The sequence below is a fragment of the Ruditapes philippinarum genome, unplaced genomic scaffold (assembly GCF_026571515.1).
Source record: "Ruditapes philippinarum isolate M1 unplaced genomic scaffold, ASM2657151v2 ctg1868_1_1_1_1, whole genome shotgun sequence".
Classification (NCBI taxonomy): Eukaryota; Metazoa; Mollusca; class Bivalvia; order Venerida; family Veneridae; genus Ruditapes; species Ruditapes philippinarum.
Genome location: NW_026852163.1, coordinates 182,885 through 254,973, shown reverse-complemented (window position 1 = coordinate 254,973; position 72,089 = coordinate 182,885). Strand labels below are relative to the sequence as shown.

At 33.3% G+C, this 72,089-nt stretch overlaps 1 protein-coding gene and 1 long non-coding RNA gene across 2 annotated transcripts; both read right to left on the bottom strand.

The window, feature by feature from the left end:
* Positions 1-12,732: 12,732 nt before the first annotated feature.
* Positions 12,733-54,063, bottom strand: LOC132751049 (protein PTHB1-like). The gene is made up of 23 exons (XM_060741157.1): positions 53,928-54,063; positions 48,967-49,098; positions 48,135-48,294; positions 44,924-44,988; positions 44,066-44,179; positions 40,282-40,456; positions 38,924-39,002; positions 36,324-36,411; positions 34,397-34,492; positions 33,202-33,331; positions 31,296-31,477; positions 30,753-30,832; positions 29,238-29,291; positions 25,804-25,906; positions 24,802-24,906; positions 22,374-22,514; positions 21,614-21,709; positions 20,578-20,744; positions 19,490-19,825; positions 18,436-18,637; positions 17,263-17,490; positions 16,047-16,180; positions 12,733-15,339 (listed from the first exon to the last, which is right to left on the bottom strand). The coding sequence occupies exons 2-22, from the start codon at positions 49,076-49,078 to the stop codon at positions 16,068-16,070; spliced, it is 2,826 nt and encodes a 941-aa protein (XP_060597140.1). The 5' UTR covers positions 49,079-49,098; positions 53,928-54,063; the 3' UTR covers positions 12,733-15,339; positions 16,047-16,067.
* A 3,187-nt stretch (positions 54,064-57,250) lies between these two features.
* On the bottom strand, positions 57,251-58,402 carry LOC132751002 (uncharacterized). The gene is made up of 2 exons (XR_009628628.1): positions 58,329-58,402; positions 57,251-57,898 (listed from the first exon to the last, which is right to left on the bottom strand). It is a non-coding gene; the product is annotated as an uncharacterized LOC132751002 (long non-coding RNA).
* Between the last annotated feature and the right edge of the window lie 13,687 nt (positions 58,403-72,089).

Genomic DNA, 72,089 nt, shown 5'->3' with positions numbered 1-72,089 from the left:
TGCATAGGTATCATGGGTAAAATATGTTGCCACCAGCAGGGTAAGAGTGACAAAATTTTCCATTCATAGATCTTGCCAAACCTCCATAAATCATGGTCTTATTGAGATTTAAATTACCTTATATCTTAAAATCTAAACATGTTTTAACCCCGAATATCTTAAATGGACTTGTCCCACTTCCATTTTTGGGACTGTCCATTATCAAATTTAGGGATATCAATTTGAATATTTAAAGTTTGTCAGCCAACAGTATAGAGCCTGGTCAGACTGCATGGATATGCAGGCTGGCCTGGCTCTATACTTGTGGCAAAGACTTTATGCTTTCGGGTCCAGCACTTAAAGGGTTAAAGCTACAGAATGCCTCAAAAAGGAATTATATTGTTTTCGCAAACATGTTTTATAATATTCTTATAGATTAAAAGCATTTGTGATGCTTATCACATGTAAAAAAAATAGTGTTGACTAAGAAATAATTTGTGATAAAGATAGCAAAATGTAAACAAAGTGACCATTTTGACTTCCATATATAAAGTACTAATTCACTATAACTGTACTAATTGCCAAAATGCAAAAGATTGCTCAACTTGTAAGGTCAATGAGTACTTTTACAGATAATTGTAACAGGACGCCAAAAATAAAAAAGTTATTGAGATATAAAAATAGCAGTATTTTTAGGCACTGTGGGCTTAAACCTAACATAATGTTAAAATTATGAGCAAGTTTTAAATGTCTAAATTAAAGCTTAAAGTTCTTAGAATATCTGTGGTGGTGATGTTGGTAGTTTTCACCCCGGATCATTGCTGTAAGTAACATTGAATTTACCAGAGCACAGTTCTGTCACCAATCTTTCTTTGGGGGCTGTCAAACAGTTACCTTCACTTTTGCAAGGAACTGATTATTTCTCTACAAGCAAGAGCAGAGGTACAGTGTGAATGAGCACGGAAAGGATTTCATGATCAATCACGAAAGTTGCTGGGCCGTCCAGGAATCGAGCCTGGTACGATCGATACCCAATCCAAGGCTTTATCTATTGAGCTAGCCTGACGGATCCCTTAGAATATCTGAACTGATAATTAACAATTTAAAAGGCATATGCTAGGGTCAAATATAGACCTTGAGCAGAGGTTTTAAATGTCTAAATCAAAAATTAAAACTTCTGAGAAAATCTGAACTCAGATGATTAACAATTTAAAAGGGGTATGTATGCTAGGGTCAAATATAGGCATACAATGTCTAACAGAATGAAAACTATTATATTATTATATTAGAATTAATTAATTTATTTGAACTTGGCATGATCTTAGAATATAGAAAAAAAAATTTTATGCTAAAAATAATCGAGCATCTGACCCATGTTATTTGCCCATGACTTTGATTTCATTAATTGTTATTTCGAGATCTTTTCAAATGCAAATAACTTTTTATGTAAGGGTTACAATCTTTATTTAATCCTCGCTCACAATGCAATTTTTTCATGGAATTCCATTAAATATTTGTGTTCCCTCCTTCAGTTTAAAGCTGCATGCCTCCAGATGAGCCAAAATATTTCAAGAAATTCAATCTTTAGAAAAATGTATTAAGATGTATAATAAGATCTTAAGAAATGTAAAAAGATTCAATATTATTAATTATTTACATGTTATGTGTGATTAATGACTGATTTTGCTAACTACTATAATTCTATCAACTATAATTCTACTGTGTTACTAATGCAGTAAGAAGTATTTATGTATATTTTGACATATTTTTGGTAATTTACGTGGATTGTAAGTGCCGTTTGCAATGTGTAAATTACTTTCTTTGTTCACTTCACAGCATAAGACTTTTAAATATATTTTCAAAATTTTCATGAAAATTAGCATGAATCTGGAGGCATGCTGCTTTAAGTTAAACTGAAAACTGTTTAAAAAAAAGTTCATTTTTAAGTAAAATTGGCATAGCTTTAAGGGAAGAAGAACCTTTACCAATTTCTGAAATTTTGCAGAATCCCTCTGCCATATGAAAAGTAGAAAAAAATATGCCCTTAAAATCAGCAAGAAAGTTCAAATTTAGACAGATGGCTAAAAAACATGATTGATGACCCCCCACCCCTCTCCTCTTTTTAAAATTTATTTCTTATATATTTCTATTATATTCTAAGATATACACAATTTTTGGGACGTTTTTAATTTTAGTCTTTTTATTTATATAAACAATTGTAATTGATTTTTTTAATTCATTTATAAAATCATTATTTTTCTATTTATTTATAAAATCATTTTGAAATGTTGAGAAATATGGAGTAAGAAATCATTATATGTATTATAAAGTTATTGCCAAATTTGAAATTAGGAAGTCTATTTTCAAGTTTAAAGGATTTCAATAAATTATGAAAAATATAAATTTAGCCAACAACCATATACTAGCAAGGTGTCCTATAGTCAGCTCTTATTTTATATTTAATGATAAATACTGATAGAATAAAAAGACAAAGGAAACTGCAGAATTGCAGAAATGAAATTTGTTATATATTTCCTTGATCCAAGCTAAAAATTTTGTGCATTCAATACCCTATATACATTCTTTCCTTTGATGCCAATTACAGTAAGCAGGGGATTTCACTTATGTTCCTAGGAATAACTTTCCATTGGTCCAATGACGCAATTTGCAATAAGCAGGGGAGATCACTCATACCTTATTAATTTCCCAAGAGTAACTTCCCTTTGCAATATGCAGGGGAGACCACTGTTACAGACTTTGTTCCTAAGAGTAACTTCCCTTTGCAATAAGCAAGGGAGACCACTCTAGCAAACCTTATTATTTTCCAAAGAGTAACTTCCCTTTGGAATAATCAGGGGAGATCACTCTTACAGACATAGTTCCTAAAAGTAACTTCCCTTTGCAATAATCAGGGGAGGTCACTCTTACAGACCTTGTTCTCAAGAGTAATTTCCCTTTGCAATAAGCAAGGGAGACCACTCTAGCGTACCTTATTATTTTCCCAAGAGTAACTTCCCTTTGCAATAATCAGGGGAGAACACTCTTACAGACCTTGTCCCTAAGAGTAACTTCCCTTTGCAATAGTCAGGGGAGATCACTCTTACAGACCTTGTCCCTAAGAGTAACTTCCCTTTGCAATAATCAGGGGAGATCACTCTTACAGACCTTGTCCCTAAGAGTAACTTCCCTTTGCAATAATCAGGGGAGATCACTCTTACAGACCTTGTTCTTAAGAGTAACTTCCCTTTGCAATAAGCAAGGGAGACCACTCTAGCGTACCTTATTATTTTCCCAAGAGTAACTTCCCTTTGCAATAGTCAGGGGAGATCACTCTTACAGACCTTGTCCCTAAGAGTATCTTCCCTTTGCAATAATCAGGGGAGATCACTCTTACAAACCTTGTCCCTAAGAGTAACTTCCCTTTGCAATAATCAGGGGAGATCACTCTTACAGACCTTGTTCTTAAGAGTAACTTCCCTTTGCAATAAGCAAGGGAGACCACTCTAGCATACATTATTTTCCCAAGAGTAACTTCCCTTTGCAATAATCAGGGGAGATCACTCTTACAGACCTTGTTCTAAAGAGTAACTTCCCTTTGCAATAAGCAAGGGAGACCACTCTAGCAAACCTTTTTATTTTCCCAATAGTAACTTCCCTTTGCAACAAGCAGGGGAGACCACTCTAGCGTATACCTTTTTATTTTCCCAAGAGTAACTTCCCTTTGCAATAATCAGGGGAGATCACTCTTACAGACCTAGTTCCTAAGAGTAACTTCCCTTTGCAATAATCAAGGGAGATCACTCTTACAGACCTTGTTCCTAATAGTAACTTCCCTTTGCAATAATCAGGGGAGATCACTCTTACAGACCTTGTTCTTAAGAGTAACTTCCCTTTGCAATAATCAGGGGAGATCACTCTTACATACCTTGTCCCTAAGAGTAACTTCCCTTTGCAATAATCAGGGGAGATCACTCTTACAGACCTTGTCCCTAAGAGTAACTTCCCTTTGCAATAATCAGGGGAGATCACTCTTACAGACCTTGTCCCTAAGAGTAACTTCCCTTTGCAATAATCAGGGGAGATCACTCTTTCAGACCTTGTTCTTAAGAGTAACTTCCCTTTGCAATAAGCAAGGGAGACCACTCTACCATACCTTATATTCCCCAAGAGTAACTTCCCTTGGCAATAATCAAGGGAGATCACTCTTACAGACCTTGTCCCTAAGAGTAACTTCCCTTTGCAATAGTCAGGGGAGATCACTCTTACAGACCTTGTCCCTAAGAGTAACTTCCCTTTGCAATTATCAGGGGAGATCACTCTTACAAACCTTGTCCCTAAGAGTAACTTCCCTTTGCAATAATCAGGGGAGATCACTCTTACAGACTTTGTTCTAAAGAGTAACTTCCCTTTGCAATAAGCAAGGGAGACCACTCTAGCATACATTATTTTCCCAAGAGTAACTTCCCTTTGCAATAATCAGGGGAGATCACTCTTACAGACCTTGTTCTAAAGAGTAACTTCCCTTTGCAATAAGCAAGGGAGACCACTCTAGCAAACCTTTTTATTTTCCCAATAGTAACTTCCCTTTGCAACAAGCAGGGGAGACCACTCTAGCAAACCTTTTTATTTTCCCAAGAGTAACTTCCCTTTGCAATAAACAGGGGAGATCACTCTTACAGACATAATTCTTAAGAGTAACTTCCCTTTGCAATAATCAGGGGAGATCACTCTTACAGACCTTGTTCTTAAGAGTAACTTCCCTTTGCAATAATCAGGGGAGATCACTCTTACAGACCTTGTTCTTAAGAATAACTTCCCTTTGCAATAAGCAAGGGAGACCACTCTAGCATACCTTATTATTTTCCTAAGAGTAACTTCCCTTTGCAATTATCAGGGGAGATCACTCTTACAGACCTTGTTCTAAAGGGTAACTTCCCTTTGCAATAAGCAAGGGAGACCACTCTAGCAAACCTTTTTATTTTCCCAAGAGTAACTTCCCTTTGCAATAATCAGGGCAGATCACTCTTACAGACGTTGTTCTTAAGAGTAACTTCCCCTTGCAATAAGCAAGGGAGACCACTCTAGCGTACCTTATTATTTTCCCATGAGTAACTTCCCTTTGCAATAGTCAGGGGAGATCACTCTTACAGACCTTGTCCCTAAGAGTAACTTCCCTTTGCAATAATCAGGGGAGATCACTTTTACAGACCTTGTCCCTAAGAGTAACTTCCCTTTGCAATAAGCAGGGGAGACCACTCTAGCAAACCTTTTTATTTTCCCAAGAGTAACTTCCCTTTGCAATAATCAGGGGAGATCACTCTTACAGACCTTGTTCTTAAGAGTAACTTCCCTTTGGAATAATCAGGGGAGATCACTCTTACAGACATAGTTCCTAACAGTAACTTCCCTTTGCAATAATTAGGGGAGATCACTCTTACAGACCTTGTTCTTAAGAGTAACTTCCCTTTGCAATAAGCACCACTCTAGCGTACCTTATTATTTTCCAAACAGTAACTTCCCTTTGCAATAGTCAGGGGAGATCACTCTTACAGACCTTGTCCCTAAGAGTAACTTCCCTTTGCAATAGCAGGTGAGACCTAGCATACCTTTTTATTTTCCCTTTCCCTTTGAAAATCCTTGGACATAATTTGTTTAAACTGCATACAGTGGTAGATGACTTTATCCCATTTTTGAATTATCTACCCTGTCCAGGACATTACTCTAAAATTACAAAAAAATATCAACATGAAAGATAGATCTAAATAAGGAAATGTACAGTGCACAAGAACTGTTACTCTGCCTTAAGAGTTATTGCCATTTGTTCATTTTTACACTTTGAACTTTTTCATTGGCTAGAAGTGGAGTGCCAAAGAACCATAACTCTATTTTGCTCCTAGAAGGGTCTCCGTCTGCTTTTCTCTGTTACAACATGAGATATCAACATGAAACTTTGTAGGTAGGTAGATCTCATTGAGTAGTGCATTAAGTGCAATGATGCAAAGAACGGTTATTGGACCGATGATGCCGTTTTGCATCAAGCAGACTTTATTTTGTTCTTAAGACTTATTTGCATTTTAGTCACTAATGTCATTCGCAATAAGAGGAGTTCACTCCAATATAGGAAAAATATCTGCAATCAGTCATGAAATATGACCAAATTTTACTACTCAACTTTTGCTTGTGAATATTTTTTGGGATGATTTTATAAATGTTGTAATTTTAAAATATAGCCGCCAATTCTTGAGCCATCATGGCTCCAAGCTCCTGCAGGATGGTTCTGGGTTGCAGCTGACGTGTATTTATATCAGGTGAGCGAGCTCAAGACAGTCCATGCGCTCAATTGATTCCTCCCAACACCATAACTGACCCACCTCCTTAGCGGTCATGATCAGCAATATTTGCAGCCTAAAACCGTTCACCTCCTCATTTCCAGACTCTAGCATGTCTATCTGTGAAGTCTAGGCAGAACCTGGAGTCATCAGTGAACAGAATGTGTCCAGTGTTGCATGATCAACAGTGAATGCTCCATTCCCAATGGGCCTGGTGATGTCGACGCGTCAAGGGGATACATATGCAAGGTCATCTCAACCACATAATACCTTCATACAGCCTTCAGTACGTTCGTCTGCGTGGAAACACGGACCCCTGCATTAGCAATGTCATTTCGAAGAAAAGTTGCTATTGAAGACCTTGCACGATGTGCCTGAACTACCAAAAACCGATCCTCAGCTGGTGTTGTGACACTTTGATGGCCTCCAGCGGGTATCTCTCCTGGGCTCTGTTGATGTCTCTGTGATGAACACAAAGCTTTGCACCAACCTGGTGGAAGGTTGCCCCCTACTGCACCATCCCTACAGCCCTCAAAACTCTGCTTCTCTCAAATCATTGGCCATATCGAAGTGACAGATGTAAGAAATATAAGCCACTGAATGAAAATAAGTCGGTAATGTGGTAATGTCACCATATAACAAACAAGAGCACCGCTAGGCGGAGTATTATATGCCCGAAAGTTTTTTTTTAGTTATTTTAGTAAGGATGAAGCATTTGTAAGTTTGTTTGTTTGATTTTATGCCTTTTCCCAACAGTATTTCACATAGGCGGGTAGTTTCCTAACCATCGTTCCTGGAGAGTTACACCAGTAGACTACCTTCCTCCACGCTTAACTACAAAAGCATCTCTTGGGGATCGAACTCATGCCAGACAGGTAACTGAATTAGAAGTCATGGACTGTAACCCCTCAAGTCACATTAATGTAAGACATGGGAATTAAATAAAGTATTACCTCCTTCAAATAGCAATCGTCTTATGAAGTTTGAATATTGTGGGCCAAATGGACTTAAGTTGTGCTCCGGAAAATGTTTTCAGTTTTAAGGTAATAGTGACCTTGACCTTTGACCTAGTGTCCCAGAAATCTATAGGGAAGTTCAACCTAATATGGACAATCAACATATGAAGTTTTAACACTGTTGGCCAAATGGAACTTAAGTTATGCTCTGGAAACAATTTTCAGTTTTAAGGAAATAGTGACTTTTGACCTTGTGACCCCAAAATCAATAGAGGTCTAATTCCCAATATGGACAATCATCCTATGAAGTTTGAACACTGTGGGCCAAATGGATCTTAAATTATGCTTCGGAAACTGTTTTCAGTTTTTAAGGTAAAAGTGACCATGACCTTCGACTTTGTGACCCCAAATTCGATGGGGTCTTCTACCTAATATGGACAATTATCCTATGATGTTTGAGCACTTTGGGCCAAATGGAACTTGTTCTGCTCCAGAAACTGTTTTCAGTTTTAAGGTAATAGTGACCTTGACCTTGTGACCCCAAAATCTAAAGGGGTCTTCTACCCAATATGGACAATCGTCCTATGATGTTTGAATACTGTGGGCCAAATGGAACTTAAGTTATGCTCCGGAAACTGTTTTCAGTTTTAAGGTAATAGTGACCTTTGACCTTGTGACCCCAAAATCAATAGGCTTCTTCTACCCAATATAGGCAATTATCCAATGAAGTGTGAACACTGTGGGCCAAATGCAACTTAAAGTTATGCTCTGGAAACAAAATTGTTAACAGACGGACGGACGGAAGCAAGGGGGTATAACATAATATGCCCAAAATTCTTTCGGGCATTATAAAAACACACAGCGATTGTACACCCCATCAAAAACATGAAATATTGGGTTGCATGCTTTCCATGCTACCTATACGAGTTGTAACGGATTAGTCAACACGGATTCATGTCAGGTAACTGTCTCAAACATTGCTGAATCAGAATTTATTAAAAATTGGAAAGAAATCTTTTGTATACTTGTGATAATATAAAAATTAACTTATGGTGCTTAGCAAATTTTATATAATGCAGTGGATATTTTCACGTATTTATTATATTCTAAATTGTCCCCGACCAGTTTAACCTGAGGGGACTTGACGTTTGGCCTCCGTCCATCTGTCAGCCCTCCTAATATTAAAACAAGTCAAAAATTGAATTTGGCTGGTTGCATTATATATTTTCTTGTTTTTCAGCATGTAGCTTTTGGAATGTTGCTTGATAATATCATGCTTTTAGAATTACTTGCCATGCTGTTAACTTTACAGTTTTTCAGTGATATCAGGTGCTTTCTGTTTTTTCTATGCACCATTGAATTAATTATTGTATATTTGTTATAATAGGTTTTTTTTTCAAATATCTTAAAGTGAAAAAAAAACCTTGTTTAACTTACAACTGAAGCATAATTATTAATAACAATTGTATATGTGTTTTTTTGTATGATATGTTGTTAAATACATCGATACCTGTAATAACAATTGTTAAAAAACTATTCAACATGTTTATAATAACTATTCTATTTTTTATATGGAAATATAGTAATTAAATGCATATATTTCTATAAAACTTGTTTTTTTTTTGTGTTCATGAACTAATAAGAACTGTTATATATACTGCTCCATAAAGCGATAACACCTTAAAGGTAATTTTAATATTTAGAATTTCTGGAGATCCACTACATGATATGGTAAATTTACAATACAATTATCTATGTATACTTCATATGCATAGAATCATCAACCTTACCTACAGTTACAACATAGAATTCAAGATCACCCGAGTAGGACTTGAACCCGTAAGCTGAGAAACTGATATGATGGCTCTACCAGTGACCTTACTGGACACCAAAATTGTCCACATGTTGAAATAGTAATACATTGTTAGGATAGGAAAAAAAAAAAACAAAAAAAAAAACAATATAAATTTATATCTACATCATCATGGTTTTTTAACAATCTACCAATACACTCACAAGAAATAATTGTAAAATTGTGTTTTCAAAAAGTTACAATGAAGAGTCTCGGAGACACGATTTTAACACATCAGGGTCTGACTGTTTAAAGAGTGCACTCTCAAATGTCCTCAACCTTGTATTAGCATTTTCATCCGTTAAATCACAATTTTCGGAAATATTTTGAGTTAGTTTATAATTACTTCAACCAGTGAATACCAGTATATGTATATGTGTTTTTCAATTAGAGAAAGGCTGCCCACAATATGGCAAATCAAAAGTTAAGCTGACACCTGCTTGTACTGTACTGCAGACATCTTTCATGGGCAAAGGTTTGATAAATTGCTGTGTGTATTTGAGTTTATTTATACTTGCCACCGGTTGCCGATATGGGCGAGTCCTCCAGAAGAGTGTTAATCATTTTATATTTTTGGAGGATAGTGCAAGATACAGATACAGAAAGATGCCTCAATTCCAGAAGCTTCCACTGGTTCTTTTACGTGCCAAGTGTAGAAGCATGCATACAAAAGATACAGACTGGACATAAAAACTTGCTAACAGATGGACGGACAGACAACCAGGTGCATTATAACAATATACATTATCAAACATCCATCTACACGGTCGAGCTATTGTGCTTGATAAATGACAATAATCAAAACAAAGTTGTCATTTTCTCTCATTCTTATCTTTAATTTTCTTTTTCAAGATTTGTTTAAACTATTTCTTTGTTTGGTTTTAGAAAAACTATAAAAATGAGCATTGCCCCAACCCGGCGGCAGATCTTGTTACATAAAATAACAACAACACCAGTATGTGGTACATCATCTTTTATTTCAAAGATCTCAAGAAGGGGAAAACCCATTATAAAGTGGATTCATTTGTGAAAAACAGGGAAATCAAGATATAAATATTACAAAAAAGAATCAAATTTTTTCCTTCGAAAATCTTTTCACATAAACATACATTCACTGCCTCTTTATTTCATAATAAAGCACTTATACAAAACATTTTCCCAGGATTCTCTGAACAGAAAAAATCTACATTTGTGCCGCGTCATGACAAAACCAACTTAATGCGTTTGCATCCGCGCAGTCTAATCAGGATCCATGCTGTTTGCTTACAAACCCTATAACAAGTAGAGAAACTGATAGCGAACAGCATGGATCCTAATAAGGCTGGTGATCTGGATCCATGCTGGTCGCAAACCCATTACATTGGTTTTGTCATGGCGTGGCTCATATATATTATAACACAACCATTATTTCAAATCTCATACAAAACTCTCGTTTCAAAAATAAAATCTTCTAATTATCAGTGTGAGAAGCACAATATCGTCAGCTTAGTGCAATAACTGGTTAACTCGTATTAGATTCAAAAGGACATAACCTGTTACTGCACTAAGGTGATGATATAATCTTTTTCAATCTTTTTCTGAATCAATTGTCTATGTAGGCCTTTGTACACCCTTAAAGGAACTCCACTGAGGTCCAAAAGCCCTAAAAAAAACCCACAAAATTTTAATTTCTTTTTAAGGTAGTCTTACTGTAATGCTTTCCTGCCCAAAAAATTCTAACATCGGCCAATATCGTAGCAAATTGGTTATTTGCGGAACGTTATTTTTCCAAAATCTTGGGCATTAGATTATTTACAATCACTCATCCTTTATCCCTAAACTCCATATTCCGATTCTAAAGGTTAAAAAAATATTGAATATCGATGATTGTGAAAAATGACATTCCAGAAATGACCAATTTATTACGATATTGGCCGATGTTAGAAATTTCTTGGCAGGAAAGCATTACAGTAAGACTACCTTTTTTGTCATTTTTCAATTAAAATAATTATCCTGGAAAGTGAATGATCTGCTTTGTAAAATTCAACTAAAGATAATGTTATTAAATATCAACCATTATGAACCAAGTCCTTAAATATTTTCTGTAGAAGAAAAAATTATACCAAATAAATTCATAATGAATACATATTCATACAATTTCATACAATAGACACTCTCCGAAAAAACAAATTAACAAAAAAATACAGGAAAAAGTAAGGAAAGTTTCACTAAAAGTTTCAAAATATTTCTGCACTATTTGAAACTGGTACCTTATCTTACCCTGCTTGTCAATGTATAATGGACTTAACTAAAATGGTTAACATTAAATTCCAAGCTGACTGAGTTATTAATTCTGCAATAATTCAGGAATTTAAAGGGACTCCACTGAGGTTTTTGGACATGAATGGTCGAAAATATTTTTTTCAAGATTTTTGTATAACTAGATGTATATCGAGACCAATAACTCATGTACAAAATTTCAGACCATTCGCTCACTCTGTTTCCAAGAAATAATTAATTTTATTGTGCAAATTGGCCTAAACATGAAAACTGTTGCAACACTTTTCACTCAAATCGGCCAAAAATCCCATAAAAATCGATTATCAATTTAATCTAGTGTATATTTATAAATCATCTATTGCTTGGTTTCAAATTTAAGTATACCAGTTGATTAAAGAAAGAATTTCAAAATTTATTATTTTAGGCTATTGGACCTCAGTGGAGTTCCTTTAAACTAAAGAGAAAAATGCAACAAAAAACAATAAATAAATGAATGTATAAGAATTCAATGTAAGGGAAACAAAATTTTCTAAATTCAAATTATGTTTTTTTTTAAAGTACACCACTTTACTATGGACGGACATCACAAATAATCACATAAGAAGACACAATAGAAACATAAACATCTTGATTTAAAACGTCTAGTTGTGACACACAGCTGTGTATGATATGTAAAGACTCACTTGGACGGAATGTTTTAATGTTGAAAAAGATTTATAAATATACATGATATGTTGTTGCCTAGCAACATTTTTTTCTTTTTTTAAATAAAATTACAATTTACACACAGCCACTCAGTCTCTTACAATCTCCTAAAGTGATTTTCAATTCATTTCATTTCTTTCAAAAATTGAATATAAACACAAGTTTAAGGGACATTAAAAAAATCACATTTTTGGGAAAAATGAACATTATTTTCAAGATATTTGCATGATTTGCAAATAAAAGACACCTTGAAACACAACACTGCCATACTTTCACGTTTAAAACCTTACATCACATTAAAATAACTTAAATTCTTCCCCCACCCCCCTGAATATTCATTAATGGACTCATCCTACTTTTATTTCAAGACAGTCCATTAAGAATTTGAGGGATTTCAATATCAAAATGTTTTTTGTTTTTTTTGCATTAGTTCTTTGAGGATCCTAGCAGGAGTTTCACTAAATGCAAGATAAATAAGGTAAGGTTAAAATTGTATAAAGGCGCATTATGCTGGGCGCCAACTGTTGCATATAAGAACAACCTTCATTCATTAAAAAATAACCATTTAATAACTGATCAATTATTTATATGTTATTGAGCTAAACATGTTTGTCTTACTGGTTTTTAAGCTGATTTCAACATATCTTTTATCCAAATCGCGGCAGTTGATCTGCCTAAAAAACTTTCCTGGATAACTAACCAGTAATTACCAACTTCTCTGCAAGTGAACGACTACTTATAGACTAACTTTGGAATTAAGAATATTTGGGTTTTTCCCAGCTAATAACATAGATACAAACAAACCTTTACATTTACAGCTTTGAAAATGAGCCAAACAGTTGGCTTATCTATTGTGATGGGTAGTGCAGTGTGAAGCTATAACAGTAAAAGTAAGTTTGTACCTACAGATTAGGTGGGAAAAACCCACATTGCCGAGGTCCAGATAACATCTATTCCATATGATTTTTGAATCAGGGTTGAGCTAAGGGAAATAGGATAATTACACTAAGCATGTAGGTATAGCTAAATATTCACAGTGTATACAAGATGAGCAATGATTATCAACATTATGTCATAAAAACATTGAGATTATTTCTAAAACAGAAATTACTAATTACAGATGAAAATAATTTATTCAATGCACAAAATGAAACTTGTCTATTCTTTAACGAAATAAACAAAAATAAATTACAGGATATTAAAATGAGTGTACATTCTATTATGAATATCTGTAATATAATTTATTTCAACTCCTTCAATAAATTTAGGAATGGACCTACACAAATATAACATGCTATTTATCACATATCCAAATTAAGAACTTTTTTTTAGTAAAAAAAAAATGGAACATTTAAGTATTAATTAAGAAAAGAATCCTTTTTACTGCCTAGGTAGATATATTCGACTTCAAAAATTCGACATGAATGCTTCAATTTCACAGTTATATAACATAACGGGCTAAGCGGTAAAAATACTAAAAACAATATCATAAACAAATTGGAATGCAAATGGAATATAAACAAACATAAATGAGCCGCGCCATTACAAAACCAATATAATGGGTTTGCAACAAGCATGGATCCAGACCAGCCTGTGCATCCGCGCAGTTTGATCAGGATCCATGCTGTTTGCTAACCAACCTATAATAAGTAGAAAAACAGACAGCGAACAGTATGGATCCTGGTCACTGCGCAGATGCGCATGCTGGTCTGGATCCATGCTGGTCGCAAACCCATTACGTTGGTTTTGTCATGACGCGACTCAAATTTCCTAACACGCTATCATGAAGTAATGTAAGAGGACAGACCTAGATCTAACTGTACATAATGAAATGCAAGTGTGGTTACAAATAAACATAACAAAGAAATAAATAACATACACATGTTCACATAAGTACATGAATTTGACAAAACGTAAATGAGATTTTTTTTTCATTAAGAAAACAAAACAAAATACAAAACGGAACACTTTAACAAAGAAACGTTGTAGATCTAGTATATCCTAAAGTAAAAACCACATTTAGAATAGGTCAACTTAAAAAAAACAACACCTTCACAGCACACTTATCACCCAAAATATGTCTCATTTTTCATGCAAATATTTCAAAAGTACATTCTAGCTCCAGATATTATTGCTATTTAAATTGCAAGATGATAATTTCTGTACGATTTGAAGTTAAAATGTCCACTATCAAGATATTTCTTGGTTTTTACATATTTATTTTATCTCATCTGAATCAGTCAAAACTCCGCTTCCTCAAACTAACCAGTAATAAGCCTCAAGATTATAAATCCCCTTTTCTGAACAGTCTAAAATGTCAGCATTTTCATTGGTCAGTGTACATTCAGAGCTGGTTTAAAACCAATCTGGAGATTACTGGAGATTTAAGTTTGAGCGTAGAAAAAATCTTTGTAACATTTGACCCAGAGGCCTCAAGGTTATTAAACTTTTTTCTGAGTTCTGTCTCAAATCTCAGCATTTTCATTGGTCAGTGCACATTCTTTGGCAATGTCTGACCAATCAAATGCCTGAGATCCGAGTTTGAGCTATGACGGTCATGAGAAAGCAAGGTCGTAACTCCAGTATGTCAAGAACTTATAATCCCTAGGTTGCCAGGCTAATGCCTTAACCCCAATGCAACCAAAAATTCATTGATAATTCTAAGGCAGCGGTTAGCAAACAGTTAAGTCAGACTGTACCGACCGATGTATGTCAAAATAGACAGGCACTTTATATAAAATTCACTTCCCTTTAAAATAAATTGAAATGAAATATATAAATTAAATGTACAATTCTAAATTAGGAGAACCATTGCTTTCTACAAAATCATGTGTTTACTAAGTGTGTCAACATTCAATATTTATATGTATAAACATTATATCATTGAATGGTTGGACAAAAAAGTGATATCTCTTTCTGGAAATAAAGAACAAGTAAAATCGACACAAGTGTTTCAATGAGCCATCAAACTGCACATTTTTTCCTATTTCATTTATTAATATACAATTTTGCTTTCAAAAGCACATTATTTTATAAAGTTCAGCTTAAAACAGTGGAATCAATTTCACAATACTGAGAATTTTAAAAAAAAATCCCAGTCTGGTTTTACTTGTAAAGCTTTTGTCCCTTTCATTAAGTTCCTTTTATTAAACCAGTCTACTCTGAGGATGTATAACCAGTCTAACGGCTGATGATACTAGTTCCTGGTTCTGAAAACATGATGATCTTGGTCCCCCTTTGGCACCCGTAGATTTCATACCTGAAAATGGAAAACAAATATTCAATTTATGTTATCAGAAATTATAGTTTTATTCAACAGTTTATAAATGGAGAATGAAAAAATCTGTACTAGTGTTTATCTCTTTTCTGTCTTTTTTAAAAAACAACAAAAAAACCTTTACTCAAGTGAAAAATTTAAAAGACATGTCCGTCTTTCAAATATATAAATCATGTAGACTATAATAAATAGATAAATCATTCATCATTTTTATGAATAATTTCAATATAAAAATAATTTCAAAATAACAATTTGACTGAATAGCAAACAGTGAAGATATTTATAAGCCAGCTGGCCTCGAGGTTATAAAACTTTTTTTTCTGAGTTCCGTCTCGAATCTCAGGATTTTCATTGGTCAATATACATTTTGTGTTGGTTTCTGTCCGAATAAATACCTGAGATCTAAATTTGTAGTTACAGGACCTTAATCAAGAGTTACAAGGACATAACTCTATAAAAAGCTAACTCAGAGTTACAGGACCTGTGCCCATCATATAAGATAAGAGAACAAATGTTTGAAGTTTCAATCTGTTTCCCTTCAGTAGCTTTGTAGATACCAACTTGCACCCAAAAAATTAACCAAAATGTGAGGCCGGCACTGACACCAGGGTGACGCTGACAGGCACTGCAGAATGAGAGCAATAGCTCTCCCTATTCTTTTAACAGTCGAGACTAAAAACAATATTTACATAAAAACAACATTGATGGTATCATTCAGTCTCATCTTCTATAGGCATTAAGTTAGGTCCTTCAAAGTTCATCTCCTCCAGGTCTGGTACCATAGAGTCTATGATCTCCTTCTTCTTCTTTGATTCATATATTCCTAAAAATATAATTCATAAACATAAGGCACCAATTAAGATGTAACCCCAGCACTCTCTTCTCTTAAACCTGCAACTTGACTATTTAAGCCACTAGATGGCCCTGGGGCAGATTTTCATGGTATTTTTGACATGCTTCACATCTAACAGCCCTTTTTTGAAATATAAAATAACCAAGAAGTATTTTGCCTAAAATCTTTTGTATAGCTTCTTTGCAACATTTGAAATAAAATGGCAGAGAAAATATCACAAAAGATTCACTTAAATGTACTTTGTGAAAAAAAATCAGTTAACTGTCAAAAATTTGAAAATCCGGGGGCGGAGTAAAATGGGGTCATGAACTGCAGGTTGTATGGCAGTGTTAACTTTCCAGTAGAAACTTGAAATATTACTCTAGGAAGGGAGCTGCTGATCAGTAATAACAAATGTTATCGTCTGCTATAGTGTTTGTTTACATCAGCTAAATTTAGCACAGGTACAGCGTCCTTTGCATGATTTATCTGATAAACACGCCTACAAAATTCTCCCTACCAGGGCAGGGTTTTTTGCGGCTTTAAGGCAGTTCAGGGGAAAGTGGGTTAATTAGAGTATTAAGCTTCTATTACTAACACTGTACCGTCTGGACAATGTGGTTCATTCATTTCCGCACACACATTGGATAATCTTACTCGCATTGCAAGGGTATTTAGCTGGGACATTACTCACATTGTGAGGGCATTTAGCTTGGACTTTACAATCTGAGGACCTGACCAAGAGTATAATAATTCAAACTTTTAAAGTCACCACTGCACCCTCATGTTCATTTTATAAAATAAGCATGGTATTGGTTAAATTAATTCCATATTTGTTTTAGTATATAACCATTATTCTTTACTCAATCATAACAATTCAAAATGTTGAGAAAATGTGGAGAAAACGGGTAAAATTCATTCCATATGCATTTTAGCATACAACCATTATTCTTTACCCAATTCAAAATGAAGAAAACAGGTATAATTCATTCCATATGAAATACACAATGCAACCAATATTCCTATCATTGAAATTGCACATGTATGTTAACAATTCAAAACATTTTACTCACCATCAGGTTCATGTTTCTTTGGTGCTCCTATATTTGCTAAACTAGGTATTCCATTCATATTGATATTATCTTTATCATGTGACCTTGCCCTGCTAAACTGAGAGCCAATCAGAGTCTCCGTATCATCGTTGTCATGGTGATCCATGTCGCCATTCTCTATCACTGTTTTACGTGTTGAGGACACCTTGTTTTTCTTTTCTGCTTTGTTGGGTTGTCCCCCTTGTGACACTGGAAAATAAATTATTATCAAGTGTTGGCAGCACATGACAAAACAATCAGTGCAGTAAGAGTTTAAGTCCAACTATATTTAATAGGAGTTAAGTTGTTACTGCACTAAGGAGATGATATAAACTTTTTGTTTATATTGCACAACATTTGATGATATTTTCATAACAAGAGCCGTCCAAATGATGGCATATTTAAATATTTGCCAAGTTATAGCCAAGAAGGAAGTGCAAAAGAATAAGTAAGAAAATTATAAATGACATATGGAAGAGGTCTACTGTTAACCTGAGAAAAACAGCAAAAGAAAAGAATGACCACATGACTACAGAAATTTTTTAACCAATGATCCTTAAGTTAGGTTCTTTTTGAAAGAGCCAACTATAAATGCTACCTCTATTTCATCTTAACTTTAGGCCCTTTAAGATTAAAATAAAATCTTTAAGTATGCCTTTGTAAAATATAACTTTTCAAGGTCAATTTAAACCCTAGAGTGATGCTTTTTATCACTTTTCAGACCTACACCACAAATGCCACAATATTTTCAGAGTAGTCAATTATACAGACATGATAAGTGAAAACTGAATCTCTCTAAAAATAGCAAAGTGGTTGCAAAAATAATTGTTTGTTTAATTTTCTGATTTTATACTGCTTTAAGACTATCTTAGTCATAAATTGTAAGTCAATCTACCTAACAGGCTTTCCTAGGATATGTTACCAGTAATTACCAATTTCTTAGCGAGTTACCAGTTACAAATCCTGCATGATTTTAAAATACGCCGAAAAAGTCAAATGACCATTAGACTTGATGTCCCAGATAAATCATCACATAAATTTCGTCACACTAAAAACTAGGGACCCCCGGTTTACTAATCCCATGCTCTCCCTATTGAGCTAAGTGGGCCGGTTGCCATTAATAACAACAAAAACATATAAAAGTAAAATGTTTACCACTCATATTGACCGGTAGACCATCCACGAGTCTGGCACCTTTACTAAGTTTATCACAGAGTAGAGCTATATGTTTCTTAACTTTACTAGTGTCTTCTGGGAGCTTCAGGGGTTGTGGGTTTAACGTCTGATCCTTAGCCGACTTGGCGAGCGTTGTTCTGAGAAGATGAGTAACTGATGCGTCTACAGTCTCTTCCCAGCCCTGAAATACATACACTCACATTTATCATATCAACCATGGCACAGGAGTGTAATAAGGCCATTTAATAAAAACGATATTACACTAGTGTAGTAACACTTTGACGTGACGTCATTTCGATGTATATAAACATAGCGTTAAAGCACCCTAATGTGAGCGTTAAACTTAAGACACGGCAATGAATAATGAATTTTATTGACTGTATACTGTTCTTATTTTGCATATGTGATAAATAGAATATTACATTCATATAGATTCAATACTAAATTTATTGAACTTCTTGAATAAAGTAATATTTTGCTCATCAGAGGCTCACATAACATGATTTTATTCAACTCATTCAATAAATTTAGTATTAATCTATTATCTACACTCATTCAATATCCTCCATTTATGACATATCCCTGCCACTTTTATGACTCTATAAAAACAGTATAGTATGGCATGGAAATGCATATATTTTGACACATCATATGTGTTATACAAACATAGCATAAACACATGTGTAATGTTAGTGTTACAGTTTAAACATGTCAGTCTAGAAAAGTATTATCTTTTGTTGTAAACTGTTCTTGTTTTTGTGAAAATGATAAAAAGAATATCATATTCATACAGTTTCATTACTTCATTTATGCTTGTCTTAGGCTCACTTGATAAAACTTTATTTAATAAATACTGTTTATTTTGTATAAAATTTAATTTAATAAATACACATCAAAATCTTGATTGTATAAACTAATTAAATTAGTAAGGTTTTTCAAGGTCAATTTAAACCCTGGAGTGATGATTTTTATTACTTTTGTGGCCTACAGCGCAAATGCCACAATATTTAATAGAATAGACAATAATACTCACTGCGTCGAGCGTATCCGTCACCTGCGACGTTATACTAGACTTTAACACACCGTATTCCTCCTCTGACATGTTAGTCCACAATTTGAGTATAAAATTAAACAAGTTTGTAGCACAACTCAGTGAATTTGAAGCCACTTCAAGAGCTAAGTCATTCTCTTGTATAGTCTCCGCAAGATGGATAAGTTGTCTGTACGTCCCTTCAAGTAACGTGTCCAGGTTCTGTAATGGCGCTGGCGTTTTGTCTTTGAATCGGGTCAACAGTCGACGCTGAATTGCACGGAATTGCGAGGCTCGCTGAGACAGCATTTCCTTACAGCCCTCGGCATTTACCCTGTGCTGTAGTATTTGAGAAAAAAAAACATTGTAAATATATCATCATACTTTATTTGAAAGGGATTATCTAGAATCTGGTATTCGATAATCTTTCTTAAACACATCTAGCGGGTAGGTAGATGCGTGTTTAATCCAGTACTGTAGTATGAATTTAAACTATACTAGATACTCTTCAAAGGAGGAGAATCATTAATCGTGAAACTTCCGGAAACAGAAACGTGGTTTCTATATTTAACATGTGACATTCAAATAAACCTTACTGATGTAATATATACACTTTTACATGCAAATTATCAAAATGAACCTACAAGAATTATTTTTATTTCTAAAACATGTTCCATTTTTGGTATCTTATTGAGTTTCCAAAAAGTTACTCATTGGCCATAAAGATGAACTATCTTTTGCTTCTTTTGCTTTTTGGCAATTGAAATAATTATAGTGATTTAGTATGGAAGTAAAATACTACTTGGTTAATATTTTTCTACATTTACAACACAAAACTGCATGTTTGGTGCTAATTTCTTCAGTTATTTAACATCTAACATGCACTAAATCCATCATCAAAGAATCATTGAATACATGATTAACTTTTCTATTGAGTTAAAAAAAAGAAAAGATTTCTGCGGCATTATGATTCTATCATGGTATAACAAACCCCCGATGTTTGTATGTTCATGCTAATTATTTTGACTTTGGTTTTTTACCAATCACAAGTATTATATACAATTTTAACACGGAAAATTTGTAATACTAACCTCAAAATGGTTTTCGATGATGTCAAAATAGTCATTTAGTGGAACTTGACCACTGAAATATAGACTAAATCCTGAACCCTTACTGAAGTGATTGTTGAGTCGGGAGGCTAAATCTCTCGCTACATACCACAGTCCTTCAAACAGGTCACACTGTAACCGGTATCGATCTGAAAAATAGTAATTCATTAAAATGATTGTAACACAGTCTGGCAACCTTTCTATTGAAGTTTTGAGTTTAATCATATACCCTCACATGAACAGAGCTTTAACTTGTGAACAGGTATCAGTGACCCGCCTCCAGTTAGTGCACTGTTTGTTGTGGATAAAAATGGAGCATGCTTGTTGATTGGCTCATTTATTTTCTGGGATTTATTTATTGTGACAACAGGGACATGGATATCAATAGAAAAGTCATATTTAGATGCTTTGTACCTTGGTTACATTTTTCTGGGGTTTCATATTGTGGCAACAGGGAAAGTGTTTTTATTTTTGCTCATGATACAAAAGAGAGAGAACATTAAACTACTTTGCAATATGAATTATGCCCCCTCATTCAAATCAGATAACCTCACGTTTTGATGCTTTTTTATATTACTTACCCTCTTGTTATCTTGATTCTTCAACATTTTGAACAGTGTAAGTTTCTTTAACTGTATTTCTACCCGAGTAAATCTCTATGCCACAGATAAATGATTTTTTTCCTGCTTGTATGTGTATTTTTTCATATCTAATTGTGTTTTCTAATAACATATTTCTCGCAATACATTCAGATAAACATGGATCCTGGTTTAACGTCCAAGATAGTGTCAAATCTATCTAAGACATCCGATGGTATTACACCTCCCCCTTTGAAATGTTTCTGTTATCTTATAAAGATCAAGTAAAGTTTAAATAACTTCTATTACACAGTTTTCATTCTTTCCATAATCATATATAAATTACTGTAGCATTGCCTTAAAGTGACAATTTTAATCTTACTGTTTCCAGTCTTGACAAAATCAGTTTTTCTATGTATGTAGTTTATTAAAAAACTTACTTGAAGTTTTTGAGGCAAGTACTGTAACTACTGGACCACCAAAATATTGAAAACCAAGTGCTGCCCCCTGACCACCTGCATTCTCTCCTAATAAATCTGTAAATAAACAAGTGACAAGAAATTGTAACAATATTACATAAATTATACAAACAAAAACCAAGGGGCCATAAGTCATGAAAATTAAGACAAGGTGTTCCAGGGCACTTCATGACACCAGGGCATTTGATGACACCAGGGCACTTGATGATACCAGGGCACTAGATGAGACCAGGGCATTTAATGACACTAGGGCATTTGATGAAATCAAGGCATATGATTAAAACAGGGCATTTGATGAAAGCAGGGCATTTGATGTCACTAGGGCATTTGATGAAATCAAGGCATTTGATGAAAACAGGGCATTTGATGAAAACAGGGCACTCTATGACAAGCTTTCTGTGACAGATACACACACTTTTGTCAGGAAATTAAATTTTATCAATTTCTTTGACTACAGATAAAAGTGCTTATTGAAACTGTCTTAAGTTAGTCCTAAAGTTGGTCTTATGTCCTAGGTCTAAGGATACATTTAGGACTTTCTATGCAATGCAGTGTATGTCCTATGTAATGTACACCAAACTGAAGAACAAGTGGTTCTTCTGGAATAGTTTTCCATTTGGTTTTCTGTTAGCTACTATGGATAAATTGATATAAATAAATCTCAATTTCATAACAAATTGTATGTAAGCAAAATATTTCACATGTCACCATATCAACTCACCGGGGAATACGTCATTAAGGTTCACAGGTGGTTTGTTGGTATCAAACGTCAGTTTGTGTATAGCATTTTTCACAGGTAAAACTGGCTTCACGATCAACTTCAGTGGAAGCTTGATATGTGCTGAAGCAATCCGCACAGCTCCTGAAAATATAAATATCATAAAACTTAACACCCTGCAATTCTTGCATGGACTTGTCCAGATTTCTAATTTTGGAATTGTCCATTATCAATTTTGGGAACATGAAAAGATGGAGTTAATGTAAGCAACGGTATGTACATGGTCAGACTGCACTGATGTTCAGGCTGGCATGACACTATGGATGAAGGATAAAAGCCTTCCAGACAAAAGTCCTCCCATCCAAAAATGACAAGGCGGACAAAAGCCCTACAGTGAAAATGACAGGGCGGACAAAAGCTCTCCCGCAGCAAATACATATATGTATGTTAAACAGTTTTTATTTTCTTTTCAATGCACTCAACATATTAAAATTGTAATCATTAATATTTTTGGTTTCCATTGGCATAAGCATGTTTGTATGAGCTTGAGCCCATTCCTGACAGGCATCTGAATAATAAGTGCTAAAATTTGGAAGTGCATATTCATTCACGTAAAAATGAGAGGATTACTCCCATGTAAAGTTTAGATTAATTACTCTCATGTGAAGTTTAGATTTATAGAGTAATAAATGATGAAAGAATTAACTAAAATTAAAAGTCAAAGACATTTATAATATTTTTAATACAGTAAAATCTCCAGTATCATTCTGACTTATAATTTTGTCAAGAAAATGACATAAATTAATAACTTTTTTATCATGATAACAGTTATTTATAATAAGTGGGTTTCTTTTTGTACATAATGAAACATTTTCCTGCATCTATTGTCATGAGACAAGGTTACTTGTCAAAAATGGTAACATTTAAAATTGGAGAACACAACAACTTGCCTTCATCATATAACATTTATTTGAATTTGATTATATTCTTCAACTATAAAACAAAATCTGAAGATAATATAATAAAATAACAAATATGAACAATCTATAACCATCAACACCTATACTTACTTTTTTTATAACCGTCTTCTTCTAACATAATGAAAAAGATATCAGTTTTCAGGAACTAAAAATAGCACTAACATATCAAAAGATCTTGTTTCATTAAAGTAATACTGATCTAAATCCAAGATTGAATTATAACATTCATTGGGTTTGAAGTTACCTCCCTTTAACTGTGATATTGTTTACATTATTTTGTTGAATCATCTATTTGTTTGTTTTAAATGCTGATTTGAGCCGTGTCATGACAAAATCAACATAGTGCGTTTGCGATCAGCATGGATCCAGACCAGCCTGCGCGTTCGCGCAGTCTGATCAGGATCCATGCTGTTCGCTATCAGTTTCTCAACTTGTAATAGAGTTGGTTAGCAAACAGCATGGATCCTGATCAGACTGCACAGATGCGCAGGCTGGTCTGGATCCATGCTGGTCGCAAACCCATTATGTTGGTTTTGTCGTGACGCGGCTGATTTTACACTATTTTCTCATATCTTAGCAGTTGATCTGCCTTACTGGCTTTCTTGGATAAGTAACTAGTAATTAATTGGTTTATACAGAATTTATTTTAGTCCTATTGTATAGGAAGCTATAAGCTTATAGACACACTTTTGAATCTGTTCCTATAACCAACCAGTAATAAGCAATAAGTGTGAAGTTTCTTGCTGAAAGAAACAAGGACTTGCCCCTTAGGGGGTTTCACGCATGTGGCTAGCAATCATTGGATTGCTAGTATGATGCGTTAACCACTCGGCCATGCAAGATTTCTTAGGGCCAGGGTATATCTATTGTAACCTTGTAGGGGGTGTGGGGGGGGGGGAATTTCTTAAGTTTACAAACAGTAAAATACTTTCAAGTATCATGAATTTGTTTAATGACAATTTTCATTTGAAATAACTGAGTTATATTTCATCATTCAAAAACATACAAGCTGTTGTCTGATTTGACGGGAAAAAAAATCTGTTTCATAAAATCTTCATTAAGTTCTAGTCAGACAAATGACACGCATGTATATATGAGCCGCGTCACGACAAAACCAACAAAATGCGTTTGCGACCAGCATGGATCCAGACCAGCCTGCACATCCGTGCAGTCTGATCTGGATCCATGCTGTTCGCTATCAGTTTCTTTACTTATAATAGGATCTGTAAGCGAACAGCATGGATCCTGATCAGACTGCGCGGATGCGCAGGCTGGTCTGGATCCATGCTGGTCGCAAACCCATTATGTTGATTTTGTCGTGACGCGGCTCATATATTAGTTACCAGTTATTGATGCAGAATTTATTTGATTTTTATCTCTGCTCAGTAAATAACCATTCAGTAGGCTATTAAAGTACACATGTCTAGCACAAGAAAAAAAAAAAAAATTACCTGTGGTACTGATGTATTTTGCCGACACTTCTGCCATCAGTTCCGAGGGCAAGGCTTTCCCCCGGATAAAGAAAGCACAGAAAGACTCTGAAGGCTGGTTGGGATCTAAAATATGAACAAAGATATTAAATCCCCACCTTTTTTACTGTAAATAGATCTACTAAGCATACAAAAATTAAAATATAAGTAACATAAAGACCCACTGCATTATGCCACGACCATGTTTATTCATATGACACCAGTTCTTGCTGGTTCCAAGAAGCAGACTCAAAAGTGATTAATAGAAGTTGCAAGAACTTGTTTCTCAATAGAGCTAAAATAAATATCCAAAAACCAACCAACTGCAAAGCGAGATATTATAAAAATTGAAAAATGAAAAATGTTTCTAATTGGGGAAGAACCTTAAATAATGGGTTATAACGTTAAATGTTTCTAGAGTTAGTTGGAGCTGAATATTAAGGCATAGGTCATAGCTTTCAATGTTTCTAATTTGGGCAGAATTTTAACTGTTTCTAGTTGGGGTTGAATCTTAAACTATGGGTCATAACTTTAAATGTTTCTAGCTGTCGCAACAACACAGAAGAAGACATAACGAAGGAAGGCCTCAGGTGCCACTCAGTGCTACATGCACTAAAATATAAAATTTGATCCGCGTCACGACAAAACCAACATAATGGGTTTGCGACCAGCATGGATCCAGACCAGCATGCGCATCCGCGCAGTCGGATCAGGATCCATGCTGTTTGCTATCAGTTTCTCTACTTACTACACAGTTGGTAAGCGAACAGCATGGATCCTGGCACAGTCTGATCAGGATCCATCCTGTTCGCTTACCAACTCTATTACAAGTTGAGAAACTGACAGCGAACAGGATGGATCCTGATCAGATTGCACAGATGCGCAAGCTGGTAAGGATCCATGCTGGTCGCAAACCCATTATGTTGGTTTTGTCGTGACATGGCTCAAATATAACATTTGATACTTGGAACATGTTATACATACCAACTGCTGCTATATTGAAGGAGTTCAAGTTACACGCTAGGGGCCACTGTATATGTACTGACAATTTGATATTCTCTAGAAGAAGACGGGACTTTAGTTGAATCTGAAAATAAAAACATGCAACAAAATTATAAGATGGAAGTCTTAGAAAATCTTTCTCCTCCAGGCCAAAAAAGAGAATGTATCAAGGCATGGGCGGGTCATTACATGACTTCAAGTGGCAGTTACAATGGGTCGTAGAGTGTCAATTTAAAGAGTAGAATGTCCATGACGTTAACCAGTCCAGTTGTAATAAAGATATAAAATTTGACTGCTTCCTTAACTTTTTTGCATATTTGCATATCCCCTGCATGTTGCATGGTATGTTTTTGTTGATGTTTTGTTTTGTTTTCATTTTTTTAGTGGGTGGGGGGGGACTAATAGATTTTATTGATTAAATTTCTGACATTCTCCCAATGACATGCTATGTGTATAACCTCTGGAAATTCTGATCTAACACTATATTACTACACGTCCTAACAAGTTATATTACTACACGTCCTAACAAGGTATATATGTGTACATGAACACCAATAAAACTTGCATACTAAAATACATGGATGCAAAGACTTAATCTATGTCAAGCAATATTCTCAGTGCAAATAAAATATTTGGAATTTCATAATGGAAAACCAGCTTTCTAGAATCATTTAAAGGGAAAAAAGCAATGATTTTTATGGGAACAGTAAAATTCAGTTGTTTTCAAAATCTTATACTGTAGTGCAGTGGCAGAATGAGAATGGCAGACTGGTCAAGGCTTTGGACTAGTAATCTAATGATCGCTAACGGCATTGGTTCAAACCCTGACAGGGGCAAGTTGTTGTTTCCTTGAGCAAGAAACTTTACACTCATTGCTCAGTACTGGTTGGTTCCAGGAACACATTCGCAAGTGTGTTTAAAGCTCATAGCTTCCTACACAATGAACTAAAATAAATTCTGTATAAACCAATCTTATAGTGGCTGCTCAACAGAGTTGTAACATAAAATGACTGTTATTTTATGTGCAGGAATTTTGGTGATTGGCAGAATATAATGTTTCAGAACAAAATATTAAAGGAACTCCACTCAGGTCCAAAAACATAGAAAAAAATCAATTTTTTTTTCAAAATTACTATTCTGGAAAAACAGAGACAGCAAATTTTTTGAAATTTTGCAGACAAACTGTTGGGCTATATCTACATCAAATAGAACTTTAATCTAGAAAAAAAGACGATCCAGTCCTGTCATGTCAAAAGACCGCTGTAGAGTTCCTAAAATATGCATCTAGTTTACAAGGGCTTTAATTCTTTAGACGCCAGTTTGTACATGTGCCATCACTCTTATTAAAAATATACAAACATATTTCAAACAGGCAATTTGGAATGATTATTTTTCTGAATATAACCAATACATAAAGACAACAGTGAACTGCAGGGCTTTTTTTGAAACATTTGGGAACAGCTCTGCTTTTAATTTGAGGGGGGGGGGGGGGGAAAGAGGGGAATTATATGGTATATTTGCAACAGGGTAAGAAAAAACTTGAATATTTTCTTTGGAGAAGTCATCCTTAAACGGCCTTCGCTATAGAAGGTTAATAAGCCCTGAGCTGATATATAGCTTTACACAACTAAAGATCAAGAAACGAGTCGTAACAGAGATAATACATTTGTACTATCATCATTCGAGAACAATCACGAATCAAAAATCAAACAACTTTGAAACATTTAAGATGAACATTTTCAAATTATCATTTATCAATACCAAGAATACTGGTAACAGAAGTTAATTGATCGCATCTCGCTATCTGTCCCCAATCTATTAAGTACAGGCAACATTTGGCATATTAATTTTCATTAATTATTTATTGACAACAAAGTTTGGTGTCAGAATTCAGTATGTTAATTACAGATGTTATCAGACTGTGTGACTATGACGATTTTTCTTTTCCACCGAAAATTAAAAAAAAAAAAAAAGAGGAAACAAAAACTCTGATACACTTCTAATTGAATGTTGACTGAACACATTTTACCTATCTCAGTGTCAATGTATGACTTTAATTCATTGCAAATTGTACAAACCTCACCTCTGTATAAAGTCAATAAGTCAGTTTACTTAATTAACTTAGTTTCTTTAAATAATGAAACTTTTTTTTTTTAAAAAACTATTCACCTTCAGTTGGAAACACATGTAATCTGGCCCAATTTCCAAGTGAAACTTTCAATATGTAAACTTCATTGAAGATAATCTACCCTACCAAAGCACCAAAATTTTCATTTACTATCATTTCAATTTTTCCTCCATTTTTTTTTTTTTTTTTTTTTTTTTTTGGAATGGGGGAAGTGTGGTGGGTCAGGAAAGTTAGAGGGAGTGCTTTATGAGAAAGGTATACCGGTGCCTCATATTTCCGTGGTAATTAACTGTTCAAAACAGACAACAAAAGTAAGAAGAATGAAATTCGGGAAAATATAATATTGAATATCGTAGCAAAGACATGTCAAGTACACCATAGTTTATTTCATTTAATGTTTGCATGTAAGCAATTATGTACACATAATAGAAATCAACACCTCTCTGCTGCCTAGTGAGTATTCTCATATTTCCAAGGCAATTACACTTTAACAGTGTCAAAAGCGAAACCAATGGAAATCTTTATTTTTTAGTACATCTATACCTAACCCCCATCTGAAAGTGGGAATTTTCTCTATGGTATTTATCAAGTATCTCAATGGTTGTTAAACAAAGACAATTGTCTTAAAAGGTATGAAAACTTAAATAATTTACCTTGCTCTTAATATGAATAAAATAATAAGTTTTCTTAGTTGTATATGTAACATTTCTATAAAAATACAGTAAGAAAGTGACTGTTAAACTCCTTTCAGGTGCATAAAGTCTAGGAGGCACTTGATACTGTTTATGCCTTATATCTTGGAAATATGGGCACCACAGAAATATGAGGCACCAGTATAACTACTTTCCTCACATGATAAAACTGAAGTACTTGTCAGGATTCAAACCCACAGTAGTACGGAGCAATAGCTTTTAGTGAAGTCGGCAACCAAAACCCCTAAGCCATTGAGACACCTATCAATATTTTTTATCAACGAAAAAATGCCTAACTACAAAATAAGAATCTATTGATATCAAATCTAGGCTACTTTCTGTAAAGCAATTTTACTGTGTAATCGTTAACATGCCAGATTTGTCCGGATATTTTGTAGCAGTCCATTCAAAGTTTAAGGATTTATGCAGTTAAGGAGTTATGAAAATCTATATTGAAATACAAAAATTCAGCTTGAACTACAAACTGTACAAATCCTGCCTGGCTTTATTATTGGTGGCAAAGGCTGGTCACTTTTTTGGTTACAGCAGGGGGGGAAAGGATTAAAAAGTTCATGAAATTTCATTCATTAACTTACCCTGACAGTAATGGAGGGAACCTGTTCACCGTCGATCTCCACTCCTGTTGCCATCTGAAATATACACATGTTTATACACTAAACTAATTATTGTATTGATTTAACTGACAACACATGGTGAATGTATGAAGAAATTAAACTTAACATTATATTAATGTGTGGTCTTAACTGATAACTTTTTTTCTTCTTAAAGTTTGTACAGATATCAACATTTATTTCACACCTTATGAAATATAACCAATGAACCACTTTTGTACCATATGATGTTTTAATAAAAATCAAATATTTGATTCAATTATCATTTCAGCCTCATTTCCATTTCCTGAGTCCAAAAAAATCCATATCAAATGCATATTGTGAGCCAAAAATGTACAACAATCTCATATTATCTTCATTAATTATCATTCCAGCTTTTGCAGCTATTGCAAAATTCCTCTGTTTCATGGCAAAGGCCAAGGGTCTTTTAATCTTTTTATTTGTTTGTAAGTATACATTTTTCAGAGACACAAATTGTTCAAGATTAAAATAACCACCTTTTCAGTCATATATTCACATTTATAAATATTGTTAGGGAATAATTAAAGCTCTGAACCACTTTCAAATTTTGAAAAACTTAAATATTCTTTTCAATTAAATAATGTTAGTTGTCTATGACATCACTTGGATGGAAAAAAATGCATTGAGGGCCATCAAACTTCTATCCTTTTAAAAAAATATGGAAATGATATACAGTAAAGCTGTCATCGATAGGGACGATATCGATGTATCGTTGATATTTTTCTGTCGATCAATAATCGATACACATGTGAAAAAGTCAATAATTTTGATTAATTATTATAACCCTTTCACTGCCATAGGGACGGCATATGCCATCCCTATTATTTACGGCGTATTTGCCATATGGACGGCTTTTGCCGTGTCTATAATAATAATTATAATAATAATAATCATCAAAATAAATATATAAATAATTATACCATTGACAATAATTATTATTATACTAGCAGATTTGGAAACATATAATTATTATAATACTAATAACAAATAATAATAATAATATTAATTAATAATATAGTAATTTCTTAGAAAACTTTCTGGCAAATAGGTGATCAATAAATAAATAACCCGCTGGCAGCGAAAAGATTAATGTCTATAAATTATGAGAATTCACCTAATACATACACAGAAGCAGGTGTCCATGTCTTACACTAAGCTGTTGTTACATTATGGACACATTTCATAGCAGTGATGACAACAAAATGATCAGGGAAAAAGTCATGCAATGGACATTTATACAAAAGACACTGAAAAGAACATGTATTTTAAAGAAATCATTTAAACAGGTATGAAAGTGAATGGCAGACAAGTAATTAATTATAGGTAATTATAGATATACATGTATATTGATGTATTGTTGATATTTGTCATCCGATATGGATATATCATTGATATGCTTTGCACTAAATCAATGAAAGCTCTAATATACAGTAAAGAAGGGAATCAAAGCAAACTTACAGATACGTCATCTAAACTAGGTGATACATGGACATTAATCGTCAAATCTTCTTCTTTACCAGACAGATTAGGCATAATTGCTGAAATAAAATAAGTCAAGTTATACAGACAATCTACAGAGATACAAAAGCATTGACATATGTTACAATCCTTAGCTATGTAAGTACCTATTCCCCTCAAGCAGTTGTCAACTTGTCCACTTAATAGATTAGTATGTTCTTTTTCGGTTAAAGGTCTGTTTAACAATTTGTTCCGATTTTTACCGAACAAGTCATCCTAGATTCTGTACAAAAGCTGACATGTTATTACACAAAAAAATAACCAATTTTGCTTTACAAAAATCAATCAGAAAACAATGGCGTTTGATCATTTCATTGGTCCATTTTTTGTCACCTTAGTGCTGTAATGGGTTTACTCCTATTAAATCATATAAGGAGTTTACCCATAATTTTATTATTATTTATTTTCATACCACTCCATGAAATAAATCCTGTATTTAAAGAAAAAACTTGAATATCCTCTATATACTATGACTGTACGTACCTGCATTGGCCTGTTTCTCTTTTATTATTTTCTGTAACTGCGCCATCTCTTTGTCCATATCAGCATAGTTCAACTCCCTGGCTTCCACAGGAGGCGGTATAAACAGAGCTGGATCCGTGCCCATATATGAGCACTCTAGCCTTCCTGAGTCACTAAGCGTCACCACAATTCCTTTCAGATCCCTGTGCGTAAATAAGGCCACATCATTTGTTTATGATTTCAATCTGAATTGTTTATTTTTGTATTTGATGTGTTATGAAACTTGAATATTTCAATTTGCATCTGAACTGGTAAAGGAAGACTCAAAGACATATAATATCGAAGGAAAAACAACAAGAGCTTTTCACAAAAAAATACAGCTGTCCCCTACCAGTAAAATATTGTCTGATTTCCTATCTACTGCCAATATAAACGTAAAATCGTCTTCATGAATCTGTCTTGATTCCTAGAAGGGAATCATGCTTGTGAAATTATAATTCTTTTGTTACAAAATTTAACTAGAACTGCCACTGTCATGGCGTGAATACCCCCGCATACCACTTTGTCAGAATCAACAGTGGCCATTTAGAGCTCAAGGACAACCTCCCTTTACTAAGTCAGTGCATTGCTAAGTATTCTCCATGCTTCAAATGAGAAAATGTCAAAATCAATACACTGCGGACAGGCATTCTTAAGCATTTGAGCAGACAAGCTTATTATAGTAAAATCCCTGTGACCTTTGACCCGGTGACCTGAAAATCAATAGGGGTCATCTACTAATCATGAATAACCTCCATGCCAAATATGAAGACTGTGGGTCAAAGGAATCTCAAGTTATTAGGCGGAAAAGTTTTATTTAATCAAGGCCCCTGTGACCTTGACCTTTGACCCAGTGACCTCAAAATCAATAGGGGTCATCTACTAATCATGACTTACCTCCATCAGGCTCCATGCCAAATATGAAGACTGTGGGTCAAAGGAATCTCAAGTTATTGGGCGGAAAAGCTTTATTTAATCAAGGCCCCTGTGACCTTGACCTTTGACCCAGTGACCTCAAAATCAATAGGGGTCATCTGCTAATCATGACTAACCTCCATGCCAAATATGAAGACTGTGGGTCAAAGGAATCTCAAGTTATTGGGCGGACAAGCTTTTTAAAGTCAAGGCCCCTGTGACCTTGACCTTTGACCCAGTAACCTCAAAATCAATAAAAGTCATCTACTAATCATGACTAACCTCCATGCCAAATATGAAGACTGTGGGTCAAAGAAATCTCAAGTTATTGGGCGGACAAGGAAAAACCGACGGACGGACGGGGAGACGTCCGGATGGCCGAACGGTCAAGCTGATTCCAGTATACCCTTTTACAACTTTGTTGTGCGGGGGTATAATAAACTCTCTTGTTCTCTATTGTTCCATTTACAGTAAGATGGCCTCCTATTTATTTAAAGTACTGTGGACAGACACAGCTGAGAATTTACTTATGGTTGTGTTTCATACAAAGTCATAAGTCTTTAGACCAAAACTCAGACAATTTTGTGTTTCAAAGAAAATGTCCAGTCTTAAGACCAAAAATGAAACAATTTTGTATTTCAAAGAAAATGTCCTAACTTATGACTCCTACCTCATTAATCTTTTAATTTCTAAATAGCAATACAAATGAGCATCAATAAATGGCGAATAAAAGGGTCTTTCATTATAATTTTAATTTTTCTCAGTAAAACAAATTTAATTATTGTCAAAAGTCTTTGACTAAAGGTAAAACCATTTATTGAAATCGTCTTTAGTTAAGTACTAAATATGGATCTATGTCCTAGGACTTAGGATACATTTAAGACTTTCTATGAAATTGAAATGTAATTTAGGACTATGGATGTGGATATTTATCCTAAATGATATTGAAATAGATAGAAAAAGAAATGCTTACTGAAAGTTTCCGACTCGTACCATGACGGGCACACTGTCCACTTTAGCTGCCCACTTCAGACATATGTCTTGATAAACCATTAATGTCTGTGTGTGCGATGCTATTAAATAATTTATAGTTCCCTCTGTAACTGAAACATAAATAAAGAAAGTCTCATTTCATATACCGTTTAAACCCACGTCCCGTACAAGCCTAAAAATGTAGATATTGGTTAAAACCCATAACTATTTCTCAGAAACACTATTATGAAGGCATAGATATAAAGACAAAATCAGCGTTTTCAAAAATGTATTTTTCTAAAATAACGTAATAAATTTAACAATAATAACACGAAATATATATTTTATTGATTAACTTGTCCAGCTATGAAATCCATAGATTACTGTATATAAATAACGGTCCATATAGATAACTGTCTTATTATTAAAAATACAAAACATCTGAGCAACAGACAGCATTGGGTAGGGTCAAAATGGAGCTATATATAAGTCTTCCATTTGAATGTATATATAGCAGTACAGTTAGCTCAATAGGTATAGCATTGGACTGTGATACCGAGTTTGATTCCTGAATGGTGCAGGTAACTTATTTCTTGCAAATCAGACAAGATTATCTACCATTTACACCGGTGCTAGAAAAACTTGTCTTACACCCCCCATGTAAGACAAGTCGCGTGCTTTGAATGACATCATTACCATGTGCCTTTTATGAATGAATTGCGTCCTTAGGATGACTTCAGTTTACCCTTATGAATGAAGTTGTAAGCTCATACACTACTAAGAAAAATAGTGCATAATGAGAATATTAATTTCAGTAATTTCTATTCTGAAAATAATTGATATGTAATATGCAAGAAAAAGAATCAAACACCGGCTTTCGGTACAGATGGTAATATCTAGCTCTCCGGTAACTGTTTAGAAGAAACTCGGCACAGCCTTATTACTGCCATAAAAAGTTACCCTCCAGCTAGATATTCCGGTCAATACTGGTAGCCAGAGTAAGATTCTTATAATTGTGAATGATCATGAAATCTTTTCTACAGTCATTTGCACTAGTGTACCTTTGCTTTGGCATATAAAGAAGTTCCTGAACTTTGCTCAGGACGGCTTACTGCCGTGATCCAGAGTTAAAACAATCAACACCCCAACCTCTTAAATTTATATGAAAATATCAAATCAAAATAACTTATACTTACTGGAGGCATATGGATTAAAACAACTAACATCGTATTCAAATTTCTTCATGTATCTCAACTGACCAGACTCTGTCAGACAGAACAAATTTCTTTCTCCTGTAAAAAAAATAGCATAATTTGAATTATTATATTCCATACCTTTAATTCACACATAGTACGTAGGAGATAGATCTATGTTTTTGAAAATACCTTCTACACAATAACTAATTATGTTTATTTGCTTCTCTAAATTTTACACTGATTTTATCACATTGGTTAAATCTCAGGAGTTGTCCACCTGACCAAACTTCCTGGATAACTAACCAGTTATTACAGATTTCACACCACAAGTGACCACCACTCGGCAGCCGATCCACTTTACCAAACTTCCTGGATAAGTCACCAGTTATTACAGATTTCACCACAATTAACCACCACTCGGCAGCCGATCCACCAAACCAACTTTCCTGGATAACTAACCAGTTATTACTGATTTCACCACAAGTGACCACCACTCGGCAGCTGATCCACCAAACCAACTTTCCTGGATAACTAACCAGTTATTACAGATTTTTCCACGATTAACCACCACTCGGCAGCCGATCCACCTAACCAAACTTTCTGGATAACTAGCCAGTTATTACAGATTTTCACACCAAAAGTGACCACCACTCGGCAGCCGATCCACCTAACCAAACTTCCTGGATAACTAGCCAGTTATTACAGATTTTCACACCACAAGTGACCACCACTCGGCAGCCGATCCACCTAACCAAACTTCCTGGATAACTAGCCAGTTATTACAGATTTTCACACCACAAGTGACCACCACTCGGCAGCCGATCCACCTAACCAAACTTTCTGGATAACTAGCCAGTTATTACAGATTTTCACACCACAAGTGACCACCACTCGGCAGCCGATCCACCTAACCAAACTTCCTGGATAACTAGCCAGTTATTACAGATTTTCACACCACAAGTGACCACCACTCGGCAGCCGATCCACCTAACCAAACTTCCTGGATAACTAGCCAGTTATTACAGATTTTCACACCACAAGTGACCACCACTCGGCAGCTGATCCACCTAACCAAACTTTCTGGATAAATAGCCAGTTATTACAGATTTTCACACCACAGTGACCACCACTCGGCAGCCGATCCACCTAACCAACTTTCCTGGATAACTAGCCAGTTATTACAGATTTTCACACCACAGTGACCACCACTCGGCAGCCGATCCACCTAACCAAACTTTCTGGATAATTAACCAGTTATTACAGATTTCTCTACAAGAGACCAACTTGACTACTAATCCCACATGATTTCTGAATCATCAGTGAGAGACAAATGACCAACTGTCACAGAGAAATTACACCTTACCTGACCATTAAACCAGCAACCCCCTGTATTACTAATCTAACGTTCTCCCTATTGAATGAACTAAGTGAGCAGACTTGCATTATATATACAGTCTAACTTGCCCATGTGACCTTGTGTATTCAGCAACTTTTGCCTTTAGCGACCAATGTAATTTCCCCTGATCATTTTCTCTCCAAATCTTTAATGTGTTAAGCCACTTTTGCATAACGCGACCAGCTCCGGCTAATCAGTCAGCTAATTGAGATCAATTTTTTCATCAAGCAACCACTTTTACCTGCCAAGTGTTTGAGTTTTTAGAGAATGCCACCTCTTCATGTAATAAATGTCAATAATCAAAACAAAACATTTGAGTCGCGTCACAACAAAACCAACATAGTGCATTTGCAAACAGCATGGATCCAGACCAGCATGCACATCTGCGCAGTTTGATCTGGATCCATGCTGTTCGCTTACCAACCCTATTACAAGTACAGAAACTGATACACAGGCTGGTCTGGATCCATGCTGGTCACAAACGCATTATGTTGGTTTCGTCGTGACACGGCTCATTTAATTTTATCTTACCTAAGACTAGTATAGAGGGTGGAGCGGTGGGAAATGATATCACAGAAACATCCAGGGCCTGTTCTCCAATGTTAAAACTCCAATCAAACTATAATACATAAAGAAATAGCAATTATAATGAGGGTTAATAACAGGAATAACTCAAATAAGCAACAAAAAAATCCGCCAAATATTATGTTGTGAAGTAACATTCTACCAGTGCATAAATGATAAAAAAGTAATATAAAGCAAAAATTTTCCAAAATGATATTCACTTTATCACATATTAAAAAAAAACCAATTAAATTAACAAAAGAATCACTTTTATATTGATACACTTATAATGTTACACTAACATTCAGTGTGTTTTTATGCTATGTTTATATATTGCAAAATGACATCACATCAAAACATACACACAATCTTGCAATAACATATTAACAAAGTCACAAAAAACAGCTTGGGTATGCAATATAAAATGATATAGGGAAAATACAAGCATTTAAAGATTGGTAACATGAATCAAAATTAATAAATTGGGTATGTGATATAAATATATACAGGAAAAATACAAGCATTTAAGGGTTGGAAACATAAATCAAAAGTAACAAGAGCCACCGCCGGGCGGGGGCAACGCTCGACTTTTTACTTTTTCTAAACGCAAACATAGAAAGGTTTGAACATATATTGATGTTTCCTTTTTATAAATTTAGTTGGTCTGTCTTGTCACATTAGTTTTGTTTATATATTTTGTATATATATGGATAGAAACATTAAGCATATTTCTAAAAATAGCAACAGTACGCAATTTCTAAAAATAGCAACAATGACGCAATTTCTAAAAATAGCAACAATGACGCAATTTCTAAAAATAGAAAAAATGACGCAATTTCTAAAAATAGAAACAATGACGCAATTTCTAAAAATAGAAACAATGACGCAATTTCTAAAAATAGAAAAAAAAATGACGCAATTTCTAAAAATAGCAACAATGACGCAATTTCTAAAAATAGAAAAAAATGACGCAATTTCTAAAAATAGAAAAAAATGACGCAATTTCTAAAAATAGCAACAATGACGCAATTTCTAAAAATAGAAAAAAATGACGCAAATTCTAAAAATAGCAACAATGATGCAATTTCTAAAAATAGAAAAACATGACGCAATTTCTAAAAATAGAAAAACATGACGCAATTTCTAAAAATAGAAAAAAAATGAAGCAATTTCTAAAAATAGAACAAAAATGACGCATTTTCTAAAAATAGAAAAAAATGACGCAATTTCTAAAAATAGCAACAATGACGCAATTTCTAAAAATAGAAAAAAAATGACGCAAATTCTAAAAATAGCAACAATGACGCAATTTCTAAAAATAGAAAAAAATGACGCAATTTCTAAAAATAGAAAAAATGACGCAATTTCTAAAAATAGAAACAATGACGCAATTTCTAAAAATAGAACAAAAATGACGCAATTTCTAAAAATAGAAAAAAATGACGCAATTTCTAAAAATAGCAACAATGACGCAATTTCTAAAAATAGAAAAAAATGACGCAATTTCTAAAAATAGCAACAATGACGCAATTTCTAAAAATAGAAAAAATGACGCAATTTCTAAAAATAGAAAAACATGACGCAATTATATACATGTATATATATGTATATATATATATATATATGATATATATATATATATATATATATATTTATATATATATATGTATATATATATATATTTATATATATATATACCTGCATATATGTATATATATACACACACACATTTATATATATATATATATATATAATACATATACTATACATACACACACACCAATAAATGCACAATCTGAGAAAATTCAGTAATATAACCTTCAAGGTCAAGGTCATTAAAGAGCCCAAGCAAATTTGGGTTTGATAAACAACAAGGTCTGGTCCTTAAGAATGTTCTGTTATAATATGAAGTTTATCCCTTCAAAAATAGCAAAGTTACAGTCAGTTACTGCCAAAACAATGAAAATTTCAATAATTTGACCTTCAAAGGCAATGTCATTAATGAGTGAAGGTCAAGGTCTTTCGGTATATTTTTAACAGTTATCTTTGAAGATTATTATGTTCAAGTTTGAAGACAATCCATCCAAAAATAACAAAGTTACAGCCAATAATAGCCAAAAAAATGAAAATTTCAATAATTTGACCTTCAAAGTCAAGGTCATTGATGAGTGAATGTCAAGGTCTGACTGGTTATTTTTAAGGGATATCCTTGAAGATTATTATGTTCAAGTTTGAAGACAATCCATTCAAAAATAACAAAGTAACAGCCAATAACAGCATGAACAAGCAAAAATTGGACTTTTTAACCTTGAAGGTCAAGGTCATTTATGGATGAAGGTCAAGGTTAGTGTGGTCTACTGAAAGGTCTTGTCCCAAGGGTTGTTGTGGCCAAGTATGAAGACAATACACCAAGAAATAAAAAAGTTATGATCCAGGTACAAGTTTTCGGACGGCAACGGCAACGGCAACGGAGACGGCAACGGCAACGCCGACCTGACTATAACAATACCTCTACTTTTTTTTTCAAAAAAAAAAAGTCGAGCTAATAAATAAATGGTTGTTGTTACCGTAACTCTCTTGCCACTTTTAATATTTTGAGACTCTTCTCTAGATTTTGCCTCGGTAGCCACAGCTAAAACTTGGTATCTGTAAAACATAATTGAGCCGCGTCATGACAAAACCAACATAATACGTTTGCGACCAGCATGGATCCAGACCAGCTGCGCATCCGCGCAGTCTGGTCAGGATCCATGCTGTTCACTATCAGTTTCTCTACTTGTAATAGGGTTCATGGTATGCGAACAGCATGGATCCTGATCAGACTGCGCGGATGCGCAGTCTGGTCTGGATCCATGCTGGTCGCAAACACATTGCGTTGGTTTTGTCGTGACGCGGCTTATATGATTATATATTATAGTAATTTCATTGAAGGTGCAAAATGGTGCATTAAGCTGCATATACCTAAGCCCTTAAAGCTGCATGCCTAAATATGAGCCAAAATATTTAAGGAAAATCATACTTGACTTGAAATTACTAAGATTTTAAGAAAAGTAAAAAGATTCAAGATAAATGTAATGATTTTTCATGTTATGTGCCATTTATGACCAATTTTGCAGTATTTTTCACTATCCTTTTACTGTGTTACTAATGCAGTAAGGGTACATTTTGCATATTTAAACCATTTTTTGGTAGTTTTTATGGTCTGTAAATGCTGTTTGCAATTTGAAAATTATTTATTTTGTTCACTTTGCAATATTTTACTTTTTAATACATTTTCAACATTTTCATGAAAATTAGCATGAATCTGCAGGCTTGCTGCTTTAAAGTCATTACAAATAGATACAAAAGGTAGATCTAAGCTTAGGTGATTTGATAAATTAGCTGGTGTTATTGGCTATAAATGAGCCGCGCCTTGACAAAACCAACATAGTGCGTTAGCGACCAGCATGTATCCAGACCAGCCTGTGCATCCACGCAGTCTGATCAGGATCCCTGCTGTTCGCTTTCAAACCCTATTACAAGTAGAGAAATTGACAGCAAACAGCTCCTGATCAGACTGCGCAGACGCGCAGGCTGGTCTGGATCCATGCTGGTCGCAAACGCATTATTTTGGTTTTGTCATGGCACGGCTCAAATATTTGTTATCAATACCTTTAATACCCCAATGTCAATCTTGTCAGGAATTGTAGCCTATTTTAAATTAGTTACAAGAAGCTGTAATGAAATAGTTGATAGTACAAGAAAACTTTCAACATGCTACTAGACTAACATAACTTACTGGTAAGTAGTTGGTCACTTTAAGCAAAATAGCAAATTTCTTTTTCAGTCATCCAGGAAATCTGAATAGGTAGATTGACCACCGAGATATGGCCAAAAATGTGTTAAAATCAACTTAAAATTCAAACAAACTGGGCACATAACATACTTGTAACACTCCAGTTGCCATGACGACGACACCGTTATAAAACTGTCTAATCTAGGAACATATCTGATAGGTCCAGGTAGTAAAGCACCAGGCAAGAATCTCGTGAAGGCAAAACTTTCCTGTTCAAACACCGATACAGTGCCATCCATAGATTGTACACACAAAAAATCCTTCCCTGGAATGTTAAACCATATCTCATGATACATGTACGAGAAGGAATTTGATATACAGTTGACTCTCAATAAGTTAAAATCGCTTTACTCAAAATTCCGCGTTAGTCGAAGAATTTCTAAAGTCCCGTCAAATTTCCTTCTTTATCTATGTATTTTAACTCCGCTTAGGTCAAATTTTGACTTACCGAGACTCCTGTTTAGTTGAAAAGAAAATTTGGACCCGTCAATTAAAGCCCAACATATTTTCATCTCAATTAGTCAAAGTGTGAAAACAGCCGACTGATCAAAGGTCGGCGATATCAAGGTGAGATGTTGTCACTCGTGATTTACACGTTTCATAGTAATTTTTAATTGCTGATCATCACGTATTATTAATACGTCGTATAAGTGGCTTTAATCCGTTTCAGCACTTAATTGGTTTTAACATTAAAATTTAATAACATTTCTTTAAGAAAGTTGACTCGTGCCAGTCTGACCTGTGTTAGTCAAATAACAGCCTAGGTATTGATGTGTGTTATCAGAACAGAACAGAACAGAATTTTTATTAACGTATACAATACATGTATCTTGTTAATACAACATCATATTAAATACATACAATGATAAGCACGTGATAAGCAAACATGTTTTCAGTGTTTCACAGAGAATGAACAAATTATCATAATTGAAATAACTTCAAAGTTGGTGTTTAAAGAACCAGCGCGTTCTGACAATCGTATGTGGTAATTTCATATATTTAAATATAACATAAATATAACATATTGAAAAGCATAACTTCGATGTAAACATGTCAAGATAATACTCACTTAAGGAAAAAAAGTAAGAATCTTGATGCATATACGATTTCAAATAATACTGTCTAGTCTAGTAAACTTTTTTATTTCAAACATTTATTAAATTCTTTGCATTAAATCATTTCTAATTTTATTGGCTGAGCTTATGTATTTACTCAGATTATCAACGTAAATGACATTTGTATAAATAATGTTCCGTTATGTTGCATACATTAATTTGTACTTCTGGTTCCCGATAGTTGCTACTTTCGTTTTTGTCCGATGATCAATCAAATCAAATATAATTGTGTGTTTATGTTTCACTATTAATATACATGTATTAAATTTTGAATGATATTTTTTGTTCATTTATAATTTGTAGTTGTGATTAACCGTCATTTCAACGGTTAAATATTGCAGCATTGCCGCTAACAACAATAACAAACGTACTTCTTTGCACATTTAATCAGGCACATGTATATACATGTACGAATGTCAACGTAATGGCGGCAGTTCCACGTTACTCGAATTCCGTTTCTCTCGAAGTAAAATGCCCAGTCCATTGGATTTCGAGTTACCGAGAGTCAACTGTATAGATAATCCCAAAATATTTAACCCCTTGACTACTTGGGATCGAAAGTGAGTCATCTTGATAAACAGTACTGAGCTAGCGCATTCTGCACATCTATGCAGTCTGGCCATGTTACATTGTATATACCGTTGGCTGACCAACTTTAGGTTTTTCCATCGTGATATCCCCCCCAAAATTGATAATAGCAGGGCTCATCCTGGGTGGAAATTTTAGGGAGAAGTGACTTCCTCGCGAAAAATAGGGAGAAGGGAAACAACCCAATGTGTATGCATTAACATGCATGGCTATACATCCTTTAACTATAATATAAACACAATCTATTTATGAGCTATTTATAAGTTTTCTCTAAATATTTGTTTATGTATTTTCATGTAGATTTATTGATAATAATGTGTAAGAAAAAATATGATGAATAAACTAATGTTATATTATTATTTTCTTCACTTTTCACACAAGGTAAAGTTACATTGGATATTGATTATCAATATCTACATTGGATATTGACTAACAATATCTGTCTATTCTGTTCTGATTTACAGAAATGAATTTTATGACCTTCAATGTTGTAATGCCACATTTATATGCTTATAATTATGTTTATAAAACAATTTTCAAACATCGAAGAATATGTAAAGTATGTACTGCAAACATTTGTGCACATTATATTTGATCACTAAAATTATATACATTCATTTCTTATTGAAAACTTTGACTGAGAAATTATAGAAAATAAATTTCTAATTACCTCCCTTTATTTTCATGAAATGTTAAACTGGCAATATCTTTATAAATAATGCTTTTTGATATTTACAATATTGATAAATCTTAATCTGAGCGTCATATTTATGACATTAAAACTCATATCTATATTGAAACAATAAGAACACTTCTTTCCTGACAAATTTTGTTGTTATATACATGTACACATGATATACGACCGATATGTAGCATGCCGATCATGATTCGTAGTTTTTCCGGGATGTCGTGCCCACGTGCGTAAGCTGTGTCAAATTTGGCATTTCTACAAAGATAACAATGCCAAACACTCTCATTGTCTACAATATACCAATCGTAAGATTTTTGCGAATTGGCTTTCTTAAATTTTCGCGTAGATGTATCAGAATCAGTAACTTTCTTTGGGCATTTCGTAGCCATGACGTGAGCGACATAACAATTTTTATTTGATGTTAACAGACTGAAATCAAATCATTCAAAATATGATTAAGATTTTAATCCAGTTGCTGATCATTTATGAAATTGATTATTTTAAATTGACTAACAGTTTTGTGATAGCCGTGAAAAACCCATTGCACATCGCCTTTACTCGGGTTAAACACCGCGTGTATATCAATTACGGAAGATTTGCACGTGTTTAGATGATCGGGAAAAAACAATATATAATTATCGCTTAATCCCGTATTAAACTCGCAAAACTGTCACACAATTATACCCGTTTCGGGCCGATGCTCTCATTATTTACTGATTAGAGTAGGCGGTTTATTGCTTTGCATACAGGTAGACAGGTAGTATAAAGCGACCCTCTGATTGGATAATGATAATTAGCAGTCGTCATATGGGCGGATACAATCTCTGCTCTTTACATCGCCAAGTAATTACTCTTTGGGAATTAAGATTTTATCGGCGATGTTGACTTCTCTTTGATCAATTGGGAGAGCGAAATGGAAATATACACGGCGAAGTTTTCGCCTGAATCGCCCTTCCGGATGAGCCCTGTAATAGACAGTTCGAATTGGGAGCTGGACAAGTCCATTTAATAAATTAAGGGTCAAATGTCATTAACTAAATGCAACAATAGGCTCCATTTGTTATACTGGAACTGTGAAACAATAAGCATCAAGTTAAATGTAGGCAGAATGGAAGACAGTGTATCATTCAAATCTGATAAAATCAACTATTCAAGTAAATATTCAACATCACAAGTAGAGTATATCATTATATTTATCTAATTTTCTTTCTGTCCCATGATATACAACAAATACAGGTTGTATACTATTAGGAGTGTTGACATAAATGAAGTTTTTATAGGAAATGTTCACATGCAATAATAATGAAATGTGCACATATCAAACCCCCAACCACCCCAAACCCCTTTATAACCTTAAACAAAAACAAATTCAAACAAAGTTATACTTCTGATAAGCTCTTTTCTCTATAAAATCCTGTTAACAGGTAGCATAGGCAAACCATGTGCAAAACAGTAAAGACAAACCATTGAGGAGACTTACCTTTAACCTGTCCAAAAGGTCCGAATGTAAAATTGTATGCCGTTCTTTGTAGTTTATGTTCGTATGCTAACGTCATTTGATATTGTGTGCCATGTTCAACTGCCCCTGACATTTCTGAAATATAAAATTAACTTTTTACGACTGTTTTGTATCAGTAAATAGAGGATACTGAATGAGAGTAGGTTTAATACTCAATTTATTTGACAAGTTGAATAAAGTTATATCAGAGCCTCTGGCAAACGGAGCATATTATTTCTTTTCCAAAGAGTTCAATTAATCTATTATTAAATCTGCACGAATATATATTGCTAGCGCAATTATCAACTAAAAGCCAAAAATGCAAGGCATCTCTTTCAAATATACATTCGTATAAAGTTTTGCAACTTATTGCCATCTTCTAAACCAATAGTTCTTTTCATCAGCTTTCAAGACGAAATCATAATTTCATAATTATGTATTGACATACGGACACAAGCAAGTCTATGCTTCCCAAGTAAGCACACAAAAAAAGTCATAAATGTGAAAAAATATAACAGGGATAAACTTTTCTTTCTTTTAAATTTGTTTTGTTGTACACATTAAACAAAATTCTTAGTGTAAACAACTACATGTATTTACAGTGACATTACTCTCAAAGGTGAAATGAGGTTTCAAGTATTGACATGGGTTCAAACCACATCCGGGTCAAGTTATTGTTTCCTTGAGCAAGAAACTTTACACTCATTGCTCAGTACTGGTTGGTTCCAGAAATGGTTTCGCAAGTGTGTCTATAAGCTTATACAACATGCAGCTTCCTACACAATCAAACTAAAATATATTCTGTATAAAGCAAGTAGTGACAATTCATCTAAGACTTACCTGCTACATTATAAACTGCTAGTTTTCTAGGATGAAGTATTGCAAGGTGTGTTTTCTCTGAACCACTGAAAGTATAATAACACTATTGAACAAAATGTGTTAATAAACTACAAATCTCTTATGACAAATATAACAAGAGCTGTCTGTAGGACAGCATGCTCGACTATTTTAAGTGCTTGATAGTAAAAGAGCCTTGATATTGTTAAATTTTTTAAGTTCACAAAAGGGCTAATTTTTTTTTATAAATTCATGTTATAGGCATTAGAGAGAGTCTAATTATACAGAATTGGCTTGACTATTCGGAAGGTAATGTCACAAGGGTTTTTTATTGAGTATAATAATACTAATTACCTATGAATACATAAATTTGACAGAAAAGGTACAAAGGCTTGTTATTAAGATGTTTTATCAAGTAAATCACTACTTTATTATTATGAATGCATAAAATTGTCCAAAAAAAGGCACAAACCCTTCAGTAGTTATTGAGATAACAGCTTACAAGCAAAACTTTACCATGAATTTCTAAGTTGAAAAAGGGGAGAAAAATCAGCCTAAATGCAAGATAGAATTATGGATCTTTGTCAGTGACCTACAATTATGACCCTAAATGCATATGTGAAGTTTTAAATAAATATCTTAAATAGTTATTGAGATTTGTAAAACTTGCATGTAAACATTAACCAAGAGACTAAGTAGAAAAGGGGATATGAATCAGCCTTAATGCAAGATAGAGTTATGGAACTTGGTCAGTGACATACAATTATGACCCTCCAATTATGACCCTAAGTGCATGTGTAAAGTTTCAAGTAAATATCGTTGAAGACCGTTAACCTTTAACCAAAATTTCTAAGTTTCAAAGGGGTAAATAATTCTGCAAATATTGCAGACAGAGTTATGCAATTTTGCAAACTGATGTACATTGTTACTATAAATAAGTATTTTAAATTTCAATTGATTATCTCAAGCAATAATTGAGATATTTGACTTTACAAAAAACTTTAACCAAAATTTCTTAGTTCCAAAGGGGCATAATTCTGTCAATATGGTAGGCAGAGTTATCCAACTTGTCAATCTGATGTACCTTGTTACTATAAATAAGTATTGTAAGTTTCAATTGAATATCTCTTGAGCAATAATTGAGATATTTGACTTTACAAAAAACTTTAACCAAAATTTCTAAGTTAAAAAGGGGCATTATTCTGTCAATATTGTAGGCAGAGTTATCCAACTTGTCAATCTGATGTACCTTGTTACTATAAATAAGTATTGTAAGTTTCAATTGAATATCTAAAGCAATAATTGAGATATTTGACTTTACAAAAAACTTTAACCAAAATTTCTAAGTTAAAAAGGGGCATAATTCTGTCAATATTGTAGGCAGAGTTATCCAACTTGTCAATCTGATTTACCTTGTTACTATAAATGAGTATTGTAAGTTTCAATTGAATATCTCAAGTAATAATTGAGATATTTGACTTTACAAAAAACTTCAACCAACGCAGACGCCGTCGCGGACGCCGACGCCAACGCCGGGGCGACTACAATAGCTCTCATATTCTTCGAATAGTTGAGCTCTTCGAATAGTCGAGCTAAAAAATAACTGAATCCGAAAGTGTACAGTATAGATAGTTTTCAATTATTACAATACTTATTCCCTTGCCATATTGGTAGTCAATATTTAATATATTGTTTAATACAATTGACAAAATATCTAAAAAAATCAACATAAACATATGATTTACCATGTTGCGTGAAATGTCAAATCTTTTATAGAGATACAGCAAAGTATTATTATAGCATCAATACATAAAAGATTTTTATTAACTTTCTAGAAGATGATAGAATTATGAGAAATAATTCATCTTAAGCATTTGATAATTTTGGAAGGACACCTAAAATGGCTGTCAGGGGAGATAATATTTGCCATATGAAAAGCATCAGTATAGCCAGGGCAACATACACATGTATCTGTTTAGCCTGACCCACTCTGACCAGGCTCTATACAGAATAACATCAAATTTTCATCTTGATATCCCCAAAAATAATAATGGACAGTTCCAAAAAATGGAAGCTGCCAAAGTCTGTTTAGAAATTTAGCAAGATAAGGGTTATGAAAGTTAATCTTGTTTATCAAGGTCATTTTAAGGTGAAGGTCATATTTCAATTTGTCAAAATTATAAAATAAAGTACTTGTCCAGATTAAAAATATATTGATAATCTAATCCAAATAATGAAGGTTTTATCTTATAACATGAAGATCTTATAACATGAAGATCTTGTCAAATATTTTCAAGTTGCTTTCAAAGAAAAACCAACTCGACAGAAACAATGTTTCCAAAATCTGTTGACATGGGGAGGGGCATAAAATACATAATTTGAGAATTACAATAAGAAAATGTTTCCTTGGTTACATTAATAAATACAAATAAAACTATTGTTTAAATCAATAACTGTGAATGTTAGATGTAACATATGTCAGAGTCAATTTTTTTGTATAAAGCGTATCTCAATATCTAGCATAGATTAAAGTACATTGTAATCTGAACTTATTATTGATTATCTTCATAATTTAACTAATGGAAAATGTAACTCTATAGAAAAGATTAAAAGGGAAACAATCTTTTCATGTTTACTTTTCAGTCAGCTCATATTCTTAATTTCACACTGATTTCCCACATCACAAGACATTCTTAATGTTATAGAAGTTTTTCCTAGCAAATGGATTTATTTTATGTTTTACTTGGGCTACTTGCGATTGTTCTAGTTTTAATATTTGCTACTACCACCAAGATCTGCACTCGTGGGAGCTTCACCTGTGATCACACACCGGGCTTTTACACTCACTAGTCGGCCCTCCTACACGTCACCGCATGGCTACATTGGGGCTCATATTGCAGTGATGGCCAAGTAAATTGTTTGCGTCTTCTCACCATAACTACTATGAATTCACTTAATTTCGTAGGCATGAAATTTTGTGGTTTTGTCAAAAAAACCCAAAAAAAACAGCATTTTCATGGGTTCTTAAATTCCTGGACTGTTTATTTTTCCAAAAAGTAAAACGTAAATAATGTGATGCAAAATAATTTTACAGCAGACAAATTGAAATATTGTTGGATCATAATTTGAGGATTGACCTATCCACGAAAACCACAAAAAAATGGTGCCAAACAAATAATAATGATTTGGCAGTATCAAATCAACAAACACTTACGAAACAAATTTTCCAGCTTCTATTTGAAGGATTGGGGCCTGCAGGGAAGACTCTAGGAGCACATCTTCAGGTCTAAATCCACTCCAGCCCCCTTCAACCTTGGTTGGTTTAGGATTGAATATTCTCAAAATACCATGGTAACTTCCAATTATAATTTTGTCTGCAAATAAAAATTCAAAGATGTTCATAAAGATGTATTAGAAAATTTATCATTTTAGTAAATTATATATGTTCTATTGTAATTTATTTGAAAATCTCATTTTCCAACTGGAAATCCATACTTTAAAACATCACTTACATGTATGCCAAGTTATGGTACAAAATAAACTTTACTGTTCATGCCTTTTAACATAAGGAAAGCGAGTTTGAATCCAACTTCAGCCAATACCTAGTCACACTTCAGGGCTTTTTTACCTTCTATAGGAGGGGCCGGTATTGGGCTGCTTCCCCAAAGAAAAATTCTTTAAAATCATGCAGTTTTCCCGAAAAATTGAATTTACAACAAATTTTTTCTTCCCCTTCTGCAAAAATACAGTGTAATTTTTCCCCACAATTAAGGGCAAGGCTGCTTCCCCTACCTTTGAAAAAAGGCCCTGCACTTACATGATGCTATAAATCAATGCTCATATGATGCTGACATAGTTTACCTATTATTGCCGAAATGTTGGTATTTTAAAGGGAATTTTAGGAATTTGCTGTTGACTATTTATTTTTCACTATTAATTCCTCAAATGTATTTCTAATAACAAATTTGATGTTACTTTCTCTAGAGTCAAAATGATATACTAAAGTATTAAGTTATAAGGTACAAGTTTGACAACAGTCACAATACCTAGTTCATTTGAACAGTTATCAATGTTAGCCACACACAAACATCCTTGGTCAAATTCCTCCTCCTCACCAACTGTTGTTGACCACCAATCTCTTGCCTTAAATAAAGACATCTTCTTTCACAACACTATCTCTGGAAAAAAACCAAAAAACTTAACATTGAATGAAGACATTTTTTTCTCCTCACTTTTCATGTATTGCATTATGCAAGCGTATCATGCAGGAATTTACATCACTTTTAATTTCCAGGAGTCTGTTTTTAATCAAGAATTCTGTGACAAAAAGAGATCAACCACTTACTCAAGGTGTCCAGCATTAAATTCTAATTATTCAGTAAAAGCAGGGCCTTATTTTTTTTATGGAATATACATGAACTATATGTATGGATATCAAAAAAGATGTTTTGAACGCTTAAGAATCTGAAAAAGTTTACGATCAAAATTTTTAAGTTTTATTCCATATAAATATAATATATCGTAGTTTGCGTATTTACAATTAAAAAACAGGAAACAAAAATAAAAAGATACAAAGTCTCATTGAAAGACTACTTCCATGCAGTAATATGAGTATATTAAAAGAATTGTTTTTTGTTTGGGAATAAGATATTTTGGGTAGCAGTGCCTTTTTGTGTAGTTTGCCAGAGAAGAAACTGACAATTTTGATGGGTTTTTAGGCCTCAGAGGTAAAATATTAATAATATTTATGCATCCAAGTATCTATCTATCTATCTTCCATTAATGTCAAACCCCTCGCGGGGATGTAGACATGACTCTAGATTAGTCACTTCAGAGAAAGCTATGAGATACAAGGGAATTTTAGAAATCTATTTATATGAAAAATCCCGCTTATGGTAAATTCTTGATTATATGCCACTTAGTGTAACAAAAGCCATGGTTATAATTAATAAATTATATAGTATGGGCCAAGATGTTGGGTAAAGTCCTTTAGCAATGTCTAGCACACAACAGGCTATTCTTATCCGTAGAATTGCGAGTAAAGATAACTGGTTGCATATGTCACTGTATAAAACGTATACATGTAAAATGGTCAGACTTGTGGTAGGTTTAACCTTAAATTTAAATACCTTCAGTGTCAAACAATGAGTTGAAATATATACTGAGAGGAAGCTAAGATCAAAAGCTTTTCATTGGTGTAATAAATTTTAAAACTGGACATTAAAAACGGCCAAATTTGCATTGTTTTAGCATTAGAGATATAGATTTTACTCAACGACAAGGGAAACAACTCCTATTTTTTCACATGATATACCTCGGTTATTTACATAGTTCATATTGATACTGTCAGTTGGTGTATTGAAAGCACGGATTTATATTACAAGGATCGGACACTTTCATTTAGCTTAAAGTCCCGTCGCGTGCATGCGCGGAATCGGATAAAGGTGGACAGAATGAGATGGCGGAACGCTCGGAGTGTGAAATATGACATATTTTCACAAGAGTATGTGGTGTTATTGCAGCTTTGTGAAAAATTATACACATATGAATGTATTGATACAGTATTATTTTGTGCAGCTAAAGTATTAATATATGAAAATATGCCGATAGAACGCTGCGACCCTTAGTTAAAAAGTACCTAATTTAAAAAATATTTGTCTATTGTTTAGGCATACTCTCTACACTTTGACGCCCTTTAAGTCAAGCATAAATTATTGCCGCGATTCAGATTAAGGTAATTATTTTTTACATGGTTTAATGGTGGCATTGCAAAAAATGTTTCTTGATTGCTAAAATACTTTTAAAGAAATTCATGTTTGAAATGTGCCTTTATTTCTGTGAATTATTTCCAAATGATTTGTACATTTTTATTTGAGCTACATGTATATTAGTATAAATATAGTAAATATTCTACTAATTAGTGTATTAAATATATTTTCAGATTATTCTGGACAATCGTTCATATATAGATGAATTTATTAGATTGGCAAGGAAGAAACATTTATTGGCATACAGAACAGCTGTTTTATAATTTTTTTTGAAACAGATTTTTTTTTCATAGTTATCCTTCACAATTCACGTCAAATGATTTATTTGTCATATGTTTATATTCATTATTTTTCAAAGAAAGGACTATACAAATTAAGCTGTTTATTTTCAATTTCATTTATAAATGTTAATAAAGAAAATAGATTTACATTGTATTTATATATATCCTCTTCAGAATCATTTTCTTACCACACATGCCATGGACTGTAGTTAAAGACCGCGCACATACAACATATACATTCAAATTCTATTTGTCTATAAAGATTGAGAGTTGAAATTATCACATGTAACCTGATAATGAAAGTTTGAAAATAAAGTTTTTCAATTATCACTTGTTACCTAGTAATTAACCCCCTTCAAAAGTAATTAAACTTCAAAGAAATTTAAGCAATGTGTAAAAAATAAACAACAGTTACTTTAATTTCGCATAATACTGACTCAAACTGTAAAGATTTTTATTGTTTTTTAGCGTAACATTAAAAAAAATATCAGAAATAATTAAAATATACAAGTGAAATAATTAAAATATACGAGTGACAGTAAAAAGGCTGGAATCGAGACAGCCACACGAGAGTACTTTACTGTTACGATGATTGTCTACTTCACTGCACCAACATTTGAAAACAGATTTACAAAAAAAATAATAATGATATAAATGATGAAGAAAATTTAAATATCCTATGAAAATGGCAATACATGTATTGACAATATCAGCAGTCTATGCGAAAGTCAATTTTTTTTTCAGGCCACAAGGACCGAGACCCTTAGGTTTATTTCCGGCCCGGATGATATTTTTCCGGCCCTGACATTTCAAGCATTATTTTATAATAAGTTGAATGTAAAAATGATCGTCTTTCTTTAAATAAGTGTGACTTTAATTACTGTGACCATCATATAGAAACACAAGAAGATGCTGACCATATGAAATAACTTAAGCAGGGTTCTCACTAGAATTTTCAAAGTAGGAGTCCTGGGACTCCCAAGCACAAAATGTAAGAGTTCCAGATCACTTTGAATATGTACAGCCATCTTTGCTGCACTTATGCAGTTGACGATTATGATGTATATGAGCAGAATAAGGGGTTGGGGAGTTGGAGTTTGAACAGAGAAAAAGCTTATTCAGGAAAATGGTAATATGTCCCAACACTGTACCATAAAAGTGATTGAAAAGATTTGAAATATAATTTCAAAAACCCTTCATCATCAGACCATTATGCTCTTTTCTTCCAGATTCACTCCACCCCCCCCCCACCCCCCATAAGAAAATATTCATTGTATGTGACAAACACATACAGGTAAATACCTCCATTTCAACTAAAGTAAACAATATCTTTGGTAATTTTAATTCCTAAACTACATTTTAAGTGTTATGACACACATTTTAACAAAACATATCTTCCTTTTGGTTACGATTTTTTTAATTATAAAAAGCGGCATCGCGAAAATATGTGACAATTGAAAATTTGTCTGTTTCCTGCATAAACATTCACAAATCTACTTGTTGTTGATTTTGAGTATATTAAATTAAATATTTTCTCATTATTTTAAGATTGTTACTCATCTGCTATTTCAACAGGCATCGTAAAACAAAATTTTCAAATTTGTATTTTACGGCAAAATTTACCGTTGTTGATGAAACTTTTTGAAGACAGAGTTGACTGGTATTTATTTGACATGTACAAAATAAAGTTAAGGTTGGTCAATATCTTTTAATAAATTCTTTGCATCACGGGGTACTTGTTATCAATCAGGTCATTAATATTTTTAACTTTTGGAAATTTTATACAGACACGAGGACTGACGGAAAGGAAATTTATCTCGGACCGCATGATTTTTATTCGGCCAGGACCGAGGACCGACGGACTTTCGCACAGACTGTATCAGCAATATCTTGTATTTAAAAAAATGAATAAATTTACTTTACATGTTGAGCGAATTGTAAAGCCCGCAATACTTTTCCCGTAAAACAATTGTGCGTCAATTAATTTGACTACATAACCAAATAAATCTTAAATATTGCATCTTTGATCAACTGTGAATAACTTCCATCGGCTTCTTTTTTATTTTGAAATTGAATTTATCATGTTACCGTAATAATAAATTTTAAATACCTGCTTTTTATATAAAAAACGTAAATTTACCGCGGATTTCGTCAAGTAAATTTCTTAATCGTCGTTGCGGACAGATAGTCTGTATCTTTAAAAAGTAAATTAAATATTTGTATTAAACAAGCATTTTTCTTGAAAATAAACTTTAAATTTCAAAAATCGGATAATAAATGGAAAAGCTATATGGTATTTTGTAAAGTAGGTATCCGTTGCGAACGGGCATTTTCGCTTAGCGCCGATAAATTATCGACCGATGTACCTTTATCGGGTGCACGACAAGATATTTAAGCATTTATATAGGGTTAACTGGGAGTGTCCGATCCCTGTTATATAAATCCGTGATTGAAAGTTACAAAATAAATTATAAATGTATTGAATGACAAATTCTAAAATCTATGAAAATAAGGGCTTAAATGTTTGAAGATGCCATCCTAGTCAGTTTTCTGGTTAATGGCTGGAGATTTGTTTATCAATACTTCTAAAGTGCCATAATTCATAGCAGTAGAGTCTTACAAAATTATACAGACTTAGACTGTGATAACACTCAATCACACCATGTCAGGCATGTGTCATTGTTTGGATCAAACTAATCTAGACATTTTTTACTATTACAACAACACAATTATATCACATTTTATCATATGATTAATAGTTTATTTGTAATTTGTACAGTCTGATAAATAAACTTCGGTGAATGACTCGGAATATTGCCGACAATGACAGTGACATCCAGATTGTTTACATTGGCTACAGGGAATTTGACAGATAAATCATACAAAAATATCAGATTAAAGAAAATTGCTTTGATTGAATCAACTTTTTCTGAATCATCTATTGAAAGTCTGCCTAACCTGAATTGATCACTTCATTACGATCTCAAAATTGCGTATAAATCATGTGTTTTCTGTAAAGTTTGCAAGCCGATAAACCTTTGGGAAAATTATTTCCGCTTCTGCGCATGTGCAAAGGAAGTCTTCTTTGCTATCATCCGTACTATTATCCGTACCATACGGTAATTTTGAAAAAAATTGGAACAGGTGTCTAAACAGAAACCGGCCATATTTTTCTATATCAATGGAGGCATTATTATATATTCATATAATTATTATCTTGATACAATTCAGAATATTTGTGCAAAAAAATAAGGGAGGTTTACATTCCAAATTTTGAAATATAAATATATTTCAACTACCATTTTTCACTCATTTAAAACTAAAAAGTTCATAAAATTTGTAAACATTTCTTTTTTTTAAATAAAATAAATAAATATGAAAAATAAAAAATGAGACAGCGTGGTACACATGCCCCTTCAAAAAAGAAAATGAGTACTCTCCAGAGGGGAAGTTCTGCATCTAAAACATTAATCATTTGCGTCGACTGCTCAAATCAGACCTTTATAAGCCAGAATCTGTTCCTGTTTTCAATTTTTCTTTGCCGGCTTTTATTGCTCCCGTTAGTTTAGTTTAGCCAAATTAATGACACGTTTTCTTTATTGAAATGGGCACTACTGATTTAAAGATGAAATTATGTTTAACAATTTTAATTGTATATCCTGGCATATTTTTGCCTGCAATAAATTTACTTTTAGAAATGATACAACACTGAGAATTATTCATCTGTCCGAGAGAAACGCAGCATTTGTTTAGAGTTAGTTAATTCCGAATGCTTTTAGAATTAGGGACTGTTTAGCTGAAACTAACACATCTGAGAAGAAGACCCTGCTGGACATGATAGAGCAAGGTCTGTGTCAAGGGTCAGCTCTGCCAGGTAGACGGTATAAAATGGATTTTTGGGTCGTAGTGAATACTGACGTAACAAAAGATACTATCCTGTAAATTCATTAGAATATGAAGCTCCAACATTGTATTCCTTCGGCATCGCGCGCCCCAGGCCATACCAGTTGTACTCCCAACTCTCGATCCCAAAAGTAGGTCGGTAGTCAGGAGTACCCCACCATTTATTATTAAATTTATCCCAGTTACGATACACCTTTCGACTTTACAATGAAGAACTGGGTATTATAAAAAAATTTTTTATTGAAGTTTTGGTTATTATACCTACACGTGTAAATATTGCCTTTTACAACAGGAAATATTATGTTTCATCCGTTTTCTTTGTATCAGTTAAACCAAAAAGAACTTCTTCAGTTGAGAGTTCATAATCTGTTATATTCGGACATTTAGATTTAATGATATTTTTTATAGTCTGCCAAAATTGACAAACATACCGACATTCATAAAATAAAAGTAAGAGTGTTTCGTTATTTTCCCTACAAAAAGAACACGTATTGTCATTTTTTATTCCAATCTTAGTTAAAAAGTATTTGTTGCTAGGATTCTATTTATTAATTTGTACTGGAAGTATCTGACTGATAATTTTGTGAACAGTTGTATAAACTTTTTTCCATTCGAATGTTTCGGGTAATAATAGTTCATGTTTCCATTTATCTTGAGAAGTTATATATACAGGCAATTTATGATACAAATATAAAAGTCATTATTTGATTAAATACACAATATTACATTAACTGACAAACATGATTCATTAGAATATATATTGATAGATACAAAAAATACATTGTACTGTAATTATATGAATGAATAAATACAGAAAATGGAAATATATATTTTATAGGATAATATGGTGTGCTTGGTGTTTTGCCATATCTAGTATCTAAATGCTTACTTTTATATGATACATTAATATTATAATTGTTATATAAACATTTGCCAGTACTATATAAAATATATACCCTATAACATCTGCACAAATGTTGCTTCAAATGCTTGTCATTTTATTTCCCGGTATGTAATTACCATTAGCAAAAATAAAACCTTATGATAACGGAATCACGTGCAGGTATCTCGTGCACAGCATTCTTGTTTCACTTCCTAGTTAATGCTAGAAAGTCTCCGTTATTAGGTACTTGTCAATAACAGTATGGATCCATTTCACATATAATTCTTAAAAATATTGTGACAATATAATGGAAATTTTGTTATAAAATTAATATATTTTAAACATGCAGGCCTATGAATATAGTAAATATACCCGTTAGACATCATTGTTGAGTAAATCATTTTTAGGCCCCTACTGGGAAACCCAGTTTATTTACCCCGAGGTTAAGTATTCAGATCAATAAGTGTGACTTTCAATGGATAAGTGGCCCCATTTTTATAACCTTTTTGTATATTCAACGTTGATATACCTGTCCAAAAACAGTTGTGTATTATTTGTGTCCTATGTTTTTTTGTTTGTTTTTTTTTGTTATTCTTTTTTACTAGAATTGTAAAACAACTTGAAAGCTCAAATTATATTTGTGATTGTTAAGATTTCGTTTCTAAAAGAGTGAGAGCTAACAATACAATTTTTTTTAAGTTTATACATTTGCATTGGTACACTCGTACTTTTACGATTGATTCTGATGATTTTCCTATTTTTTTTAGTATACAATCATTTTTTTTTCAAAAGTAAACTTCTATCTAGGTCAGGACAGAAGCATGCACATATACACTAGTTACTATCAAGTACAGCAAACTCCTCACAGTGATTACCTCCCTTGGTAGTAAGAACATCCTCGGCTATTACCTATACGGAAAGAGCCGAAAAGTTGCGATAGATATCTGTACTGATAAGGGGAGATCACTGCGTAGGAGATTGCAAATCTGTATTATTTTTATTTTCATATCCTTTCCATGGCGGAATGTAGAGGCATTCGTTTATTTCTATTTTGTTTTTCCATCATTCCTGTACAAAAATAACTTAAACGAGACATGAATTCATAATGTAGGCAATGGATTAAACATGCACCTTTTTGTTTATCCTAGTTAAAGATATGTTTTCAGATTCATTTGGTGCATGAAATCGGCTACTTTGTTGGCAGAAAATGTTCGTGAATTAAGTTTTAATCTGGTACTTGAGACATGGTGGTGTGCATTTACTTCTACCGTCCTCTTTGAGGACAAAGTTAGGTTACATTTTCATAGTATATTACATGAATTGAAATGGTGGAAATAAACGCTTTGAATGAGTGTCAGTATAGCTGACTATGCAACTATGCAAGAAAGTAATAGCTAGACCAAAAAAAAAAAAAAAAAAAAAAAAAAAACAACAACAGATTTTGAATAAAAAACAAAACAAAAAACAAACAAACAAAAGATAAAACAGCAACACGTTATATTTGTAAAATTGTCAAACTTTATTTCAAGTCAAATACACGAGCATACATTTTGAAATGAATTAAAATTCACATAAGCTGAAAACAGTAATTACTTTTTTGCATGACGACAATCTTGCATCCACATGCAATGCATATAACTATGTAAATATATTGTCTGATGTATAAGAAATATCAAATGTATTTATTTCACAAATAATTTTAATAGCTGAATTAAAACTTCTACATACAGAACAAGTTATGAAAATGGTCTTAACACAATTTACATGACAAATTAGATAAGTGGAAAGTCAAGGAAACACATGCTTTTTGATAATTTTCTGCTGTTGTTAATCTTTTTTTTAATCAAAATTAAATCTATGTTTATAAGTAACTTTGCATGTCAGGATTTAATATATGCTCTTATTTGCACACACGCACGTACACACGCACACGCGCTCACACACCATAATAAGAGAAAATGGAAAATGAATGTTAAGAGAACAACTGTAAAACAAATAAAATAATATCATATGTCTAGTTGCTCATGACGCTCAATCTGTCACACATACATATATCTAAAATATCTTTTGGTGAGCAGGACAAGTTTATAGTTGAAGCAGTTTTTGGGTGGTCAATATAAAATGTTGAAAATGTGATGTTCACCTGAAAATAGACAACACAATCTATATATAGCCTACATAAAAGATAAAAGTGTTATGACAAAAGCAATAATAGGGTAATACGCATTTATCTTATTAATGGCATCTTTAGTGAAAAAAAACAAAAACAACAACAACAACAACCAAAAGGTGTCTTATAGGCTATAAATATTTCAACAGTTCTTCAGTTTTCTGACCAGACAAGAAATCTGTACTGTATTATCATTTTAATGAGTTCGGTCATCTTGTTTGGTTTATAAGTTGCAGTGCTAACATTTTAGACGGGTGCTGAAGTGTAACCAGTGACAGAATTATTCATGATATTGTTTATATAACCATCTGTCATGAACAGGCTTACTTAAACTGTGTTATTTTTCGCTTACTTCTTTTGATCCTTGGACTTAAAGTGATTTTACATGTTCTTGTACTCCTACCTGATTTGATTATCTCTCAAAGCTCGTATCTCTTGCCCTTTTTTTCCGGACAACATTCCCCCAAATTTTTAAATAAGTCCCCCCAATTTTTTCCCCGGGAAAAGCTTTCCCGGACTAAAACTTATTAAAGAAACGGGCACTTCCTCTTTTCCCCGGGAAAAGCGGCTGAAGGGGTTAAAAATTTATGTTTAAATTTATAATAATAAAAACTTGAAAAACCTAAAAAAATAAAATTTTTATAAAAAGACTTGGTGTTTATATTCTATGAATAGTATCATATACAAGGATTTGAAAAATCTAAACTTACATTTTGAAAGCTGTATTTTAATTCGATGAAAAACTATATCTTTTTATGCATACATGGAAAGAATTTAGTCTTTATAACGCATTGCAATCTCGTTACTAAAAGGACAAGGAATATGTAAGCATGTATGTTGCACACTTTCCTTTAATATGTTTATCAATTTAGTTAATAGCACAGCAATTTTATTACTTGAATATTTTAACTTTTTATAAAACATTAGCACGGATCTGAATAACTCTTTTGCAACGAAGATAGAGCAAGGTCACCAAAGGTCACCATGCACATGCGGCTGACTGACAATCCTCACTAATATTTGCTAGCTTTGTATTTCGTCTTAAAGTACCCTTAAATGGAAATGGATATTTCTATGAATAGGAGCTGTGAAATCCAGACGGTCAAATGCTATACATACCTTCCGTACAGCATCGTAGTTTACAAAATCCAGTCTGTAGCATCCTCAGCTTTCCCTTCATTTTAATATTTTCACAGCCGAAATTAGTCGATATACAAACACAGCCATCTGCACGCTGGTCTGAGGAAGTAAAGTCATACAATCATTAATTTTCTTAAAGTTTTAAACTAATCAAACAAAACGTATATAAGCTGAAAAATTGCACATCTAAAACCGAATAACAATGCCAATAATGATTATTCAGTAACGAATTCGATAAAGTTTAAGTTTTACCGAAACCAAAATTATCATTTGTCTTAAGTTCATAGTGCTCATTTGAAAAGGTTCGTGCAAATGATTTTACAAACAATACATATCTTTTGCAGTTTGTCTTTTGAGAGGGAGCTCGACACACGTATGGTATTTGAAATAATGAGAACAAAGGTGATGTTCACAAAATGTAGCAACCCCCCCCCCCCCCCCCGACACAACCTAGTCAAAGGTATCGAACGGAAAAGAAGGGAAGAAGACGATTGCAACTTCTCGGCCCTTTCGTTAGGACATTATAGATGATAGCCTATTGGGAAGAGACGTCTTCGTTAAAAATATTTTTGTATCTGTTTATTTTTTTATTTATGGTTAAACATCTTTGAAGTGTAGATATATTTTCACAAACTATTGTGTTTTAAAACTGCCTTGTATTTTTTCATCAGTTTGAAAATTTGACCGAAATACATATATAGCATGCTGATACAACTTGTAGCAAAATGCATTCTTGTTAAAATAGGCTCATATTTGATATTTGAAAATATTGGAAATTGCTACACAATTCCTTTGTAAAGGTCAAATTAACATGTTTTGAGTAAACACAGAATATATTCATAATGTTTTGAACTCTACAAACTACAGGTAGACAAAGACTAGCAGTTTTTTAAGAAATGGCCAACTTTGCTTGACTAGTAATTGGAAATGCAGCTTCCAATACACAGTTTGTGCATTCTATTATTCAAATTAGACATAATTAGTATGAATTTCATGTACTTAAATAAATTTCTGCAATAAAAATAAATATTTTACTAAAAGATGAGCCATGTTTCAGTTTGTAAATTGAATATTGTGTATCAAAACAGATTATTTTAAAAATCATTTCTAGCGGTCAATCCTGACAATAAATGAAGTACATGTACTGAAAATTAAATTTCATTCTCTTTTGGAGGGAATTTTAATTTTAATTTATTTTTTTTATATTTTTTTTAAACTTTTCCAAAAATCTTAATTGATAAAATAGCAAACTATCACTATAACTATAAATCAAAAGTCCACAACTTTCTAACAATTCAATTATTAACATGTTGACATGAGATCAATAACTCATTTATATACGGGGAAAAAAGACAAGTCATTTAATTAGAGAAAATATTAAACTTGTAACACGTGTTTTTGAAAAAGTAATTTTTTTAATTCATTATTTTTTCATTGAGAAATAAATGGTCGTTTCGGGAAGATGTAATCTTTTTTTGTTTATCGATTTTTATAGAAAAAATGAAAATAAAAAAGAAAATAGGGAGAAAACGTTTTTTTAAATGAAATTTGGGGGCCTTTTTGAAAAAAAACAGCGGGGCCAAAAAAAAAGAGTTGAAAAGAAAAAAAATTTTTCATAGTATTAATTTTTAACAAAAAAAATTTTGATTTTTAAAACTTTTAGATTAGCCCAAAAACGTATTTTATTTAAATAAATAAATAAATAAAAGCAAACTGATCAGTCACATGTTTAGTCATCAAAATAAAAATATAAAACGAACATCTTTAATTCAAGCTTATAAATTTTGTGGATAATATTTACCTATCATACTTTATACAGAGGCAATTAAAAATAATGCAAATTATTTGTGAAGAAATGAATGAAAAGAAACTGAACATTACTTGTAAGATCAATTTAATCTTCTATATGTGAAAAAATGGTCTACATTTAAAGCCTTACTTTCTGTGATTGCCTCCTCCAAAGTTGCTTTTTGTCCTGAATGAATTAAGCAAAAAATGTTCGATGACGATATTGAATATAAAAGTATCATTTAATATTATTTTTATATTCTATTTATTTTACACCAGTAAGAAGAAATGAGAAAGAGAGCAACAACCACAGAAAGTATACATATTCTTGGAATATAAACATATTAAAGAAAAAATTGTTAAAAAATAAAAAACGGTAAATATATTCACCAAGAAATGAAATAATTGATACTTAATACTCACAAATTGATATAGATTAACCATTTTTGCTAATTTGAAATTAGTGCATGTATTAATGGTGTTTGGACACCATGCCGAGGAATCAAATTTCAGATTTTTGCCATTGAATTATTTAAAGTATTTCGAATTTCGTAACAAAAATACAAATTTAGGAGCATTTTGCTTTATTTCCCCTACTTAAGCTTAAATTGAAGCAAAAATGGTTACAAACCTGCAAATACCAGTGCAGCAACTATCAAAACTAGACCAGCCTGAATAATTAAACAATTCATTTTTAACACTGTCTTTGTAGAAATATCTACCATCAATCCACTTGAAACTCTAAAATCCAAAAGGAAGAAAACTGGTCTTTTTACTGATTTTATTCCAGTTATTGTCTTTCCACGTCATTTCTAGGCACGTGAGATCTCGTAAACTTTCACTTTGGGCGTGGATTTCATGCACGATTGAATGTCCACGCCCAGAAGTATTGTCTCAATTTAAATGACAGCAAACGGAAAACCGCTATGCAAATAAGGAGGAGGCGCTTTTATATACACATTTGCATTTTTGAACACGTTTTAGGCGAGTATAGCTCAACAACCAATGGGATCACTACAACACATTTCCAACAAATATCGTCCATTCATCATAGATGTATATTAAAAAATGACGATCATTTCATTCAAATATGCATTGTCATTTTACATCAAATCGATATACAATAATTCGCCATGGCAAATGTACTACAGCTATCGATATTAGTATCTATGTTTTCTGCGCCGACATGTATACTCGTACACTGTTACGGCTGTCGACGGTTGAACGGCTGTCTGCTCATTTGATTGTACGGTGTGGTTTTGATTATTTATAATGATGCCCCGTACCTTTATTTGAAGATTTAAAGAAGACGACCTAAAAATGTCCGGATAACAAGACGGCTTTTAGCAACATGTACTCCATTAGAAACGTTTTTTTTTAAAAACACTTGATCTGTATATATACTTTAACCACAATATTTATATGAATCATTTGATGTCTAAATTATTTAGCATTTAAAAGTTCTTGGCATAAAATTGACTCGGCAAGACACTGCTTCAGTACGAAAACTCTTGCAAACTGACCCCTTATATCGTACTTCAATAAACAAAAAAGTCTATAAGGCAAAGCAAGCTCAACAATGCAGCACCTGAAAATTGAAATACATGTACTTATAAGTACGGTGGCACAGAGGTGACATGTGGGTGTCTTTATTTATCTCGTTCCCACGAGATAATAAGTCGTTCCCACGACATAATATCTCGTTCCCACGAGATAATTATCTCGTTCCCACGAGATAATTATCTCGTTCCCACGAGATAATAAGTCGTTCCCACGACATAATATCTCGTTCTCACGATGGTTCGTTACCATTCGTAGGTTTCTAATATTAGCCTGATTGTTAAAGTCCATTTTAGCATTTGTTAAAAAAAGGGAAATAACTTTTAATTTTTCCACTATACTTAGTTTTGATTGGCTGAAATTATCTCGTGGGAACGAGATATTATCTCGTGGGAACAAGATAATTAACTCGTGGGAACGAGATATTATCTCGTGGGAACGAGATATTATGTCGTGGGAACGACTTATTATCTCGTGGGAACGAGATATTATGTCGTGGGAACGAGATAATTATCTCGTGGGAACGAGATATTATGTCGTGGGAACGACTTATTATCTCGTGGGAACGAGATATTATCTCGTGGGAACGACTTATTATCTCGTGGGAACGAGATAAATAAAGACACCCACATGTCACCTCTGTGCCACCGTATATAAGGCACATATAAACATTCCAACCTCTTAGTATTATAGAAATTCATATAACCACAGGCACATAATCGAACCGAGACAAAACTAAATCAAGGAATGCATGGCATTCATGGTTTTGCATTTTGAGTTCGTTTCATTTATAATAAGATATTTTGCATGTTTTGGACACACCATAACTCATGGCGGAAATAATACAAAAAGATGGGGAAAGGAGGAAATTAAGGCGGATATACATTTCTTTTTCTCTCTTCTAAATCTTCTTCAAAAAAGCTTTGAATTGATGAAAATGTTGAAAAAAATTGAAAACCAACCCTGTGATTGACTTACTGTCGCTTTCACACATAGGGTTGAAGTGCGCCTCTAGAACAGTGGAAATTCACATATGGTTTAATATCAATGCTTTATTTTGAGATCCATATGTAGTGCTGGTTCTTGTTGCTGGGTCGAGTAGGGGGTTGCTTTCATTGAACGCCACCTTTCCTTGTTGATCTTGTTTGTCATATCTCACCCCAGTGCCATTGTAAAACAAGTGTTTTTATAATGTTGTCGTATGGTGTGAAATAATTTGTGACAGCAAACTGCAACCAGCCAGACAATATGGTACATGAATAGGTAACTGTTCTTACTCTTTGATGTCATTCATTCCGTAATGCTTTTATATGACTATTTTAATTTGTGTGACTTAAAATAACAATAGTTTAGCCACTTTATTACTGTCCCGTTAAAACGTCTGTTCGTCCGTCTGTCAGTCCGTAACACTTTCGTGTCCGCTCCATAACTTTCAAACTGCTGATTTTTTAAAACTAATTTGGCACAAGTGATCACCATAATAAGGCAATGTGAAAAGCGCAATAATTGGATTGCTCCCCCCATGTCAATGACACACTTAAAGGTCAAATGTTAAAAAATCTCCAATTCATAATAAAAAGTCTACATTTCGTGTCCGCTCCATAACTTTTAAACCGCTGATTTTTTTTTGAAATAACACGGCACAGGTAATCACCATAATAAGACAATGTGCAGAGCGCAATATTTGGGCTGCTACTCCCAAGGTCAAAGCCACACTAAAAGGTCAAATGTTAAAAAGTCTATAACTTTTAAACTGCTGAAATTTAAAAAAAATAACTTGTCACAAATGATCACCTTTATAAGAACATGTGCAGAGCGCAATAATTGGGTTGATAAACCGCAAAGTCAAGGTCACATCTAAAGGTCAAATGTATAAAATTTTACATTTCGTGTCCCATCCATAACTTTTAAACCTCTATTTTTTTTAAATAGCTTGGCACAGGTGCATCACCCGAATATGAGACAATATGCAGAGCGCAATATTGGCATTGTTACCCCCTATGTCAAGGCCACACTACAGGTCAAATGTTATAAGTCTATATTTGTGTATATCTATAACATTTTAACCGCTGCAATGCTTTTAAGATAACTTGGCAGAAATGATCACCATTATGACACCATTGGCAGAGAACAATAATTAAGTCACAACCCTGAATGTCAGATTCACACTCAAAGGTCACACTCAAAGGTCCAATTATCTTTTTTTATGTCCGCTCTATAAAAATTATAGCCCAAAAACTTGGAAAGGTATTGGAACGATGCTCAGATTTGTTAGTTGATAATAAATTATCTCTATACCTTGTCAAGACGGAATGTATGCTATTTGGTTCTAAATCAAAAATTAATAAATTACAAAATTTTTCCATTTCATGTAATGATCAAACAATAAAGTCTTCGTCTGAAGTTAAATATCCTGGTTTGAATATCGATTTTTACCTGTCATTCTTTCAAAGGTGAATGGAAGATTACATTTTCTATACCGTTACAAAATTGTTTATCGGAAGAAATAAAGAAAAAGTTATGTCCTGCCCTTTTGCTGTGTCACTTTGATTATTCTTCATCTTCTTGGTACGAAGGACTGAGTAAGTCACTGAAACACAAACTTCAAGTAGCTCAAAATAAGGTTGTGCGCTTTATCCTGGGACTTCAGTGACAAATAAGGTTCTGTCCGATCTAAAATTATTAAATATCAATGATAGAGTTAGACAGATAAGACTCAACCACATTTATAAAGTTTATTACAACAAAAGCCCTTCTTATTTAAAGGAATTGTTTCAGGTTTGTAGAATATCCAATTTAAGATCTAGTAATTTTAATTTTGTTTCGCCTCAAAATGATACTTATGTTAAAAATACATTTTTCTACAATGCCATAAAAGACTGGAATTCTTTACCAGACAAAATTAGATCAATTGACAATATCCAACCATAGGTTACATAGAACATACTCATTAATTAATCTTATAATTATTTTTGTTGCATTTATGTGTGTGTTTTTATATATATGCAAGTTGATATCTGTGATAAAACTGTATGTGTATATGTGTATTCCCTGAATAAATCGATACGATAACTTATTGACAATTCAAAAATTTTGAAATTTCTTGGCACAGAATCTTAACGCTCTAACTTTACACACATGGATCAAGTTAGGAAACCACCATTTTAATCTTTATAAGGAGAAAAGCTTGATTCTTGTGACTGCCTAGTTTATACATTTTGAGGACATTAACAGAATAATGCATGAAAAATTCAAAACGAAGAAATGAAAATTGTGCCTGTGTCTCCCTTTCAAAGTCAGTACAATAATGTTATGTGCTCAGTTACAGTTACCAGTTTTCTGCCGGTGCTAGGGGGCGTGAAAGATGCTGCACTTATTTATTATCCCTCATGTACAGACTCAATCAAACAGAGTCTGCAAATCTTATGTATTTTTGTTGTGATTAATGCTTCCGAGGGATCACTTTGTTTTCAGATTTTTCTAACTGATTGGTTTCATGCTAATACAGGATTGAAAGAAGTATGTACCTTATCACCAATGCTGTTTAATCTTTACATTATTGACCTTGCTACAAAATTAGACTCGATAAACTGTTTTGCTCTTTGCTGACGACGTAGTTTTGATAACCGATAAACCTGAAAATTTACAGCATCTTTTAAATGTTTTAATTATTGGTGTGTTAGAACAAAATGTGTATCAATTTTGACAAATCCAAAATTGTTCAATTTGGAGACCCATCTGTAAGAAAACGTGATTTTGTACTTCGATGTGGAGATTCAGAAATTGAGTATGCCTCTCAGTACAAGTACTTAATTCAAATCAAGATTATTCGGTCACAGCGAATGCGTTGCTAAGTCTGCTGGAAGTGCCTTAGGTTTGCTTATAGTGAGGGCAAGCCCAGTTGGTGGATTTCCATATCAAGCGTTAACCAAACTTTATGTACCAATAATTAAATATGACTCTGGTATATGGGCAACTGAAGAATTTAAATGTATACATGCTATCCAATACAGAGCAGCAAGATATTTTGAACGTTGGTAAATGTACATCAAATGCTGCTGTAAATGGTGATATTTGGTGGCAACCAATGACCTGTAGGGTTAAAAAAAACAACAGTTGTACATTTATGGTCAAGATTAGTTAATATGTCACGTGAAAGAATAAACAGAAAAGTGTTTGTTTGTTCAAATAAAGCAATTAATATAAACTGTAAAAAAACGAATTTAAAGTTGTTAACATGTTTCTGAAGTATGATATAAAATGAACATGTACATACTAGCAGGTTTGGTCTAAGCATGAAATATGGGGAAAACTTGTTCCAAAATTACACGAAGAATATGTCATGTCATTGCATGCCGATGTTAATCGTGTTAATGCTTAGAGAGGAAATGGAACAAATGAACTAAGGTTCTACCGATTATTCAAAACTTCATGTTGAGCGATACTGTAAATTAGTATTAAATCGATCACATAGAGCTGCACTTGAAAAGTTTCGTAGCGGTACATCAAAGCTGAGATTGGGAGATATAATAATGTTCTGTTAGAGATCAGAAAATGTTTATTTGGTCACAATATATGAATTAATGTAGTTGAGGATGAGATGAATGTGTCCTCTGTATATTGATTTAAGACAACAGCTATTTTTTAAAGCATGACAACAGTTACCTTTTATTAATTTTGATAGTGTAGAGGATGTTGAAAAGATAAGAATACTTCTGAATGAGGGGGCTATTGTAAATTGCTGTGCCAAAACCTGCTTTCAAATGTTAGAAAAGCGTCGTGGTAGTTTGTATACTGGGTAATCTGAAATTGTACCATATTTTTCTTTATATAAACATTATTTTAGCATATGAACATTGTTTTATCCTACTCTAGAAAACATTGTTAATAATTCATATGTCTGATAAGATCAGTCATGTGCTTTTATTGTTTAGACCATTTTGTAATGTCGAGTCTTATAAACTATATTTAATTCAGTTTTTAAGGGTATTTAAGTTTGAATATTAAAAAAGGGCAATATATTAACAAAATTTTTTTAGGTCATAGCATTTAGAATATATGAATATATGGTAAAGGAATTAGTATAGTTTAGAGAGTTTGTTTTTTGTTATACAAATCAATGCCAAGTCATTATTTTGACACAATTGCTGTTGGTATAGAACACGAAAGTTTGGTTCTGTACAAAGTTTAACACAATACAAATGGAATATCTAAGCAATTTTGTTTGTGGCACTGGTTTTGGATTAAATTTTCAGCCGTTTTGTATGTGATAGGCAGATTAGTATGGAATTTCTAGCGTTACTCAAATAGGACATACTTGTCAAGATCTTCGACTTGTTAAAGTTATGATTACGGACAAACTCAGATGTATTTGAATTGCATTTTCTGTATGTGAATAGTAAGTGAGTGAGTATTCATGAAAAGATGTGAAAATGTTTTTATGTTTAAATATGAAAATGTAAAGTATTTTAATAGTCTCTAGAAAATCAAATATTCTATTTGGTGTGATATATGTATGCCAATTGTTTTTATCTTGTATTTCATATTGATCGATACATGTATATACTGTGGCAGATTTTGTTTATTTCTAAAACAATTTTTTTATCTTTTATTCATTAAAGTAATTTTTCTCTCAATTTCTTCTGTTTACGGTAAAGCATTTCAGATTCACTTAATTCCGTGACTTTTCTAGTGTAAGATTGGTCCTCTAAAATTTTGGTCATTTCAAAATTAATGATTTAATGTTACGCTTTTATGGATTTTCTTATTTATTGATAATGTTTTCTTAAGAAATTGTTTAATTTGAAACTACCCCTATTTCCTTTATTTTTTAGTGAGTTCACTTTTTGTTAGACTATATGAGATAGATTTTGACCTTATCAATTGCTTTTGCCTCAAGTACGCTAAGGTAGCTTATACCTAGTCAACGAGATAAGCCACAATTTTTACCAATGTAGGGCTATTTTTTTGTTTCATTTTGAATAAGTAATCTATTTTTATTATATTTTCTCAGGAGTGTTTTTCTATTTAGTTAAATAAGACACTTAAGTAAATTCTATAGTGATTTAAAAACTCTTCTGCGACAAGGGATTAGCCAGCCTGGTTTTTATGGCGATGTGATTTACAAATTTCGTAAGATTTTGGGTCATGGTAATTTTTCTGTTGTTTTAACTAAAATCATTAAACGTTTTATTAAAAGAGGTTATGACCCTACTATTTTAAGAATTTGAGTGAAAAGCGTTTTTTTTAAAAACGCTTTTCGGTTTGGGTCAGGTTTTTTACAATTTGAATAATTATTCTGGAAAAAACGGTGTGCGCTAATGATCTGAAATTTTGCACAAAGATGAGTGGTCTAAACCTTCATCAAATGGTACAATTATCTGGAAATTTTTTTTTTTTTCAGTCCCATCATGTCAAAAAACCTCAGTGGAGTCCCTTTAACCCGGGTTTGCAAGGTTAGTAAACCTGCTGCAATACATACATGTATATGGGGTATCACTTTCCATCGTAGACTTAGGTATTCTTAAAACTATCTTATTACATTGATCGATAGTACATGTAGACGTAAAAGACGGTATAGAGTGGAGTAAATTTTTCACTTATTGCAGTTAGTTTCCGTTGAAATATATCAATAAATAAATGAAAAATGTGTGCACCAAAAATTAAGTTTATGGTTAAATGCTTTTTGTGTTCTTGCATTATTGGATATACACTTCTTGTCTACTTCTTCGGCGAAGATACTTTACATTTAATTGATTTTAAGTACAGGAAGGACATTGCATCTCAACTATGGGCACGAGGACAGTATGGGCAAACATTACGAGTTTGAATAGGAAACAACAGTTAAGGCAAGGACCATATTTGTAATTTTGTTTGGACAAAGTCATGTTTTTTTTGTACGCAGTTACGCCGATCATAAAACAGTGTCCACTATCAAAACAATGTATTCTATTTTTTCAATACCTGACTGTTCTTGTATATAAGCAATATATGTGCATACATAAAATACATTTCAGGTTCCAGGGACCGCCTGATGTAATTCCTAAAAGTTTCCAAGTTTTGCCATTATACAATCATATACTGTATTCCTAGAAAAGATTTCGCGCGTTTTATGTTAGGCATGATTCCGCAAATCTTTATAGCCGCGAATATGTCAGTCATAACAAATCCGCGAACATTTCTTGCATCAACCAAATAAAAACAAAAACGAGCAGAATATTTATTATAATCTACTTACAAAAAAATACAAAAAAACATATAAACATAGGTGCTATAAGTTTCAAAGTTTAAAAGTTTATTTCAGAGCTCAATTTATGTACACACGGGTGCTAACTCAATAGATGGAAAGGTATCGAGTAACGTAGCACTTTAGGCGCGACTTGTCAAAAAAAATTTAAAGAATAAAAAAGGACCCGACAGGCAAGGTCATGCATTAAAAAACTGTTATTTAGGCTGTAGCAACTTAATATTTGCATTATTTCTTCCCATTGATATTAACTTACTCTTTCTCTACCGCCTCCTGTCGAGGGGGTTAGAGTCGATGACTTCTAATCCCGGTACCCTTTTGGCGTGGGGTTTGATCCCCGGGAATGCTTTTGGGAGTTTAGCCGGGAGGAAGGGTTTTTATACTGGTTAATCTCCAGGAACGATGGTTAGGAAACTACCCCCCCTAATGACTGAATACGTTAAAAAAGGCGAAAATGAAACAAACAAACAAACAAAACTTACATTATTCATTTCAACCCTTCTCTAATCATTATTTGAAAAATGAACATTTAAGCTGATATTTTTTTAAAATCATTTCCTGGGTCAAACCATTTTGAAAGGAAAACCCTAAAGAATTGTGGAAGAAAGCTTTACCCAAAAATTGGATTCAATTGACGAGACAATTAGAGTCTTACTACAAACGCTTTCTTTGGGCCCCCATGGAAAATTTAAAAACAGGTTTTTAAAGAATTTCCAAGGGAATTTTAATTCCTTTTTCAGATCAATTCGATCAGTCTCTTCGTACATCTAGATATCATCAAGCGATGAAAGAAGCCCATGTCACTCCAATTTTCAAATCCGGAGATCGATCTTTACCTGTGAGTTACCGTCCTGTATCTATTTTTGTACAACAGGAAGGTCTTTGAAAGAATTGTTTTTGAATACATATATAACCATCTTTTATCACATAACCTTTTAATACCTTTTCAGTCAGGTTTTGTTCCCAGCGATTCAACCATAAATCAGCTTACTTACTAGTATAATTTCTTTACTGATTGACTCTGGAAAAGAGATTCGAGCAGTATTTTTCGACATCAGCAAAGCTTAAGATAGGGTTTGGCATAAAGGCCTCATATGAAAAGTGAAAAGATTCGGTATTAAAGAAAATCCTATAGGTTGGTTCTCCTCTTATCTGTCGAACAGAAAACAAAATGTTGCTGTTCCTGGTGCATCACTAAACGGGTATATCAGAGCAGGTGTACCTCAAGGGTCCATCTTGGGCCCCCTTCTTTTTCTTATTTTTATCAATGATATTGTTGCCGACATTAAAGCTAATATATCCCTGTTCGCTGATGATACCAGTCTTTATATTACAGTCGAAGATCAAGTAAGTGCAGCCAAACTTTGAACGCTGACTCAAAAAGGCTAGTCAAATTCAACCCTAAGAAAACAGAAGCTATGAAGCTATAATCATTTGTCTTAAACCAAACCCCCACACCATCCTCGCGTATTTATCAACAATGTTGAAATTCAGGAGGTATCTAACAACACACATTTAGGTCTTATTTTTGCAAATAATTTGAAATGGAATACTCCTATCGATTATGTACTTGGAAAAACTTATCAGCGCATAAACATTATGCGGAAGCTAAAGTTCACTCTTGACCGACAAGCGCTACAAACTATATATATTTCATTTTTTCGGCCAATATTAGAAGATGGTGATATAGTTTTTGACAAATGTACACTCAAGAAAAAAATGCATTTGAAAATGTCCAGTATGAGGCTTCCCGTATTGTTACAGGTTCAACTAAAGTAGTATCTTTGCAAAAGCTTCTAGATGAAGTTTGTTGGGACACTTAAGAATCCAGACGTCAGAAACGTAAGCTACTCCTTTTTGTGTCGCCTCTACGGAGTAAAAGCTTGTCCGGACAACTCCTCATAAACTACTGGTGCAATTGGCGACACATGTGATTACTGATCGCTCTTGTTTACAAGATGAAGTCTAACCTAACGCCATCTTATCTTTCAGATTTATGTTTGTCCGCCATTAGTTGATAATGAAAATTATCTCCTCCGTAACCGTGAAGTTCTTAGAACACCAAGAGCTAGAACGTCGCTGTACTATGACTCATATCTCCTTGCAACAACTAGAGCCTTTGTTGAACTTCCTATATCTCTTAGAAATGCATCAAAAGTTTCAACTTTTAAGAAAGAATTGTTTAAACAAAAAAAAACTGTACCGCAATACTTCTAATTTGGAAAACGTAAAAATCAAATTATTCACGCCCGTATTCGTGCAAATTGTAGCTAACTTGCAGATGACCTATTTTCCAAAAATATCTTCCCATCACCTCTTCGTACCTGTGGATTACACGAAACAGTATCTCAATTCTTTTGCATTGTAGGCAGTATAATAATATCAGACTTTCCTTGATAAAATTTATCAAAACTTATTGTATTGTTTCTC

Excerpts from the sequence above, each read along its gene's own strand:
- LOC132751049 (XM_060741157.1), bottom strand. The coding sequence starts at position 49,078 with ATGTCTTTATTTAAGGCAAGAGATTGGTGGTCAACAACAGTTGGTGAG. Across the intron at positions 40,457-44,065 it reads ACCTTTTGGACAGGTTAAAG|GGAAGGATTTTTTGTGTGTA; the intron begins GTAAGTCTCCTC and ends TTAACATTCCAG. Across the intron at positions 30,833-31,295 it reads AGAGAAACAGGCCAATGCAG|CAATTATGCCTAATCTGTCT; the intron begins GTACGTACAGTC and ends ATTTTATTTCAG.